This window comes from Lissotriton vulgaris, chromosome 7 (assembly GCF_964263255.1).
Source record: "Lissotriton vulgaris chromosome 7, aLisVul1.2, whole genome shotgun sequence".
NCBI lineage: Eukaryota > Metazoa > Chordata > Amphibia > Caudata > Salamandridae > Lissotriton > Lissotriton vulgaris.
In genome coordinates, this window is record NC_141695.1 from 1392667397 (window position 1) to 1392739485 (window position 72089).

Here is a 72089-nt window from a genome sequence, read left to right on the forward strand (position 1 = left end):
ACCACTTACGACTGATAAAGTTTTAAAAGATTTAATATAAAATCAGAATTAAGTGCATATACAATCCTCTCAGGATAAGATTCAACAAATACACAGGAACTAAAAGGAACATAAATTCCCTAAAGAACCTAAGTCTACAAAAGAATACGATTAAAGTCAATTCAAGAATCAGCAAATTAAAAAGCATAGATACAATGTGGTTCCGTTGCGTCATCTACAAAAGAAAAAGAATACACAAGTTAAATCTGTCCCTACTCTATGCTAGGTGACATCCCTACTTCATAAGTTCCTATTACCCTAAAAAGGTGTCAGCAGTTTGACTTCCTAAGAAGTTCAAACTCTCTTAGCCTCTAAAGGTAACTTATGTCGAGAAGCAGTACCCTTTCTGCCTACCCATCCGCTCTCTAAGGGTCCTCGGCCTACTGCTCTCTTGCGCTCTGCTCTTTCTCTCTGCGCTCTGAGCCCTTCGCTCCCTATGATGGCATCTGCTCGGAGCTGTTCGCTGTCTTCTCCCCTGGGTGCTGTCCCTAAATACACAATCACAGCATAGGTGGAACGGCCCTTCGACGCCCATCACATACACATTCACATGATGTCATTTTCTAGGTCTTTCCATAGCTTCGTCTCTTCGCGTCGTCCATTAAGTTGACCTTTCTCCTTAGACGCCATCTTCGTCTTCTTGCTGGTGACTTCATTGACATTCCATTTGACACTTTCGGAGCAAAGTCTATCACCTCATCAGAACTTCATTCTTTATGGCTATATTCGTAACCTCGCTTGGTCCTGTGAATGGTCATTTCAAAACAAGACTCAAATTCCAAACGTCTCCTCTCACGTTTAGGCCATAAACTTCGTCCGACATTGTCACCTTAAATCTAACAAGACCTTAGACTCCTTGGCTCGCACATTCAAATCAAGGCTATTCACGACTCCTGTGAGCCCACTAAATTACATACAGCGGACTACACTCCTGCGAACCCTTGGTCAGTCAGGTTAAAATCACACATGACCCAACTCTTCTAACATTCCTACAACTCTTCTACACAGTATAACCTTTAACAGACATTTATATATAACCGCATTTAGCAAAACCTTTGCTTATAAGTGAATACATTTTACATAGAATACAAACCCTATACATAGAACATAACTTTATATTCTTCTTTGTTACATCGTTATATATGCTCTTTGCATTTCTTCATTCTACATTTCTCGCCGCTTCTTCATTTAGAATTATACACGTACATGAATTCTATTTTGCACGTTCTTCTATTCGTAAGCATTTCTACACATTTCTACATTAGCCTAATACGTATATGGCTTCTAAGCTATAGCATTTCAAAAGTGAATACAAATACATTTCCTATTACATTGGTTACATCGGCTACTACATTCATGCTACAAGTGCTATTACACATTACAACTTCTACGTTTATGCGATATGCTTCTGAATATGGTTCGGATATACGTTTTATTCAAATTGCGCTCTCTCAGTTCCCCCCTTTGATGACCTCTATTGGTCATCACTAAAATGCAATTTGAATAAACCCCTTACACAGAACTAGTTACAAGATTCCCTCTTTTTATCGTTTCGAGAGCTCTTAAACTTTTATACTGTTGGTCTTGTAAAGCAGCTAATCTCCTTTCTTGCTCCCTCATGGATCTTTGTAACCGGTTCGACCTATACCATTTGTACCGTTTCACTAACCCTAACAATGTGATTATGCAAATTAATACTATTAATACAGGTTTCAATATATACCATATAATGCTTTTACCAAGATTGGTAAACCAACTTCCAACTTTTCCCACTCCATGACCTACTTTTTCCCAAACATTTACTTTTGTTAAATCTTCGATTTCTTGATGTATCTCTGTAATGTTTTGTATGACTTTCTCAAGTGGTTTTGAATTATCAGGAATATAAGTACAACATTCCTGAACCTTCAAAGCCTTGCAGACTCCGCCCTCTTTTGCTAGCAGAACATCTAAAGCAAGTCGGTTCTGAAGAACCATTGCTCTAATCGACTGCATCTCTCCTTCCACTAGCATCAGTGACCTTGCAGTACTTGCAGATAATCTATCTACAACTGTAGCTAGTCTCCTGATCTTAACATCGTTAAGTATTAAACCTAACATAGGAAACATTGCTCCAAATATGTCTCCAACTACTTCTGCATCTCTTACTTCTCTTTTCGTTCTTATCGAAGCCTTTCCTTCTATGATCGCTAAATCCCTTGCATGATATATTTTGGGGAAGACAATTGCCAAGTAACACGAACCATACCAATTGTCAGGCAGTTTTACATAGGCATTTCTTCCACATACAAAATATACATTAGGAATAGCTTGCATCTCTTTCATAAAATCCTTCGTATAGTATTCCAACCTAAAAGCATGTTCGCAATTTACTTCACCTACAAATACATTCTCATAATATGTCTTGCTTCGAGTTAAACATAACTTTCCCTTCTGCGTTCTATCCAAAGCTATTGGACCATTGCTCCCTTTCTTTTTGTGTGCTTTTTCTTCTTCAGTCCAATCAGTTTTCCACTGTCCTGACATTTTTAGAATCTTCTGCCTTCTGTATCTATCATCTACTTGTCCTATGAATTTCTTCTCTATCTCTGACACTTTGCAAGTCAGATTATTTCTGCGTGCATATGAAGTATCTAGTGTATCCCAAGGAAGAAAGAACTTTGCCAGTCTATCCTCCTTTTTATAATAGTCCCACGTATTCATCTGTTTATAATTCGGGACTTCAGGCAGTACCGAATCATAATTTGAAAAGTAGTACTCAAACCCTTCTCTACCATAGAATATACTAAGCAATAAACTACATGTTATCCCATAAGTCAGTGGGAGATGATGATATCTAATGCCTTCATCTACAGAAGCCGGCAATTGCATACATACATAGCAATCTTTGGCCTCCATGGCATCGATATACTCGTACAATAGTTTGGCATATGCGTTTGATCTAAAATTTCCCTGCGACTCGTCTACATGTAACCTACGAGCTTCATTTGCCAGTAACGCCTTTTCACGAATAACATTGCTCTCCACCTTCTTCCCAACAAGAGCAGGTTTCAAAGTCGTTACAGGCTTTATATCTGTTATTTCTTTATCAGTTTCATGTCCTACTATGTATGATATGGTCACTACTGTAATTATGAGAAAAATTACTACTGCTATTAGTGTACCTATTATACATTTAGCCTTTCGGTTTGGGTTGCCGTTCTCCATGTTATCAAACAGCATAGCTCTTTCTTTTCCGAAGAAAAGTTTTCTTTTTCAAGTCTTTATTTGCTTTATTTGATTCCTCAGTCTGTGAAGCGCTCTTAATCAACAAAGTCTCTTTTTCACAACAATGTCTCTTTATCTTTAGCAACAGACAACCCTAACCCTTCTCCGTCTTCTAAATGTAATCCCTAATTTTATTCTTCTTTCCACTCGGCGCTAGGTTATCTTCTTCTTTATAGCTTAAACACAAAAGTCTTTATGCATCTACAATTATTCTCGTACTTGCAGCTTTAATAACAAGTTCCAATAATTCAAAACGAATGACTTTTTCTTCTTCTTCTGGTATTTGATGACCAAAAGTTGGAAACTGTAATCGATTTAGCACTAGATCTTTGATCCGACTCAGGTAAGGGGGTATGGGAAGTGTGAAAGTCAGTAACCCCTCAGTCTCGAGTCCAGGCGTCAACATCCATATCTCCACTGCCACAAATGGATCGAGATCGATTACTTTCACTTCTCTCACTCTCCCAGATTTCTGTCCCCAAGACATCTGCTAGATAAGTCCACTCTGGGGTAGCGTACCTTCGGCAGGGCACACGTACCCTTCTTGATCTTCTCGGACTTTCTGTGCCTGAGTCTGTAGTTTCTTCTTCTTGATCTGAATCCTCAGCGATTGGGACAAGGGTACTTTCTTGTTGTGCTTTTAAGCTTGGCCTTCTCCTTCGTTCTGGCCAACTGGCTTCGTCACTCCTTGTCCTCCTGTTCCTTGTTCTTGGACTTGTCTCTTGGTCACTTACAGCTTGTTCGATCTCAGATTCGAACTCCCAGCTACTTTCCCCTTCTGAGACAGCTTCGGTCTCACTGGTGTCTTGACCATCATCAGCCTGCTCCGACACAAGTTCAGCCTCTTCGATCACCTCTACAGCTTGTCTTTCCCCCTCTGTGGCTTCTCCACTTTCTGCTGGATTCTCATCCGAGAGAGGAGCTGTTTCTTCCAGAGGTGTTGGCACTCTTCTGGTGTGTGAGGCATGTATCCAGTTGGGCAGGCCTCCACACTTTACTGCAGTGTTCGTAACTAGTATGACTTGAAATGGTCCTCGCCAGCGCACGTCTAAACAGTTCTTCCTTACATGCTTCTTCACCAGGACCCAGTCTCCTGGACACAGGTCATGGCACAAGTCTTGTGCTGACGGAACCTCTGCAGCCCGGACCTGAAGGGACACAGAATTAATGGCATCAGATAGTCCCTTACAGTAGTCCAAGATCAAATCGTCTGTGATGTTCAACAACGCTGCAGTCGGAACCGATGGCAATCTCATAGCTCTCCCCATTAGCACTTCGTGTGGAGAGAGACCTGTTTTCCTATCTGGTGTGCTACGTATGCTCATAAGAACCAAAGGAAGTGCGTCTGGCCAACTCAGGGATGTCGATGAACAAACTTTGGCAAGTCTGGACTTGATTGTGCTGTTGATTTGTTCTACAATCCCTGAAGCTTCTGGTCGATAACTGCAATGGAGCTTCTGATCGATACTCAAAGCTGAACATAGCATCTTCACTATTTCGCTGTTGAAATGAGTTCCTCTGTCCGATTCCAAAGAGGATGGCACCCCAAACCTCGGTATTAACTCCCTAAGCAACAATTTTGCTACTGTGAGTGTATCGCACCTACGTGTAGGATAAGCTTCAACCCATCTAGAAAATATACAGACAATCACTAAAACGTATCTGAGTCGATTGCATTTGGGCATTTCGATAAAATCCAGCTGCATTCTATTGAAAGGCCCCCCAGACCTTCCTATGTGACTCAACGTAACTGGTGTTCTCTTTCCTACGTTTAGTTGCTGACAGATCACACATCGCTGACATACTGCTTCTGCCGCTACTCTAAATTTAGGATTAAACCACGTTTGTCTGAATACTCTCACCATAGCATCTCTACCTATGTGTGCTGATCCATGCAATTTCCTTGCCATTGGACTAACAAGTTCGTTTGGTAAAACTGCTCTCCCATCTGCAGAAATCCAAAAGTTCATTTCGCCTTTAGTACACCCAGCTGTTTCCCAGCCCTTTTTCTCATCATCTGGTGCATTTTCCTGAACACATTTCAGTTCTTCCCACGTATCCACAGTGTCTAACAACATAGTCAAATCAGTTCTTTCCTGTATTCCCCCCACTTTTACATTGGTGTGAGAATATCCCTGTTCTGCGCAGTAACGCGCTACTTCATCTGCATAACGATTGCCTTGCGACACAAAATCTACGTTTTTCGTGTGCGCGGCACATTTAACAACTGCGATAGCTGTTGGTCCTTGTAACGCTTCTAACAATAGTCTCACAAATTCTCCATTCCTAATGGGAGAACCCGAGGAGGTCATGTAACCTCTTTGAGACCATAACTGCCCGTAATCGTGAACTACCCCGAAACCATACTGGCTATCGGTGTATATAGTGACTCAAATTTTGTTACCTGCTAAACAGGCACGCGTCAAAGCAATAATTTCAGCTACCTGAGCGGAATGTACTCCTTCCAGGCAAGCAGCTTCCACAACTCTGGTAATCGTACAAACTGCATATGCTGCTCTCAGCTGACCAATATCGTCTCTTACGCATGAACCATCAACAAAGAAAATTTCATCGGGGTCAGTCAATGGCTCATCTACGATATCTGGTCTCGGTTTGGTGCATAGTTCAGTCACATCAAGGCAGTCATGATCTGTACAAATTTCATCATCAATTTCACTTGGAAGTGGCATCAACGTAGCAGGATTTAAGACAGAGCATCTCTTTAGAGTCACATTCTCGGCAGCCAATATGACCTGCTCGTAGCGTGTGAGCCTGCTATTCGTCAGATGCTGAGTCTTAGTCCTGGTCATTAACAATTCCACAGAATGCGGTACGTACACCACTAACTGATGTCCCATCACCACACTCTCACATCGTTCAATGCTGACACCCGTTGCAGCTACGGATTTGAGACATCCGGGCAACGCTGCGGCTACTGGATCTAATGTAGCCGAAAAATAAGCAACTGGCCTACGCGCATCTCCGTGTATCTGGGCCAAAACTGCTAAAGCGCAACCCTCTCTTTCGCAGCAATAAAGCAAGAATGATTTTGTGTAATCAGGCATTCCTAAAGCCGGGGCACGACACAAGTCCTCCCTCAGCTGCAAAAACGCCATCAAACAATCTTTGTCCCATGGTACCGGATCACTCACTCCTTTGTGCGTCAGTTGTAATAACGGTTTTGCCTTCAGTGAAAAGTTGGCTATCCACTGCCGACAATAACCGACCATGCCTAAAAACATCCTGACTTCTCTTTGTGTCTTAGGTGCATTCATTTTCATGATCGCCTCTATCCTGTCTGGAGACACCTTCCGTTTTCCTTTTTCAATCCTATGGCCCAAGTATTGCACTTCGGTCAGACAATACTGCAATTTACTTGGAGACACCTTGTGTCCGTTCTCGGCCAAGTGATTTAACAAGGTGATGGTGTCTACCTTACAAGCTTCCTCAGTTTCTGACGCAACTAGGAGGTCGTCTATGTACTGGACCAGAACTGAGTTCTTGGGCAGCACTAGACTTTCAAGATTTTTCTTCAACAGCTGGTTAAAAATCGATGGGCTTTCGGTATACCCCTGAGGGATACGACACCATGTTAAAACGCGATTTTCCAGCTTAAAAGCGAAAAGATACTGGCTATCTTCGTCTAAAGGAATCGAAAAGAAAGCCTGACATAAGTCTATCACTGTGAACCATTCAGCTTGGAACGGTATCTGAAACAATATCACTGATGGATTCGGTACCACTGGACAACATGAAACAACAATATTATTAATCTTTCGAAGGTCCTGCACTATTCTGTATTTTCCACTAGGCTTCTGCAAACCCATAATCGGGGAGTTACATGGACTTCCCACGATCTCCTTCAGTATTCCCTGTTTAATCATGGATTCGATCACAGGCTTTATTCCTGCAATCGTCTCTGGTGTCAACTTATATTGTGGTGTTCTTGGATACTCGGCATTGGGTCTTACCATGATCTTTACTGGTTCTACCCTTTTGATCAATCCTATTTCTTCTCCAGTAAAATCCCACACCTCAGCTGACACTGTCTCCTTCAAGTCCTGTGGAAGCTCCCCCACTGTTAAGGTAGGGTACAGTTCCACGCATTCCTGCGAGTTTACAACCTTGAAATCGGCATCCTCATCGTTGGTCTGCACTTCTACTCCTTCAGGTGTGCAATGTATTGTGCAATTCAATTTACACAACAGATCTCTTCCTAACAAACACACCGGGCTAGAATCACAGATCACAAACTGATGTTCGTCACTGTAATTCCCTATCTTCACTGACACTGGTTCTGTCAGAGGATTCGTCATCCTTCGGTTTGCGACTCCTACCACCTGAATCGTCTCTCCCGACATTGGCAGACCTGGGACTACCGCTGATCTCAAAGTGGATCGAGTGGCCCCTGTATCCACCAAAAAGGTCGTAGGACATCCAGCTACTTCAGCTTCTACGTATGGTCCTCTCTGATCTACCTCCAGGGCTGCTCCTAGAGTACAGTCTTCTTCTCTACTCACTCGTTGTCCTGTAAGAGGATCAACGTAGTAGCATTCTTCTCCTCCTACGAACAATGGCATTTGTCTATAGGTTTTCCCTCCATTTGCAATGCGAGGCGGTTGAGGAAACGGGGCTCGAGGAGTCTGAGTCCCCCCTTTGACAAACTTTCCCTTCGGGACTGCTGCTCCCTTTACCACGTTGTTCTGAACCTCATCCTCCTCCTGTTCTAATTCCCCTGTCTCAATATTATAAGGACACTCGCGTCTCCAATGTCCCACCTCGTTACACTGATGACACCTCGTCGTCTTTTTCAGTGTCGCGATGTCTATTCTCGGTCTCGGTCTTTCTTCCTCATCTCTGCTTTGATTATTCTGTTTCTTTCCTAGGGTTCCTGTTCCCTGTTGTCGCTGTCCACCCTTTCCAGCTGATTGCATCTGCACTAACATCAGCTTTTCCTTAAGTTTCTTTGCCTTCGAATCTATTTCATCGCTACAGTACCTTGCATACCTCAGAATCTCATCTAAAGGTTTGTTCTGCCAACAGATCAAATGCTGTTGAATCATCAGGCTTATGTCTGGTCTCAATCCTAAGACAAACTTCGACACAAACTGTCCTATGTCTTTTGGATCCATTACGTCTAACCCACTGTACTGTTTGAATGCTTTCAGCAATCTCTCATAGAACTCGTGAACGGTCTCTTTAGGCTCCTGAGTTGTTCGATCTATCTTAACCCAGTCTATGTCCTGCACCGGCACTTTCTCTTTTAGCCATGCAATTACTCTCTCGTATTTTTCCATGACTCTATCTGATGGACCGTTTGTCCGGGCATCCCTCGGAGGCTCACAAGCGGGCCATTCGATACTAAGTTTGCATGCCGTCCACAAATCTCCGGGTACTACGATATCGAACAAAGTGTTCAAATCGATCCACAATACCTTAGAGATCTTCACAAATCTCTCTACCTGCTTATACCACTCAACGGGGTTCTCTCTTAACTTTGGAAAGGAATTGGTAAATGCCGCCAAATCCCCCCTACTCCAGGGCACATGGACGTAGTTTCCGTTCGCGATCTCTCGCAAAGGGAAAGCTTCCATTCGCATTAGCTCTCCATCCTGGGACTTCGCAAGTGTACTCCTTCTGACGGATCCCCTCTTGGACCATCTTTCCTCCCATTTATCCAGATCCCTCCATATTCTGATACACATGATTAGTTCCCTTATGTGCACTCTTAGGCCAATCGTCCTACGCTCATCTAAATCCTGATCCGTGCAATTTAGTCTATGGTTGGCCTGTAAAGCTTTAGTTCGTGACATGTCTATCATGTACCTATCTGCTAATTCAGATAGCTTTTCATGAGCTGACCTTGCTTTCCGAGTAACATCCTTAGATAAAAACAGTATTTCATCTGGTTCATACAGCTCTAACCTTTCTATTGCCACTGTGCCATCTATAATTTCATCCAAGTCTGATTTCAAGCTCATTACATCAAGCCGTCTTGCTTTTATTTCAGCCTTCAGTACATCAGTCCTAGGTTGTTCGCTTACATCTCTCTCTCCCCCACTACACGCCCTACGTCTAGGTACAGGTGAGTTGTGAGGAGTTCTTCTTGTATCTCTTTGTTCCCACCTCTCTAGGTCCCAAGCTTTTCCATCTTCCCTTGGGGTATGGTGGAACAATGATCTGTTCCCCATCACTACATTCTGTCTTTTCGGCTCGGTCTCTCTAGATACAATGTAGGATCCTCCGTTCTGTTCTGTATCACTGCCTCTCCCTTGCTGTCTGGTGTCGCTCAATAAACGATAAGGTCCTTCACGGTCCTCCATGTTCCCGCGATCTCGTTCGTGATCACCGGATGCATGGCGAGACGTTCCGTGACTCCCTATGTTCCCGTGATTCCAATATCGCACATTTTCGTCCGGGACATGGTGAGTGCACCTGAAACTATCTCGATACTCCTGCGTCCTTCGTTCTCCCTCACTAAGGGTGACGCGAGGCACTCCCCCACACCCTGCACTCCTGTCATCACACATTTGTCTATTGCCACTGGTAGTATGGCAAGTATTTCCTTGACTTCCTGGACTCCCTCTCTCCCATTCCGGGCTGCTTTCGCCAGCTCCACAATGAGAGAGGATCCTGTTATCCTGGTCACTCCATTCTGCTCCTGTTTCAAACCTTTTATTCTGAGTCTCTTCGGCAGCATCCCATTCTCTCAAATATTCCCTTAATTCCTTATAGGACTTTGGTTTCGGTCCCCTTAAATCCATCTGTTCTCTTTGGCCCCCCTGTTCTATCCAGGGACCCGTTGCGGAATCTAATGGGGTACTCCGACTTTTTGGTGCTAGCAACTGTCTTTGGGAATTGATCGTATTATTCCTATTCTCCATCTCTGCCCTTTCCCTGTCCCATCGTGCCTGTTCCTCCTGCTGGACCCCCTCCGGGTTGTAGATGGACACTATAGGGCCTATGGTAACAGGTACTTGCAAAGCATCTGGCATTTGATACGACCTTGCATGCTGTGTTTCTGGCACCTTCTGGACCACGAATCTTCCCACTACTCTCTGTTCGGGACTAGATTGAGGTACTTCCTCACCTTTCCTGGTATCCCATTCTGATACTGGGAGCGGTTTATATTCCCCCCATCTAGCTCCGTCCCCTTGCTGTAATACGGGACTTTCGGTTTCACTGTTGTACGGAGGTGGTCTATCTGTTAATAGTCTCTCTATCAGATCGTCATCTGGTTCGCTATCCTCATCTTCTTCTAGAGGTTTCTTTTCTCCCGTAGCTTCTAGCATTGTGAACAGTTTGTCTGCTTCTATCTTTTGCACTCTCCACTTTTTAGCTTCACCGTCCCATTTTGCATCCTGCACTGCCTTTACCGATCGTCTCACTCTTTCTTGACGCCTCTTTAAGCTCTTTTCGTGTGCTGCTCTAAACCATGCACTAAGTGCTTCGAACTGTGTTGGCCTCGGTAGAGGTCTCGTTGCGAGCATTACTGCTTTCAGTTGGTTCAATACTTCTAGCTTAAACGTTCCGTATCTCGGAAACGTTAGTTCCTTATTCCCTTCTGTTAGCTTATTCCACTCAGAGATCCATAGTATCGAGTGTAAGCCTACGTTCACTGCCATATGATAAGCTGGCGTGCCTTCTGGTGGAGCTTCTTCTCCTGCATATAAGTTTCTTCTATCTCTCTTAAAGATCGCCCTTAAACGCTTAAAACACTTCATTTTTGATAATCTACGGTTTTCCTTATTAATTCTCTTCCTTGTTTACGTCCCGATGACAAACTACCAATCCCTGTGCGGCTCTCGCTAATCAGCCTATCCCAGCGCGGTTTTATGCTAACCGGCCAATCTCAGCGCGGTTCTACGCTGACGTCACTCGTCCCCTCTGCAGCAGTTCCCCTCCTTTCTCAGCTTGCCTCGCGGTCTTGCATACGTCTCATTCATACGCCGAAAAATGACTACTTCCGTCCAAGCGATCACTTTTCTCTGACTGTACGGCCACAGTCTAACTGTAATTGTCACCTCAACTGGCGAGACGTCTTCCTCTCACTTCAGACGCTCGCCTTAACTGATAGGTTACTTACACACAGTAAACGTACGACCAGCGTCCGTTACTCATACACTCACTCAAACACTCCCCCTATCATCGGTCTGCGGGCGATCAATGGTACCTCATGACCCCCTTTAAAATGGTAGACAAATTACTCTGGGTGTTCGATACACCCGAACCACTTAAGCCCTCTCTGGATCTTAAGATTTTTATCCGGTTGCGCGCGCTCACAACCTTCCCTCAATCACACTACAGGCATTCAACTCCGCTTGACATTACAACACAGGTACAACATAAAACACCGCAATCTGGCAACGCATGACCCTTATACTCACTCTCGACCGACTCTGCTGCTTTTCTCTCGACGCACCGTCAGCACCTTCTTCGGCAGGGATTCTTCTTCTGGTCGTCGATGACTAGGGACCTTGGGGTAATCTAGACCTGACCTAGGTTGCCTTCCTCAAGAAGAAAACCATCCTCTGCTACCAACTGTGGGGAATGAGATTTTAATACCCTTTCTGATTACTTAGATACCTATCTCATTCAGCTGTTTGGATCGGTTGTTTTCTGTCATTGAGTAAAAGACAAACCCCACATAGGTTAAATCAACCCCATAAACTGACGCAACTCTGAAGAACCACTTACGACTGATAAAGTTTTAAAAGATTTAATATAAAATCAGAATTAAGTGCATATACAATCCTCTCAGGATAAGATTCAACAAATACACAGGAACTAAAAGGAACATAAATTCCCTAAAGAACCTAAGTCTACAAAAGAATACGATTAAAGTCAATTCAAGAATCAGCAAATTAAAAAGCATAGATACAATGTGGTTCCGTTGCGTCATCTACAAAAGAAAAAGAATACACAAGTTAAATCTGTCCCTACTCTATGCTAGGTGACATCCCTACTTCATAAGTTCCTATTACCCTAAAAAGGTGTCAGCAGTTTGACTTCCTAAGAAGTTCAAACTCTCTTAGCCTCTAAAGGTAACTTATGTCGAGAAGCAGTACCCTTTCTGCCTACCCATCCGCTCTCTAAGGGTCCTCGGCCTACTGCTCTCTTGCGCTCTGCTCTTTCTCTCTGCGCTCTGAGCCCTTCGCTCCCTATGATGGCATCTGCTCGGAGCTGTTCGCTGTCTTCTCCCCTGGGTGCTGTCCCTAAATACACAATCACAGCATAGGTGGAATGCCCCTTCGACGCCCACCACATACACATTCACATGATGTCATTTTCTAGGTCTTTCCATAGCTTCGTCTCTTCGCGTCCTCCATTAAGTTGACCTTTCTCCTTAGACGCCATCTTCGTCTTCTTGCTGGTGACTTCATTGACATTCCATTTGACACTTTCGGAGCAAAGTCTATCACCTCATCAGAACTTCATTCTTTATGGCTATATTCGTAACCTCGCTTGGTCCTGTGAATGGTCATTTCAAAACAAGACTCAAATTCCAAACGTCTCCTCTCACGTTTAGGCCATAAACTTCGTCCGACATTGTCACCTTAAATCTAACAAGACCTTAGACTCCTTGGCTCGCACATTCAAATCAAGGCTATTCACGACTCCTGTGAGCCCACTAAATTACATACAGCGGACTACACTCCTGCGAACCCTTGGTCAGTCAGGTTAAAATCACACATGACCCAACTCTTCTAACATTCCTACAACTCTTCTACACAGTATAACCTTTAACACACATTTATATATAACCGCATTTAGCAAAACCTTTGCTTATAAGTGAATACATTTTACATAGAATACAAACCCTATACATAGAACACAACTTTATATTCTTCTTTGTTACATCGTTATATATGCTCTTTGCATTTCTTCATTCTACATTTCTCGCCGCTTCTTCATTTAGAATTATACACGTACATGAATTCTATTTTGCACGTTCTTCTATTCGTAAGCATTTCTACACATTTCTACATTAGCCTAATACGTATATGGCTTCTAAGCTATAGCATTTCAAAAGTGAATACAAATACATTTCCTATTACATTGGTTACATCGGCTACTACATTCATGCTACAAGTGCTATTACACATTACAACTTCTACGTTTATGCGATATGCTTCTGAATATGGTTCGGATATACGTTTTATTCAAATTGCGCTCTCTCACGCTTTTTTAAATATGGGATCATTTTGGAAAATGAAGGGCTCATTCTTCACAATGAGTCCCTGAGGGGCTATTTTGTTCCTCATGTATTCCGTCAGCAAGAGTCCATGCAATGCTGCCCTTATCTGAGTTTTTCTCAGGTTGGTAAGTGCATCCAATCTGCCACCGTAGGGCCTGGTCGTTGCCGGGTATTGCGTGTGTTACAGCCTCTGAATTTCTGAAGAAATCTTTGGATGTCTGCAGATTATAAACTTCAACAACTGAAGTCAAATAGACTTCTTTTTGCAACAGGACAGACAATAGCTTGTTTAATTCATCAAAACGCATTGATTTCATGCTTACACTCTGCCAAGGGATATTCCGAAATATATTTCAAAGCGGAGGCTACACAGTTCTTTCACAACACTATTGTCTCTGAAACTGTTATCAGATATGGCTGGCCCAGTTTCAATCCACTGCAAGTAATATTTGTTAAAAATAAATAAGAACCGTTATCCAGAAGTTCATGATGTGTGGGAATGAATGCAATGGGAGAAGCAGATAAGACCCAACTTAACCTTGGCATCAAAGCACTACACATTCTGTGCAATGATATTGTGTTGTCACACGGATATGGGCATAAGCCCAGAGATGGAAGGGGACGAGGGAGTGGACGATCGGCAATGGCTGAATTTCAGTTCCCCTCATGATGTTGATGGGCTTCTATGTTTACAGCCCGTTTCCACATGACCAGGAGAAAACAATGAAAGAAGGGGCTTGTCTCCGGACTGCGATTGGAAAAAGTTAAAGGAACACTGGCCCTTTAAAGGAGAGAGTGGCTCTGCCTGTGTCGATACTCTGCATCACGTGACATCCACAGAGAAACTAATCAGCGGGCAGATAAAGGCAGGAGAAGGAAACGTGCGAGGAAACATGCTGACAATTCTGCAAGCTTAATTGACCGCTAACCGCGGCCCATCACTGAGCTGATCTTGTCAACCAACTTCAACTGTGACAAAGAACCACAGATCAATAAGAAAACCGAAAACAGCAACTATAAAACTCAGAAAAGAATGTGGAGTAATGAGGCAACTGCCCCGGTATCCAAAACACACTACTGTCAGAAGCCATCTGACAGACGAAGTGAAGACCCAGACGTGCGAGTGGAGGAAGACAAAGACTTGAAGTGAGAGACTCCGAAGGGGACGAAGACGTGAATGTGGAAGGCGAAGTGAGGAAAACAAACATTGAGGAGGAGAAGCTGCCGGAAGTCGTACCGAATCGTATCATCACCAAACATCGACCGGCTTATGATAAATCATCCGAAGACTCAGAAGACCAATAATCCTGCAAACAGCCCCTCCACACTCCCAAAGGAGCATGGCTACCCAAGGTAAGTGCTTGCATACGGGGAGTTGGCGGGCGGAGGAAACATAACGATGGACCTTTTCGTTTAGGGGAAATTTGGTGAAAAAACCTTCCCTAAAGGAATCTTTTCTCCATCTGTTTTCTTTTTCCCTTTAGTCAATAGGAGTTGGTGATTAGTTGAAATTAAACCTTTCTGTCGTATGAGCCATTTTTCCTTTTCAAATAATTTCAAAATGCAAAGAAGCCACTATTTCACCTTATTGGTGATGGGTATCTTTTTTGGGTGTTTGAATCCCCACACTCCTTCCCCTTCAGCAAATGGTAATTGTGAACCGCACACTTACCTGAGGCATTATCTTTTCTTTACGGAGGAGCATTCTACCGTCCTGGTGGTCCTGGATTTCAACACTTATAAAGGAAATAGAACAAGAAGAAACGTTACTTATCATTGAAATCTTAGTAATAAAGATATAAGTAAAAATATAACCTCTTTGTTGGACTAATTTTTCCCACCTGACAACAGGTGCCACACAGAAGGGAGTGTCCAAGAGGGTTTCTACAATTTGCTGTACTGATATACACAAGGTTATCTTAATTTTAATTTACACAGATGTGGGAAAAAGAATCTTCCATGAATGGAATAATTGTGAATTGTGCATAGTTTCATACCAGCCAACAGATTTATAGTTTTGACAGCCATGAAAAGGAAAGGTTGTAATGGGCAGTGAAATAATACAGTGTATTTATCTGGTAATAGGCGGAGTGCCACTGACTGTAAATGGTGCATCTTCAACTTGTTCTATACTTAATAGGGTATATGCAGATTCTTTTTAGACCATTCTTTTTTTGCGTGAACATCGGATTGTATGGTTCAAACACAGCCGTTTCATTCAGAAGTTGCCATGGTGTAAAACATGATCCATGTTTTTGTAATGCCCAATTTAAGTGTATAATTGCTCTTAACTGAGCCTGCAGTGCTGTAATAAATTCAGGTCCCCTTTCAGGAGGCCTATGGCTGAGGGTAAAATGCGATTTACTGAGTACACTCTTTTAAAAAGCATGTGCATTCCATTGTCGATAACTGAAAAAACTGTTTGCATGTTTTCTTGATCTATTTAACTAATTGTTTCTGCAGCTTCTTTCTCTAAATATTTGTTTAATGCATATGTTCCTGTGGTAAGGAATATTTTATTTCTCTTAAGGTGCGGTCCCAGAAGAAAGTCAGAACAAATCTCTCTCACAAGGAAAGACCCACCAACGCTGACTGACTTGGACTTCTTGTTCTCCCCATATGTTGGATACACCGCCCACTCCAGGCTTCCTCTAGACTGATAACAAGAGAACATGGAGCATAGTGGGCAGGCAGGGAGCAAAAATTCAATCTGGCCATAAACAGGTTTGAAGCTCTGCGCAATATGCATTTCGGTGGAACAAAGGTGCAACCTGGATCTTTTCAAGCTAAAACACTGCCAGATATAGGACAGATGCTCCTAAAACCAAAATATCACGGGGCATATTATCCCTATCGCTATTGCTTGGTTAGAGACAAAAATTTACCGCTGAGCTGCGGCGATTTTTATCGCAGATAAACCTTGGTATTACCAAGGTTTATCGCAAATGCGATAAAAATCGGCCGCAATGCATGAATATCGCTGAAAAGTCAGCGATATTCATGCATTACCGAGCTAATGCTCTTAGCCATGTTATCCACCTCCCATTGGATAACATGGCTAAGAACTGCTCAGGGCAGGTGTTAGCTTTTGGAGATATTCACGCTTAGCGCGAATATCTCCAAAAGGTGGTAATAGGAGATAGCGATTTAGCGACTGTTTCCAGTCGCTAACATCTTGGCACGCCCACTTTGCATGTCATTAGTGATAAATATCACAGACATGCAAAGTGGGGCCCAAGATGGTCGCTATCTCCTACTAGCTGTCGCTAACTGGTGTTAGCGACAGCTAGGTAATAGGGAGATAATTTTATCTCCGCTTTCTTGGCTTTTAAAGCCAAAAAAGCAGAGATAAACCCCCTTGATAATATGCCCCCACATGTTCTACTTAACGGTGTTCAAAGAGATATGAAACTGTCTCCTACCATCTAAGAAAAAGATGGGGGCCTCTTTTTCTTTCAGTCCCCTACAATGGTGTGGTACCAGAAAATCATTGCCACGATATCACTAACATAAATATTGTCCTAAATATCTTCTTCAAAAGTGCCTCCCCATTCCATTTTTAAAAGGGTAATTGAGATTACGTGCCTGATTATGTTCTTGGCGGATGGGATTCTCCGTCACAAATGTGATGGATAGCCAGTCCACCATAATAGAATTCCATTATATCCTATAGAACTTGTAATACGGTGGATGGGATATCTGCCACCTTTGTGACGGAGTATTTAATGGGGAACATCCTTTACGACGCGGATTTTACTCTGCAGTGCTTTTACGACGCATCCGTTACAACGCAAGTCGTAACCACGACTTGCGCTGGAGGGCGCTAGAGGATTAAGAATAGTATATTTATTATTCCAACACCTTCCCTAGTGTCCACGGGGACTGGTGTTAGAATAGTAAATTATACTGTTCTCAATCCGCGCCCCCAACGCAAGTCGTGGTAACGACTTGCGTTGTAAGGGACGCGTTGTAAAAGCACGCGTTGTAACGGTACGCGTCGTACCGTCATACATCCGTATTTAATCTGCCAAGATTGTAATCTGAAAAAAATCAAAAGAGGGAAGCGTAGAGGTTGAGATAGAATCACCCTCCTGAACAGTTCATCTAAACATAAGGATTCTATCAATGTGTGGAGGTGCAAGATATTTTTAAGGATTTTTACAAAAATTTAATTGGAGTGAAGTGATAGACTCTCTCTTAGAGATGGAAAGATGAGAGCACATGTGCTTGTTTAAAATACCCCTCACACACTAAAAAAATCCGTTAGTGTCATGCTTCATCATAGGGGTCTTCCCGTCCCTATAACGGGGCGGGGCGTGCTGCGACCAGACGGACTACGCGGGAGCACTATAAATCGTGACAGAGCTATGTGTAGGTGTAGTGATGAAAAGTGGAGTGTAGGGATCTAACTAGTGAGTGCAAAAAATATAAAAAATTAAAAATTCCCTGGCTAGTAGAACAAATACACTTTATTGGAGTCTCTGGCTGGGAATGTTAAAAAGGGGATGTAGGTAGAGCAATTACTGACTACCAAGTCGACATGTTTCATAGGCAGTCCCCTGCTGCCTACTCATCAGGACCAAATCGTGATCCCTACTGTGAATAGCTCAGTTCTAAAGAAGTAGGCCTACTGTCCTACAAATATACCGGCAAAAATAAGCTGGATATTTGTGCCTCAGGGCATGAGCTGGCCCGGGTGAAGCAAGGCATCAAAAAATAAGTGCCAAAAAACGGTGACCCTTGGTCTCTGTAAAGGAAAAGGAAGAAAACGAGGGAGAAAGCACAGACATATTCATGTCATTACTGCTGGTCATGAAATGTGCATCGTTGATACGCTTTGATATTCACAACCATAGCCAGTTTGGTAGAATTCGTAATGCTAGGTACAATTACCTTCACCGCAGGTTTGAATATATTAATCAAAATACACCTCTTGTTGTTGGACAGAGTGTACGTCATATTAACCAGAACCATCCAAATGGACGTGGTTCATTCATAACCCATCATACATACATTAGTGGCTCAACACATTCATACAAACGATCCCAAAAGCATCAAAAAGGACATCAATATTTCGTATTTTTTCTAGATCGATATTCTAGACACAGTATATCGTATTTTCTCAGCATAATTATTCTAGAAATAATACCAGTGTAGATGGTCACAAAATACACTCGTTATATACATACTTTTTGGTAGTTCTCTCAGTGCCCCATGAGCTGGCAGGAGGAGGGAGATTAGCGCGGTCTACTGAAAAATAGAAGTGGCCGCCCCCACTGTTAGATGTGGTTCGTTCGTTTCCTGACAGTGAAATGGCCCAGTAACCCGTTTATTAAAGACTCGGGGTCTGAGTCTATCACTTACGTTACCGGCTCGAGCGATTCGCCTGGCATTCCTCCCGTCCGAGCTCCGAGGATAGGTAGTCGCTCGTCTGCCGGTGGAGTTATATTGTGTCTTCCGTCATGCTCATTGTTACACGGAGAAACGCCCAAAATGAACACTGGAATGGGCAAATCCAAGATGGCCGCCGCAAAACGGCTCAATGTGAGGATTATGACCGATAGTCTTTTCTCGCTTTCTGTCGCCAGCGTGAGGGACCCGGATTAACTTAATGCAACTAAATACAAATTGTATACTCGGGCTATGCCTCATTATTAAATACTATGCCTCATTGTTAAATGTTTTACTCTTTGATGTTCACAGGTCAGACAGAAAAATAAAAAACTAAATGTAATGTATTATCACATTCACAGGACACCTCATTGTTGATGCTTGTTAATTGGTGTTCCTAGGTCAAAAAAATAATAAAATAAAAAATAAAATGTAGTGAATAATCACAGTTTCAGGAAACAAAAATGTTGTCACTCTGATTATCATGGGTCAAATTTGTCATTCAGCTGGTGGGTTTTTTTTGTGCAGGGTCCAGTGTTATTGCATTCCTGCTAGATTGGTGTAGCCCAAGGGTCACAGGATTCAGCTCGCAGATTACCCAAAAAGACAGATAGATTCATTATGTATCTATTGCATGAGGATAAATGGATGAGGTTCACACCTATCCCCAAGGAAAGGCATTGTTCCAGAGTTCATGTATATTGATTACATCAGGTTGGGATACTGGCTTCAGAAAAACCAGGGGTCACAGCTGTCCCCAGGGTATGTCATCGTTCAGTCCCTTTTTATGGGACTGAATGCGAAACACCCATCTCTGTTCTTTTTCCAGGAGGTACCTCTCGTTGTTCACTAGCTCAACTACAGTCCAAGATATTTCGCCAGGTTTGTGGTTCATCTCTAGGTAGTGATTCGTGAGTTTCGTGCTGGTCTTCTTGCATTTGATGGTGCTCTTGTGTTCACCTATCCTGACTTTCACTGCCCTGCTCGTCATACCTATATACTCCAATCCGCAGGGGCATATGATTAGATAGACCACATTGGTACTATTGCAGTTGCTGAAGCCCCTTTGCTCCCAGGTTGTTCCATCACTAAAGGTCAGATTATTGCTTTTCTTCGTGAGACAACATACTTTACAGTTTCCGCATGGATGATGGCCATGTACAAAGTCGGGATTCTTCTGTACAGAATTGCTGTTTGCTTTTGGTCTGGTGTGGACTAAGGCATCCCTTATGCTCTGTGCTTTTCTGTGAGAGAACAACGGTTTTGGTATTTGCAACCCACCGCTATTCAGAATTTTCCAATTCCTGTTGATAATCTTGGTCACCTGATTCGAACAGGTATTATAGGTGGTGACACAGATCGGTCTCTTCTCCTCCTCTTTCTGTATTTTTTCTTCCAGAAGGCTCTCCCGGCAATTGTTTTTTGCCCGTTTGTATGCCTGGTCAATGATCTTATCAGGATACCTTCTGGCTTCCAGCTTCTTCTTCAGATCCTTAGACTGCAGTTTGAAGTCTCCAATTTCTGTGCAGTTCCTGCGAAGGCGCAGGAACTGACCATACGGGAGATTATCCCGCAGATGTCTCGGGTGAAAGCTGTTGTACAAAAGTAAACAGTTCTTCGAGGTGTCCTTGAAATGAGTTGTCGTCCTCAGTCTGCCTTCTTTGGGGAAGATATTCAAATCTAAAAATACCAAGTTACTGTTGGAGGTGGTACTGGTGAACTTTAAGTAGTTGTCTTGCAAGTTCAACCAGCTCAAGAATTGTTTAGAGGTCCTCTCATCTCCATCCCAGATGATCAGGATGTCGTCGATGTATCGTTTCCATACTTTGATATTGTCTCTGAAAGGGTTGTTTGGATGAAGTATTTTAGTCACTTCTAAGTGGTGCACATATAAACCAGCTATGCTGGGAGCAAATGTGCTTCCCATACTACAACCGTGTTTTTGTAGATAGAGGGTACCTTTGTGCTCAAAGAAGTTCTCTCTAAGGGCTAGGGAACAGCATTCCATCACCACGTTACGTGGTGTTTGGTATTCCCAGAAGTCCTCAAAAAGGACGTCTTCCACAATCTCTAGGGTAGCATGATGTGGCAGGCTGGTGTAGAGACTCTCTACGTCACAGCTGATCAGTAATTGGTTGTCGGGATCAAAGGTGATGTTTTCTAATAAGTTCAGGACATCCTTCGTGTCCCTGAGATATGTTGACGTTTTTTGAACAATCGGTCTGAGGAAAGCATCTGCAAACCTCGACAGAGGTTCCAACACTGACCCAATACCAGATACGATAGGTCGTCCTGGGGGGTTCTGTAAGTTCTTGTGTATTTTAGGGAGTGTGTACAGATACGGGGTCCTGGGGTTCTTTTGACACAAGAATTCTCCCTCCTTCTTGGTGATCCAGCCGTGTGTCACAGCTTCCTCTACCATTGTGCTAATTTTTGTTGCTATCCTCTGTGTTGGATCCGTGTGGAGAATTTCGTAGTTTCTTTCATCTTCCAACAGTCTCATGCATTCTGCATCGTACTGGCTTGCATTTTGTATGACAGTTGCGCCGCCCTTATCAGCCGGTTTGATCACTATACGTTTGTTGTTGCTCAACTCCCGTAGTGCCTGTCTTTCTGCATTGGTCGTGTTTTGGAAGGTACTCCTTTCTCGTGGGTTGATGTCTTCAAGTTCTCTCATCACCGACTTTTCGAAAGTTAATAATTCGATTGGTAGAGTGTTATTCATCGGTGTGAACGTAGATTTTGGTCTAAGTTTAGTATCACCAGGTTCAATCTCATCTTTTTTGTCTTTGAAAAAGACTTGCAACTTAAGACGTCGCATGAACTCCTGGACTTCCTTGCATAGATGAAACTTATCCATGTTAGCAGTGGGTACATACCCCAAGCCTTTCTCCAGTACTGCTTTCTGTGCTTCCGTGAGTTCACAGTCAGAGAGGTTTACCACCAGACTTACTTCTGGCTCTTTTTGGCGCCTGTCATGCTTCTCGTGGCTACCCGTGGGGTTTCTTCCTCTCCTGTGTTCCAGTGTACGGAGGTACCCCTCCGGTTTCTTCCTCTCGTCTGTCCCTGGCGCCCCCCTAAAAAAGGCGCCGATTGGTCGAAGTAGCCATAATCCTGTTGTTGATACCCCCATACGGGAAAAGGGCCTTGTGGGTGTTGAAAAGGGGCTTGTGGACCAAATTGTGGTTGTTGCGGATATACCATATGGGGTTGAAAATTATTCCACCCTCTGGGACCCCGGTAATTGGATCTGCGAAAGTTCCTCCTTCCTCCTTGAGGTCTTGGGCTCTTATTGCGACTTGAGTTCGATCCGCTTGAACCCGAGTCTGATGATTCATCATCTGTGATTTCATTTGTTGATTTGTAATCATCCTTTATGTAGGGGTAGACCCTCTCTTTGGACCACCGGCTGTTGTCTTTTTTCAGTTTCTCATATTTGCTGTTCTTCAGGGTGGTTTCGAAATCATTGAGGGATTTATTCATCTCTTCAAGAAATTTTTTCAAATCTGCTGGGGATTCGTAACTTTTTAGGCGAACTTCAATGGCTTGTATTTCTACTTTCAGTTCGGTTGCCAACCTACTAGCAGTTTTTATGATTAGCACAATCCAATCACGGGTACATCTCCATGAGATCTTGGACCAGTCAATTTTGAACGTCTTATCGTGCAAGAAAATAAAAGGTTCGTTACGGACTACAAGGCCTGCTGGGGCTGTGTTAGCCTGGAGATACTCGGTCATCAGCAGGCCATGAATGGCGGTCTTTATTTGTGTCCTTCTGAGTTCTTCTAGTTCATCCCAGTCATTATTCTTTGTGGAGGGGCCAGCTGTACTCAGACCTTCAAAAGTTCCCAAGGTAGCCATGAGGTTAGAGATCTCATCCTCAGTGAAAGCCAGACCTAGATCAGCCATGGTTGTTTGTCAATATTCAAAGTGAAGAAAAAGTCCCAAAATCAGCTCAGGGATCGGACGCTGGATGCGGAATCACTGTCGTTATGTAGTGAGAGCGACAATGTCAGTTTCTATTCTTAAGGGCTCCCGCAGCTGTGCGCTGCCGATAATCACAAAAAATCAAAAGAGGGAAGCGTAGAGGTTGAGATAGAATCACCCTCCTGAACAGTTCATCTAAACATAAGGATTCTATCAATGTGTGGAGGTGCAAGATATTTTTAAGGATTTTTACAAAAATTTAATTGGAGTGAAGTGATAGACTCTCTCTTAGAGATGGAAAGATGAGAGCACATGTGCTTGTTTAAAATACCCCTCACACACTAAAAAAATCCGTTAGTGTCATGCTTCATCATAGGGGTCTTCCCGTCCCTATAACGGGGCAGACTGAGGACGACAACTCATTTCAAGGACACCTCGAAGAACTGTTTACTTTTGTACAACAGCTTTCACCCGAGACATCTGCGGGATAATCTCCCGTATGGTCAGTTCCTGCGCCTTCGCAGGAACTGCACAGAAATTGGAGACTTCAAACTGCAGTCTAAGGATCTGAAGAAGAAGCTGGAAGCCAGAAGGTATCCTGATAAGATCATTGACCAGGCATACAAACGGGCAAAAAACAATTGCCGGGAGAGCCTTCTGGAAGAAAAAATACAGAAAGAGGAGGAGAAGAGACCGATCTGTGTCACCACCTATAATACCTGTTCGAATCAGGTGACCAAGATTATCAACAGGAATTGGAAAATTCTGAATAGCGGTGGGTTGCAAATACCAAAACCGTTGTTCTCTCACAGAAAAGCACAGAGCATAAGGGATGCCTTAGTCCACACCAGACCAAAAGCAAACAGCAATTCTGTACAGAAGAATCCCGACTTTGTACATGGCCATCATCCATGCGGAAACTGTAAAGTATGTTGTCTCACGAAGAAAAGCAATAATCTGACCTTTAGTGATGGAACAACCTGGGAGCAAAGGGGCTTCAGCAACTGCAATAGTACCAATGTGGTCTATCTAATCATATGCCCCTGCGGATTGGAGTATATAGGTATGACGAGCAGGGCAGTGAAAGTCAGGATAGGTGAACACAAGAGCACCATCAAATGCAAGAAGACCAGCACGAAACTCACGAATCACTACCTAGAGATGAACCACAAACCTGGCGAAATATCTTGGACTGTAGTTGAGCTAGTGAACAACGAGAGGTACCTCCTGGAAAAAGAACAGAGATGGGTGTTTCGCATTCAGTCCCATAAAAAGGGACTGAACGATGACATACCCTGGGGACAGCTGTGACCCCTGGTTTTTCTGAAGCCAGTATCCCAACCTGATGTAATCAATATACATGAACTCTGGAACAATGCCTTTCCTTGGGGATAGGTGTGAACCTCATCCATTTATCCTCATGCAATAGATACATAATGAATCTATCTGTCTTTTTGGGTAATCTGCGAGCTGAATCCTGTGACCCTTGGGCTACACCAATCTAGCAGGAATGCAATAACACTGGACCCTGCACAAAAAAAACCCACCAGCTGAATGACAAATTTGACCCATGATAATCAGAGTGACAACATTTTTGTTTCCTGAAACTGTGATTATTCACTACATTTTATTTTTTATTTTATTATTTTTTTGACCTAGGAACACCAATTAACAAGCATCAACAATGAGGTGTCCTGTGAATGTGATAATACATTACATTTAGTTTTTTATTTTTCTGTCTGACCTGTGAACATCAAAGAGTAAAACATTTAACAATGAGGCATAGTATTTAATAATGAGGCATAGCCCGAGTATACAATTTGTATTTAGTTGCATTAAGTTAATCCGGGTCCCTCACGCTGGCGACAGAAAGCGAGAAAAGACTATCGGTCATAATCCTCACATTGAGCCGTTTTGCGGCGGCCATCTTGGATTTGCCCATTCCAGTGTTCATTTTGGGCGTTTCTCCGTGTAACAATGAGCATGACGGAAGACACAATATAACTCCACCGGCAGACGAGCGACTACCTATCCTCGGAGCTCGGACGGGAGGAATGCCAGGCGAATCGCTCGAGCCGGTAACGTAAGTGATAGACTCAGACCCCGAGTCTTTAATAAACGGGTTACTGGGCCATTTCACTGTCAGGAAACGAACGAACCACATCTAACAGTGGGGGCGGCCACTTCTATTTTTCAGTAGACCGCGCTAATCTCCCTCCTCCTGCCAGCTCATGGGGCACTGAGAGAACTACCAAAAAGTATGTATATAACGAGTGTATTTTGTGACCATCTACACTGGTATTATTTCTAGAATAATTATGCTGAGAAAATACGATATACTGTGTCTAGAATATCGATCTAGAAAAAATACGAAATATTGATGTCCTTTTTGATGCTTTTGGGATCGTTTGTATGAATGTGTTGAGCCACTAATGTATGTATGATGGGTTATGAATGAACCACGTCCATTTGGATGGTTCTGGTTAATATGACGTACACTCTGTCCAACAACAAGAGGTGTATTTTGATTAATATATTCAAACCTGCGGTGAAGGTAATTGTACCTAGCATTACGAATTCTACCAAACTGGCTATGGTTGTGAATATCAAAGCGTATCAACGATGCACATTTCATGACCAGCAGTAATGACATGAATATGTCTGTGCTTTCTCCCTCGTTTTCTTCCTTTTCCTTTACAGAGACCAAGGGTCACCGTTTTTTGGCACTTATTTTTTGATGCCTTGCTTCACCCGGGCCAGCTCATGCCCTGAGGCACAAATATCCAGCTTATTTTTGCCGGTATATTTGTAGGACAGTAGGCCTACTTCTTTAGAACTGAGCTATTCACAGTAGGGATCACGATTTGGTCCTGATGAGTAGGCAGCAGGGGACTGCCTATGAAACATGTCGACTTGGTAGTCAGTAATTGCTCTACCTACATCCCCTTTTTAACATTCCCAGCCAGAGACTCCAATAAAGTGTATTTGTTCTACTAGCCAGGGAATTTTTAATTTTTTATATTTTTTGCACTCACTAGTTAGATCCCTACACTCCACTTTTCATCACTACACCTACACATAGCTCTGTCACGATTTATAGTGCTCCCGCGTAGTCCGTCTGGTCGCAGCACGCCCCGCCCCGTTATAGGGACGGGAAGACCCCTATGATGAAGCATGACACTAACGGATTTTTTTAGTGTGTGAGGGGTATTTTAAACAAGCACATGTGCTCTCATCTTTCCATCTCTAAGAGAGAGTCTATCACTTCACTCCAATTAAATTTTTGTAAAAATCCTTAAAAATATCTTGCACCTCCACACATTGATAGAATCCTTATGTTTAGATGAACTGTTCAGGAGGGTGATTCTATCTCAACCTCTACGCTTCCCTCTTTTGATTTTTTGTGATTATCGGCAGCGCACAGCTGCGGGAGCCCTTAAGAATAGAAACTGACATTGTCGCTCTCACTACATAACGACAGTGATTCCGCATCCAGCGTCCGATCCCTGAGCTGATTTTGGGACTTTTTCTTCACTTTGAATATTGACAAACAACCATGGCTGATCTAGGTCTGGCTTTCACTGAGGATGAGATCTCTAACCTCATGGCTACCTTGGGAACTTTTGAAGGTCTGAGTACAGCTGGCCCCTCCACAAAGAATAATGACTGGGATGAACTAGAAGAACTCAGAAGGACACAAATAAAGACCGCCATTCATGGCCTGCTGATGACCGAGTATCTCCAGGCTAACACAGCCCCAGCAGGCCTTGTAGTCCGTAACGAACCTTTTATTTTCTTGCACGATAAGACGTTCAAAATTGACTGGTCCAAGATCTCATGGAGATGTACCCGTGATTGGATTGTGCTAATCATAAAAACTGCTAGTAGGTTGGCAACCGAACTGAAAGTAGAAATACAAGCCATTGAAGTTCGCCTAAAAAGTTACGAATCCCCAGCAGATTTGAAAAAATTTCTTGAAGAGATGAATAAATCCCTCAATGATTTCGAAACCACCCTGAAGAACAGCAAATATGAGAAACTGAAAAAAGACAACAGCCGGTGGTCCAAAGAGAGGGTCTACCCCTACATAAAGGATGATTACAAATCAACAAATGAAATCACAGATGATGAATCATCAGACTCGGGTTCAAGCGGATCGAACTCAAGTCGCAATAAGAGCCCAAGACCTCAAGGAGGAAGGAGGAACTTTCGCAGATCCAATTACCGGGGTCCCAGAGGGTGGAATAATTTTCAACCCCATATGGTATATCCGCAACAACCACAATTTGGTCCACAAGCCCCTTTTCAACACCCACAAGGCCCTTTTCCCGTATGGGGGTATCAACAACAGGATTATGGCTACTTCGACCAATCGGCGCCTTTTTTAGGGGGGCGCCAGGGACAGACGAGAGGAAGAAACCGGAGGGGTACCTCCGTACACTGGAACACAGGAGAGGAAGAAACCCCACGGGTAGCCACGAGAAGCATGACAGGCGCCAAAAAGAGCCAGAAGTAAGTCTGGTGGTAAACCTCTCTGACTGTGAACTCACGGAAGCACAGAAAGCAGTACTGGAGAAAGGCTTGGGGTATGTACCCACTGCTAACATGGATAAGTTTCATCTATGCAAGGAAGTCCAGGAGTTCATGCGACGTCTTAAGTTGCAAGTCTTTTTCAAAGACAAAAAAGATGAGATTGAACCTGGTGATACTAAACTTAGACCAAAATCTACGTTCACACCGATGAATAACACTCTACCAATCGAATTATTAACTTTCGAAAAGTCGGTGATGAGAGAACTTGAAGACATCAACCCACGAGAAAGGAGTACCTTCCAAAACACGACCAATGCAGAAAGACAGGCACTACGGGAGTTGAGCAACAACAAACGTATAGTGATCAAACCGGCTGATAAGGGCGGCGCAACTGTCATACAAAATGCAAGCCAGTACGATGCAGAATGCATGAGACTGTTGGAAGATGAAAGAAACTACGAAATTCTCCACACGGATCCAACACAGAGGATAGCAACAAAAATTAGCACAATGGTAGAGGAAGCTGTGACACACGGCTGGATCACCAAGAAGGAGGGAGAATTCTTGTGTCAAAAGAACCCCAGGACCCCGTATCTGTACACACTCCCTAAAATACACAAGAACTTACAGAACCCCCCAGGACGACCTATCGTATCTGGTATTGGGTCAGTGTTGGAACCTCTGTCGAGGTTTGCAGATGCTTTCCTCAGACCGATTGTTCAAAAAACGTCAACATATCTCAGGGACACGAAGGATGTCCTGAACTTATTAGAAAACATCACCTTTGATCCCGACAACCAATTACTGATCAGCTGTGACGTAGAGAGTCTCTACACCAGCCTGCCACATCATGCTACCCTAGAGATTGTGGAAGACGTCCTTTTTGAGGACTTCTGGGAATACCAAACACCACGTAACGTGGTGATGGAATGCTGTTCCCTAGCCCTTAGAGAGAACTTCTTTGAGCACAAAGGTACCCTCTATCTACAAAAACACGGTTGTAGTATGGGAAGCACATTTGCTCCCAGCATAGCTGGTTTATATGTGCACCACTTAGAAGTGACTAAAATACTTCATCCAAACAACCCTTTCAGAGACAATATCAAAGTATGGAAACGATACATCGACGACATCCTGATCATCTGGGATGGAGATGAGAGGACCTCTAAACAATTCTTGAGCTGGTTGAACTTGCAAGACAACTACTTAAAGTTCACCAGTACCACCTCCAACAGTAACTTGGTATTTTTAGATTTGAATATCTTCCCCAAAGAAGGCAGACTGAGGACGACAACTCATTTCAAGGACACCTCGAAGAACTGTTTACTTTTGTACAACAGCTTTCACCCGAGACATCTGCGGGATAATCTCCCGTATGGTCAGTTCCTGCGCCTTCGCAGGAACTGCACAGAAATTGGAGACTTCAAACTGCAGTCTAAGGATCTGAAGAAGAAGCTGGAAGCCAGAAGGTATCCTGATAAGATCATTGACCAGGCATACAAACGGGCAAAAAACAATTGCCGGGAGAGCCTTCTGGAAGAAAAAATACAGAAAGAGGAGGAGAAGAGACCGATCTGTGTCACCACCTATAATACCTGTTCGAATCAGGTGACCAAGATTATCAACAGGAATTGGAAAATTCTGAATAGCGGTGGGTTGCAAATACCAAAACCGTTGTTCTCTCACAGAAAAGCACAGAGCATAAGGGATGCCTTAGTCCACACCAGACCAAAAGCAAACAGCAATTCTGTACAGAAGAATCCCGACTTTGTACATGGCCATCATCCATGCGGAAACTGTAAAGTATGTTGTCTCACGAAGAAAAGCAATAATCTGACCTTTAGTGATGGAACAACCTGGGAGCAAAGGGGCTTCAGCAACTGCAATAGTACCAATGTGGTCTATCTAATCATATGCCCCTGCGGATTGGAGTATATAGGTATGACGAGCAGGGCAGTGAAAGTCAGGATAGGTGAACACAAGAGCACCATCAAATGCAAGAAGACCAGCACGAAACTCACGAATCACTACCTAGAGATGAACCACAAACCTGGCGAAATATCTTGGACTGTAGTTGAGCTAGTGAACAACGAGAGGTACCTCCTGGAAAAAGAACAGAGATGGGTGTTTCGCATTCAGTCCCATAAAAAGGGACTGAACGATGACATACCCTGGGGACAGCTGTGACCCCTGGTTTTTCTGAAGCCAGTATCCCAACCTGATGTAATCAATATACATGAACTCTGGAACAATGCCTTTCCTTGGGGATAGGTGTGAACCTCATCCATTTATCCTCATGCAATAGATACATAATGAATCTATCTGTCTTTTTGGGTAATCTGCGAGCTGAATCCTGTGACCCTTGGGCTACACCAATCTAGCAGGAATGCAATAACACTGGACCCTGCACAAAAAAAACCCACCAGCTGAATGACAAATTTGACCCATGATAATCAGAGTGACAACATTTTTGTTTCCTGAAACTGTGATTATTCACTACATTTTATTTTTTATTTTATTATTTTTTTGACCTAGGAACACCAATTAACAAGCATCAACAATGAGGTGTCCTGTGAATGTGATAATACATTACATTTAGTTTTTTATTTTTCTGTCTGACCTGTGAACATCAAAGAGTAAAACATTTAACAATGAGGCATAGTATTTAATAATGAGGCATAGCCCGAGTATACAATTTGTATTTAGTTGCATTAAGTTAATCCGGGTCCCTCACGCTGGCGACAGAAAGCGAGAAAAGACTATCGGTCATAATCCTCACATTGAGCCGTTTTGCGGCGGCCATCTTGGATTTGCCCATTCCAGTGTTCATTTTGGGCGTTTCTCCGTGTAACAATGAGCATGACGGAAGACACAATATAACTCCACCGGCAGACGAGCGACTACCTATCCTCGGAGCTCGGACGGGAGGAATGCCAGGCGAATCGCTCGAGCCGGTAACGTAAGTGATAGACTCAGACCCCGAGTCTTTAATAAACGGGTTACTGGGCCATTTCACTGTCAGGAAACGAACGAACCACATCTAACAGTGGGGGCGGCCACTTCTATTTTTCAGTAGACCGCGCTAATCTCCCTCCTCCTGCCAGCTCATGGGGCACTGAGAGAACTACCAAAAAGTATGTATATAACGAGTGTATTTTGTGACCATCTACACTGGTATTATTTCTAGAATAATTATGCTGAGAAAATACGATATACTGTGTCTAGAATATCGATCTAGAAAAAATACGAAATATTGATGTCCTTTTTGATGCTTTTGGGATCGTTTGTATGAATGTGTTGAGCCACTAATGTATGTATGATGGGTTATGAATGAACCACGTCCATTTGGATGGTTCTGGTTAATATGACGTACACTCTGTCCAACAACAAGAGGTGTATTTTGATTAATATATTCAAACCTGCGGTGAAGGTAATTGTACCTAGCATTACGAATTCTACCAAACTGGCTATGGTTGTGAATATCAAAGCGTATCAACGATGCACATTTCATGACCAGCAGTAATGACATGAATATGTCTGTGCTTTCTCCCTCGTTTTCTTCCTTTTCCTTTACAGAGACCAAGGGTCACCGTTTTTTGGCACTTATTTTTTGATGCCTTGCTTCACCCGGGCCAGCTCATGCCCTGAGGCACAAATATCCAGCTTATTTTTGCCGGTATATTTGTAGGACAGTAGGCCTACTTCTTTAGAACTGAGCTATTCACAGTAGGGATCACGATTTGGTCCTGATGAGTAGGCAGCAGGGGACTGCCTATGAAACATGTCGACTTGGTAGTCAGTAATTGCTCTACCTACATCCCCTTTTTAACATTCCCAGCCAGAGACTCCAATAAAGTGTATTTGTTCTACTAGCCAGGGAATTTTTAATTTTTTATATTTTTTGCACTCACTAGTTAGATCCCTACACTCCACTTTTCATCACTACACCTACACATAGCTCTGTCACGATTTATAGTGCTCCCGCGTAGTCCGTCTGGTCGCAGCACGCCCCGCCCCGTTATAGGGACGGGAAGACCCCTATGATGAAGCATGACACTAACGGATTTTTTTAGTGTGTGAGGGGTATTTTAAACAAGCACATGTGCTCTCAAGATTGTAATCTGGCCTACATTTATGTGAACAATATTTGGGACAAAAAATGTAACTTAGATAATATTTTTCTACAAGATATTCTGTCACATCCCAAACTCTAAAACAACAAAATATACAGCGAAATACAAATAAGTAACCTGTAAAACATGTTTTTTATACATCTAAAGCTGTACACTATCAATGAATAAAAGTAATATAGAACCAACTGTAAACCTTGAATAAGATTTCCTGGGTGCTAAGCCACCTTGTCCTTTGTAACATGTATAAGTAAATTAATCTGCTTACATGTAATCAAACCAGCCAATCATATTGATACAGTTCTCTTTGTAGCTACGCCTTCAATCTTGTTCTAAATATGGAAAGAAGTGTGATGTTTCTATGGATTTTTAATAGGATATTCCACAATTTGGCCCTGCAACTTTAACTGTACTACACACAGTTTTTGGGGAAAAACAAGCCACTAACAGCTTAAATCATTGCAATAGTGTGTAGTGTCTTACGCCAAGCTTGACCTCCTTAACTTGTGCCCTAAGGTGAGGAGAGAAGGGTGTGACATTATGGATCCTAAGAACGCCACTATGTGGAGCTGCACTCACTGTATCTGCGACTCTGGGGGCATGGTGGTGAATGAAAGGCTAACTCATAATCTTGGGGAAAGAGCGAATGCAGGGGGAACTTTTGGGATGGGGTTGAGTTATTGCGCTCTGGTGAAAGCATGATCAGACGAAGTATGGAAATTTCCGAGATTATTCAAATCATGTAATTTGAGTATCTGTTTCTCACAGAAACTTGAGCGAGGGAAGACTCAGGACCTGACTTGATGGCCGCTCCAGGGTATACTATTGTGAGACTGGACCAGTCCTCTCGGAGAGGAGGTGGATTGGCCATTATTGTCAGGGACCCAATCAACTGTTCCCTAGAGTCAATAAGCGCAACATCACCTGACGGGAGTGAGGTGGTGCTGTTTAGAATAAAAATTAACCCCACATCCTTACTGTCTGCGCTGCTTGATTATCGCCCTCCAGGCTGGAGAACCCAGTTTATCAAGAAATGGGACCAAGTTTTGAAACCTTATATTGCATGTCCAAATTTTACTATTTTGGGGGATTTTAACTTTCATTTGGAAGATAAAGGCAGTAACGACACTACTACATTTTTAGAACTCATGAACAACATTGCAGTCTTTCAACTGGTCAAATTCTCAACGCATTTAGTTGGCCACATGCTGGATGGGATGTTTTTACTAATCATTCGGCTCTAGTGGTAGACAATTGTTTTCCTTTAAGTTAGATAGACCACCTAGTGGTGCCATTTAAAATGCTTAGGCAGACGGCTGAGGAGCCTAAACAGGGTAAACCCATCACATATAGATAGTGGAGCTAAATCTTCATTAATGACATGGAAACAGCTCTTAGTACAACCCGCTTAGAAGACTATAGCTGCCAGGCACCGACAGCAGAGGACATTCACAATTGGGTGAAGACAGCCATGGATCAGGTGCCCACCCCCCTAAAAACAAGATGAATATCAGGTTGAAAGCCTTGGCACCTTGGAACTCTGAGTGGGAGCATGCCTTGCTTGGTACATAACCTACAGAAATTACTTCAATAAACGTGTGCTCTGTTAGAAAGTAACAGTTTATTTATTTATTTATTATTACATTTATTAAGCGCGCAGCTACCCGGAGGTTTCCCGGCGCTAGAGCAAACTAATCAGTGAAAGGGGGGAGGAACGTTAGTTGTTGAAAAGCCAGGTCTTTATTCCCTTACGGAATTTCAGAAAGCACGATTCCGTGCGCAAGGACTGAGGAAGAGAATTCCATAAGGATGGGGCCAACAGAGCAAACGAGCGGCCACCCATTTTAGCTCTGTTAATGCGCGGAATTTTAAATTTGTTCTGCGATGAGGACCTAAGTGTGCGGGAGGGAACATATTGCTGAACTAGAGCAGCAAGATAGCGCGGGGCTCTATCAGTCATGATTTTGTGCATGTAGCAGAGTGCTTTAAAGTGCACTCTGCTTTCAATGCGCAACCAGTGCAGGTTCCGCCTGTGGTGGGTGACTGAGGATCTGGCAGGAAGGTGACAAATCAGGCGGACTGCCATATTCTGAACCACCTGGTATTTTCTGGTTACCTCTTTGGCAGCACCTAAGAGCAAGATGTTCCCATAGTCCAGGCGTGAGATGACAAGGGCCTGGACGACGGTCCTCAAGGTGTCTGTAGGCAGCATCCATGCGATCTTTCTCAGCCACCTGATGATGGTCGTACAGGTGGCTGCAACTTTCACAACATGATGTTTGAAGGTAAGTTGGTTGTCGAAGATCACACCGAGATTGCGAGCAGACACTGATGGAGTAGGTAGAGGACCCATCTCCGGAGGCCAATGGTGTGGGCCCCAGAGAGAGGTGTCGGGGCCAAACAGGAGCAGCTCTGTTTTATCCCCATTAAGCTTCAGTTTGTGCTTTAACATCCAGTCTGATATATGCTTCAGTCCAGTTTGAAGAGAGGAGGAAGGGAGGTGTTTATTCGTAGATAGGGAATAGATGACTTGAGTGTCATCGGCGTAGGAATAAATTGTGAGGCCAGCCTGTTCAGCCAGGAACGCAAGAGGCCTTACGTAGAGGTTAAAAAAAAGGGGACTAAGGATGGAGCCCTGGGGAACACCGTGAGAGGAAGGGAAAGTGGATGAGGCAGAAGAAGAGGAAAAAACCTGAAACGTGCGATCAGACAAAAAGTTAGCAATCCAGGCCAGGGCGGTACCACCGACACCTACTGCCTCCAGGGTGGATAATAAGATGGAATGGGAGACGGTGTCAAAAGCGGCACTCAAGTCAAGTAAGATGAGTGCCACCGTCTCGCCATTATCCACTTGGTTTCTGATGGTTTCTGACACGCCAAGGAGGGTAGTTTCCGTGGAGAAACCAGCCCTGAACCCGGATTGAGAACAATGGAGAAAATTGGTGGATTCAACAAAAGAACTAAGTAAAGAATTAACATGTTTCTCCAAAATTTTGGAGAAGCAAGAAAGCAATGAAATAGGGCGAAAGTTGGAAAGATTGTTGGGGTCAGCATTGGCCTTCTTTAATAATGGAACCACCATAGCGTGCTTCCATTCCTTAGGGACAGTCGCTTCTACCAAGGAGGCATTGAGGACATCCAAAATAATGTGGAGTGGAGCTGGGTCGAGGGAGCACAGAACTTGAGGGGGGAGAGGGTCAAGGGGAGAACCAGAATTGATATTCTGGAGGTACTTTTTTAGAAGTACGGGGGAAATGGGATCCCAGGAAAGCAGTTGGGAAGTGATAGACAGGGAGCAGAGAGGGGTATCCAGGGGAGGGTTGTCGGGATATTGAGCGATGTGGGTAGGGGTGTCAGGAGTGGAATTAAAAATGGCATAGATTTTATCTATCTTTTCCCGGAAAAAATTAGCTAGAGCATTACACGGTGCAGTGTCTAGACAGGGATCTTTAGGAACTGAGGAAGCACCTGAGAGCTCCTTAACAATTTTAAACAGGGCCTTAGGCCTGTTTTGAGCCGTAAGTATGGTTTTGTTGGCAAAGTTAGCTCTGGCGGTATCACATGCCATGTGGTAGGATTTAAGAGCGGACCTATAGTGGGCTCTGTGCTCAGGATTGTATTTAGCACGCCAAATACGTTCTAGCTTTTTGCAGTTGGATTTTTCAAGGCGTAAGGAGTCGTTGAACCAGGGAGCCGGGGGGTGATGAATTTGAGTTTTATTTTTTTGGGTAGGGAGGCAGGAATCTAGAGCTGTAATTAGCCATGAACTAATGGCAGGTAGCTCTTTGATCGTTATGTTGGAAGCAGACGGGGTGGAGTTGGCCAGAAGAGAATTTAATCTGTCTAGATCTAGTCGTTTCCAGTTCCTGCTAGCTTTGTGGGGAAGGTCTGGCCTGGGAGTATCAGCTACACAAGTTTTGATAGAAAAATTAACTAAAAAATGGTCTGACCAGAGAACCGGGGTAGAGGATTGGTAAGAAATGCTCGTCAAATTGGAAATGATAGGGTCTAAAAGGTTACCGGCCTTGTGAGTAGGGTCGGAGTTATGGAGATGCAGGTCAAGAGCTTCAAGGTCCTGTAGGAGGCGTTTAGCAATAGCGCACGAGACAGAATTAAAATGAATATTTAAATCCCCAACAATAGTAAAATTAGTAGATTGTGCTAAAAAAGGAGCAATGAGCTCGGGAAATGCAGCAGCCCAACCGCTCGCTGACCCCGGGGGGCGGTAAGTCAAGATACCTGTAAAGGTAAATTGGGGGGAGAGAGTTAATTTAAACAGGCCCGCCTCACAGTTAGGGAAGTCGAGGTCTTCCCATTTACAGGAGAACTCTCTTTTGAAAATGACAGCAATTCCTCCGCCGTCTTTAAGCGCTCGGTTTCTCCCTACATAGGTATATTCATTGGGGAGAGCCATGGCGATATCTGGGCCAGAGCTGTCATTAAGCCATGTTTCGGTCACGAACACGGCAGCAGGGCGATCTGACTCCAGGAGGTCAAAAATATCTCTCTTGTGTTTAGAGAGCGACCTACTGTTTATGCTAATGAAGGTCAGGTCTGATGAGGAATTGAGTGATGTGGGACGCACAGTAAGCACAGGGGAGGGTAATTTCCAAAACGAGGACGACATACTGTCGGTACTTGATTCGAAAGAATTCAGGGCAAGGGAGCAGTGGGCGCAGGAAATGGGGGCATTTTGACAGTTTAAAACGGTAGCGAGGGGCAGAGTGATCCCCGCAGCAGCAGGAGAGCGGATCGAGAGTAAGTAAGAGGAATCTGAGCAGAAGGGCTAGGCCCTGGGCCCGTGCTGGCGCGGACGGGCGCAGACGGGCAGGACTTTGGCACGACTTCGGCGCGAAGTCGGCGCTCCCGCTGCGCTCGTCCGCTGCGCTTCCGCCATAGAGGCATTAAATGCACCAAGGGAGGTAAACACTGTACCGCTAACCTGCTAGTAGGCAGCAGGGCGGAAGTGAGTATGGAGGGCGGGGGTCAAAGTGCGCTCGTGTGGCTACCGCCGCTACAAACGGCACAAGCCGTGGCGGATCGGTGCCAGGAGCAAAGAACAGCAATTAGAGCACGTTGCGCCAAGGTGGCGATCAGGGAAAGGACGTAGCACCGGAGGCGGCGGTCAAATCAGGTGAGAAAGTGCAATTGAGAGCGGAGCGCTGAAAAGCACTCGCTCTGGCAGAAGTCCAATATAAAATAGTTGTCTTTTAAAATAACAGAGCAAACGTAGCCTCAGCAGCCTCTCACGCTGACAGTTAGCTATGAACTGACCTGGATGCCGGGTTTAAGTACAGCCGCCTACTTCAATCACTGTACCGCTAACCTGCTAGTAGGCAGCAGGGCGGAAGTGAGTATGGAGGGCGGGGGTCAAAGTGCGCTCGTGTGGCTACCGCCGCTACAAACGGCACAAGCCGTGGCGGATCGGTGCCAGGAGCAAAGAACAGCAATTAGAGCACGTTGCGCCAAGGTGGCGATCAGGGAAAGGACGTAGCACCGGAGGCGGCGGTCAAATCAGGTGAGAAAGTGCAATTGAGAGCGGAGCGCTGAAAAGCACTCGCTCTGGCAGAAGTCCAATATAAAATAGTTGTCTTTTAAAATAACAGAGCAAACGTAGCCTCAGCAGCCTCTCACGCTGACAGTTAGCTATGAACTGACCTGGATGCCGGGTTTAAGTACAGCCGCCTACTTCAATCACTGTACCGCTAACCTGCTAGTAGGCAGCAGGGCGGAAGTGAGTATGGAGGGCGGGGGTCAAAGTGCGCTCGTGTGGCTACCGCCGCTACAAACGGCACAAGCCGTGGCGGATCGGTGCCAGGAGCAAAGAACAGCAATTAGAGCACGTTGCGCCAAGGTGGCGATCAGGGAAAGGACGTAGCACCGGAGGCGGCGGTCAAATCAGGTGAGAAAGTGCAATTGAGAGCGGAGCGCTGAAAAGCACTCGCTCTGGCAGAAGTCCAATATAAAATAGTTGTCTTTTAAAATAACAGAGCAAACGTAGCCTCAGCAGCCTCTCACGCTGACAGTTGAATCCATTTCACAACAAAGCCCTGAATTCACTCACCTGACCTAGACAAAGGGGAATATTGTGGGCCATAGAGCCAAATACTGCTGATGGAGTTTATATAATCCGTGCTCGCCCCCTTGCCCCTCAAATCAAGCAACAAGCCTGTCTCTCTCTCTCTCTCTGTCCCGCTCTCTCTGTCCCATCCATCACCACACTCATTCTATTATGGGAAGGGCATGAGCGTGTTGTCTAAATCCTAAACATTTCAAATATGTTAAAATGGCTACCATGTGTCGGAATTCTGGCCTTTTAGGGCATACCACACCATCCAGAGGCTATTCAATCTCTGATTTGTAGACACTTTGAGAAGCTGCTGTGCACCTGAAGGGTGAACTCCCTGCAACCTCAATGAGATGCTCCAGCAACAACACTACATCAATGGTACCACTTTGTCTGAGACATCCATAAGGAAAGCAGCTGCCTAAGTGGGAGGTAAGTAAAATAGCGTTTATTTTTTAATGTGATTTCATTTAAATAAGGAGTTAGAGTTAATTTAATGTAGTTTTGTTGCGTGAGTCTCTGGCTCAACTCTACAAGTTGTACTTCCCCACCCACTGGTAACATGAGTGAACTTAGTGCCATGCAGTAACGTTTGATGGAAAATATTGATTTTTGTAGCCCTGTCAAACTCCATCCAATACATAGTTTAAGTGGTGTCAATGCTTTTGGGTTATTAACAGTTGCTAAACAGGGACCCAGGGACACAGTGGTGATCAGAAACCAACCTTTTTCATTCTCTTCAACACACACTGATAAGCAAAGAAAAAGGCACTAACTAAAGTGAATTAATTTCAAAAGGTGCTCCCTGTTCCTCAACCCATGTAAAATAACCACACAGAATAAGATTGAAACACCACAAATGCACATTGCGAAAAGAGAAAATAAAATGAACATTTCTAACATGGGTAAAATGTCATATAAAACCTAACAACCTAAAACCTACATCTATGAGCTACTCTAGGGAAGCAAGGAAAGCAGAATAACTTAAATCTAGATTTTCTTAGGAAGGATGAACACACTGCATACCGTATAGCAGAATGCTGTAATTATCAGGTGTCAAGAAGGCCATGTTCCCTGCGAAAGGCAAACAGGCGTTCAATATCAGCATTAACTACTCCAGAGCTCAGGCTCCATAACAGCTTTCAGTAGAAAGTGAGAATCGACGGCAGCATCTCTGGCAGGCAGGATCATCTCTGGTCTGGCTGGATCATGTTTGTGGTAATCTGGGGGCGAAGGAGCTCTCTTGACAGATAGTCAAGTGGCAGACCATTTATACTGTATCTTATATGAGATGAAATTTTCATTGTCACCTTAGGAATGTTTGGTTAAACCAATAAGCATGAAGATACTAGTCCAAGGCGCATTCCTTTAAACATACAAAGTAAAAGTATGATATTTCAGACAACACTATTTTGGCTGTTGTTCTGTGTTTGACCTTGAAATTGTGATAACAAGGTGCTTGATGCTTCCAGATGCATCAGATGTTTTTTTTCTAATGTACATATCTAAATGACTTGATACTTTCACAGTTCTTGGAAAGATAAGGACAAACAGCATCTGTGTCAAAAGGCAGACCCTGCATCCTGACCTGCACAACCATTCATCGAATGACAAAAACAGCAACGTCCTATGGCCCGCTAACTCAGCCACAAATCATATACCTCAAAGAATCCGTGCAAACCCAGACACAATAAGTCTGCAAAGAGATCTTTCATTAAACCATCACATGAAAGTGCGTAACCCTGGTTAGACGGCCTGACAAAAAAGACCTCTGGCTGGTCAGTTAGAGGCATTTTGATTATGTGGAGATCACGTTTAGCAGGCAAGAAAGCTGCAAAGCCATACAAATGGCGAAAGGCGTGACACCAGAGCACACAACATCATGCAATATAGCACAGCTGTCTGGGGCATGAGCCTCTGAGCTCTCTGTGACCTAGATAGCTATTCTCACCTGAGGCCTTAGCCGGGAAGGCCTTTGTTACTTAGGAGGTAGGTTTGCTGCGCATAATCTGAGAGGTCTTTGGGATGGACAGTCTGGGTCTACACAATCTAACCCGAGGTGGCCCTCTATCCCCGCGTGAGCTGTGTAGTTAAATTAATTGATTCCTCAGCGTGATGTTTCTATGGTTCAAATGCATGAACAAACTCGGAGGAGTAGCTGTCACTAGTGCAGCAGATGCAGTGGCACCGGGGTCCACTGCACCCCGCTTTTTTCTGCCTTTTGCTTCAGAACTGGGGGGTAAACATGCCACATCCTTGCGTGCACCAGGATATGCGTGACCCTTGCTAAACCAACTGTAAAACAAAGGTATTCAACAACAGTCAGAAATAAACCATTAATGGCATCTGATTTTTGAGCGTGTTCCATATGTTTATTTCACACATGTTTACATTAAACAATGCTGTAACAGAGATTATATGCCATCATGTCAGAATCATTTAAGTGAAAGCCTCCCACCACATGTTACGTAATTCCAGCAGTCCTTTTGTGTATTTATGCAGACACTCAAGTCTGTGGTCTGGGTAATTCTTCTGCCTGTGGCTTCCAAAGAAATGTGCACGTGCCACCAATAGTCTTTAAGAAGTCCATGGCGTTTCTTTTTTAGATCTCACAAGGAGAGGTGGGCTGAAAGCGTGTATTAATAAATGCACAATCGATGGTGAGGCAGTGTTTTGCGCTGTGTTGGGGTTCCGTGTTTTATTACGTGTTCTGAAAAGAGTCGTCGCATTAAAGATACCTATGTTGCCTCGCCTCTTTGGGCTGAATTATTTCATGTTAGTTATATAAAAGCCCATTTGGAGCCCCCCCCCCCCCCACACACACACACACGAGGAAACTGCGACACAGCTGTCCCTCAAGCCTTTGGGGACTCCGGGGGAGGTGTGAGGTTTGGCACCCCCGCCTATGAAGATGGGGAGCTTTGGATGGCTACAGGAGAGATCTTTCAATGACATTCTGAGACTGAGATGAACATACTGAGTCAGAACATCAAACAACCCTCGGGGTGCGCGTGGGGCTTAAAAAATAATAATAAAAGACGAATCAAAAGTAGAAAAACAGGGAGAGGAAGCTGAGGGTGTGACAGGGACATTCCCAAATGGACCTTCAGAGTCAGAAGGGGAGCCTCCCGCATGACGCTGTGATCCGTGTTTATTTCACACTAAGGGGCAGATTTATGTTAACTGGCGCATCCCGAGGGATGCGCCAGTTAACATGCGCCACAGTGCGCCACAGCTACGCCACCCATGGTGCGCCGCATTTATGATGCGGCGCACCATGGGGCAAAAACGGCACAGATGCGTCACGCATCTTTGCCGTAAAAGTGACGCATTGCTGGAGTTGTGTCGCAAGTGCGACGCAGCTCCAGCAAGGCTCGGGGGTGCCCTATCTGACCAATGCTGTGTCAAGCCTTACGCCTGCTTCAAGCAGGCGCAGGGTTTTGACGCAGCATTGGCCAAAAAGTGACTGAGTGAAATCTTATAGATTTCACTCAGCCACTTTTGCGAGGCGCACCTGCCCCGGAACGCCCACCCTGCGCCGGAACGCCCACAAGCGGCGCAGGGCTTTACAACGTGACGCATCTGCCTAGATGCGTCACGTTGTAAATCGGTCGTAGGGATGCGCCACGTTTACGCCACAGTTGCGTGACGCAAACGTGGCGCATACACAACATAAATCTGCCCCTAAAGCTTTACACCAGGCGCTATTCCATGCTGCCTTGTTCAGCTTTTTTGTTGCATCTTTTGTGTACCTGGATCCCATTAAAGCTGATTCAAAGCGTCTGCTGCTCACAATTACATTATGAACACTATTGGCAATAACAACATTATCAGTGCTACATATCATAATAATAAATATAGCATTGAACAATTGTAGAGCTGACACCGCCAGTCTTGGGTGCCATTATTCAACTAAATGATCCCCCTTGCAGTGACCTTGGGAAGAAGGCTGGCTGCGTTGGCCTGGCTATGAGTGTAAGTTGTGACTTGCCGGGTGGACACAAATCTCGTGGATAAAAGAAGCGGATGATCCATTTCATTTTCTCTGGGACCAGTGACCATTTTGTTTTCACAAACCAGCTCTGTGTAGAGGCCTATTAGTAACTTGCACCGCTGCGTCCAGTGCAGCGCAGGGAGTATGCTGCACCTGGGTCGCAATAAGATCTTGCTAGTTTCACTGATTTGCTCTTCAAGAAAATTATTAAATTTGCACCCAAAGATGGCCACGAATGTATGAGGTTCCGAACAGGCCAACATTCAAATGCCTCATATGTGATACTTACTGGTTTACATCTTTCACAGTAGTTCACATAGCAAATAGATCAGGTTATGTAGGCAAAATACTGGATGGGCCTTTGTGCGCGCTGTGTTGGTGCACAAAAGTTGTATTAGCTTGCATGCAGTAAACTAGTAAGTATACAGGAACACTGGTAAGTAAACAGTATGCTGGTTAACACGTAGGTGAGCTACTGGTACACTAATCAAGCAGATTGGTTTGCGTGGCAAAGCACAGGGTTAATTAAAGTGTGTGCTTTTTAAACACAGCATACTGGTTTATATTCTCATTATTCGGTTTATATCAACAGCGCACTTCTTTGTCTGTTTAGTGCGTTGGTGTATGCACAGTGCATGCCCATCTATGTGTAACACAATTGGTTGCATGCACAATAGGTTGGTTTGTTGGCATACTGCATTTGTTTACTTTCATGGTGAAATGGCTCATTGGCATAATACTGTGGTTCTTATTGATCATCTAGTGCTGTGCATAGGTAACCCACTGGTGCACGGCGAACATATTAGCAAAGATATATTATATATTGGCTGCCTAGCATATTCTACTGGCTGTTTTCATAGCACACTGATTGACAAGCACATCATATCGATTTGCAAGAATAAAATATGGGTATCAGTGGGGGGCGTGGCTAGCCAGCCAACATGGCGGACGTGCCAGTGTAGAGCTCCACTCTGAAAAACCCTTAATTATCCTACATTTACCCTACCGGAGGTGCCCCGAGAGCCTGTACCACGCGGTGCTGGTGCGGGATCATGGCGGGAACTTACTGGACTGACTTTTGACCGGCTGAGACGGAGCGCGGCAGCGGTGCGGCCCGAGGCGGAGGGCTGTGCGGAGAGGCCGTCGGCCATTACAGGAGAGGGGTGAGGCTCCGGGCTCCCGGGCGCCGATCCGGGTCCCCGGGGGGCTGTGAAGGTTGTGGAGGAGCCGGCGCTGCCTGGAGGAGTGGCGGGCGGAGTGGCTGCCGTGGCGGCGAGGGCCGCGCACCGAGAAACGAAGGTGCGTGGTGGCTTCCGTGGCTGGCGCGGATCGCAGCCTGGTGTCGCCTGGAGGCCTGCTGCTGGGACTGGGCGCGAGGCGGCTTCCGGAGGCCCATCCCGCTGGAGGTGTCAGAGATACGGCTGGCAGGGCCCTGCTATCAGCGGAGTGCGGGACCCGGGGCGCACAGTGAGAGGTCCTGAGGCGCTGTGTTATTTGGGCCGCCGGCGCTACACTCCGGAAGGCGGGCGCGGGGCTTGGTGGACCTGGTGTGGAGGTCGCCGATGCTTGAGGCCGGAGAAGAGCAATCACTCCACGGGGCGACATCTCTAGGACAGCGCTGTCCCGTACTGGAGGTTAGGTGTGGAGCCGGTGCTGGCGGCCCGGGCAGCTCCTGCGGAGCGAGACTGTTGTGTGGAGTTGGGCTGCCCTTGCACGCAAAGCCGCCATAGTTTGATAGGCACGGCCGCTGGGGGACAGAGGAGGGCCGGTGGAGGACAGCAGCGGTTCCCCTGGGTCCCGGGGGTATCCGGGCTTACCACATGCCTGCCTTGTGCGGACTTTTGGGCCGGATGGTGTTTCCGTGAGGATGGCTGCCTGTGGCCTGTGACGCCCGGGCGGCCGCACCAGGCTGAGATTTGCGCCTTTGGATTGCCGTTCCGGGTGCTGGGTGCCATTTTAGTGGAGGTGCGAGCTCCATCTTCCCTCTCCTGCGCCTGGTATGCTTTAGCGCCCTGTGGGGAGATCATCAGGAGACCGCAGCCTGGAACGTGTGCTGCCTGCCCTGGTATTGTGGCGGGGGCTTCGGCTGCTGGGGCCGCCGACGATCTACTGTTGCCATTGCCTGCCTGTGGAGGTGTCTGAACTGTTGCCGTATGGGTTTGCGCAGGAGCGCCATCATTGTGGGCAGCGGCGCGTGGTGGGCTGCTACTGGGGCGTGCCGGGGACTGGCGCCGGCTGGCAGAGACGGAGGCCGAACATATGTTGCTGCACCCACTGGCCGGTGATCGCCCCTAGTCTGGACAGCGGCACCGAGACAGATAGCTGCACTGGGTGCTGCTGGGGGCTGAATACGCGGCTGCATCTGTCATCCCTGGGCCGTGGCTGCTGGGACTAGGCCCTGGGCGCCATCTGGTGTCATCACGCCTGCCGCTGCACACGGAATGGCTGGCCCAGGCCCGCACTAGGCGTGGTGCCTGAGGACGGCCTTGTACAAACAGATCTGTGAACTGGCCGCCAGATCCTGATATTGTGACGCTGGGCCCTGTGCTCCAGGGGGCTGTGGAGGGGCCATAGTAACGACTCATCGGTGCGGGCCTGCTGGAGCGGGGGACCCCTATAGAACTGGAGAGGTGTGCCCTACCGGACTGTGCGGTGTCGGTTGGTCTCCCCCCGAGGCGTCTGTGGGGTGAGTGTGGTCTGCTGGGATTGGAGCCTCGCCCGCGGGGACACTCGGACTGGTTTGGATATCCCTCAGGAGACGTCGGTGGGCACTCGCCTGGGGAGGCGCTTTCTCCGCGGGGGCCTGGAGCAGGGGATCGGACAGCTGCCAGTGAGAGTGGATGCCGTCTGCGCAGCAACTTGCGATGGGCAGGCTCAGGGATAAAACCCTGCAGAAACAGCAAGCTGTGGATGGACCGGGTCAACCGCATGGCTCACAGGGTGATGGTTTGGGTCCGGCAGCGGCCCTTGCGGCCAAAATGGACTCCGTACTGGCGGCGGTGGAACGCATTGGCACCACGCTGGAGCAGACAAAGACGTCGCTTGAGACCCGAATCGATAAGGTCTTCAACTTACTTCGTGCTGACCACCGCAAACTGGCGGATACAGTCACGGAGCAACGACAGTCGTTCCAGGAGTTGCAGCCGGCGGTGCAGCAGCACACCTCGGTGCTTCAGGACATCCTTGACAGGGTACACATGCTGGAGGACCGTATGGAGGATGCGGAGGGCTGCTCCCGCCACAACAATGTCTGCGTGGTTGGGCTCCCGGAAGGTGAAGAAGGGAAAGATCCGGAGAAATTCATTGAGTTCTGGTTGAGAGATCTCCTGCCCTTGGCGGTGTTGTCCTCGCACTTTGTTGTGGAGCGAGCGCATAGGGTGCCGGCGCAGAGGCCTCGCTCCTGCGCCCGGCCTCGCCCGTTCCCTTTTAAACTGCTCAATTACCGCGACCGGGATGTGGTGCCGTGAGAGACAAGGAAACTGGATGATCTGATGGTGGGGAACAGTCGTGTGATGTTCTTCCCCGACTACACGGCGACGGTGCAGAGACGGAGAAGCACCTACCTGGCGGTGAAGAAGCAGTTGCGGGAGCTGGGTCTTCCATACTCCTTGTTGTTCAGAGTGATCACTAAAGATGGGGCCCACTTCTTCGATGCGCCATCGGATGTATGGGACTGGCTGGAGGAGACAGGGCAATGGAATGGAACGCGGCCTGAGACCGTGGAAGGGGAAGGTGATAGGCAGGTGCAAAAGTCGAGGAGGCGTAGGAAACGAGGTGCCCGTTACGGCCAGAACACCGGCCCAGCAGCTCCTAGCCTGGAGGAAAAGCGGCTCAAGAGACAGGAGGCCCTTGAAGCGGTCGTGAATCTGGGAGTAATACATGGTGTGAGCAGGCAGACTTCGCAGACGTGGAGCGACCCAGGCATCAGCAACCCGTCATCCCCTTCAACTGTACTCTCTGATGACGTAGCCATGCCAGTGGTGACACCGCAGACAGCGGACCTCCTCATGGAATGTGCTCCTGGGACAAATGAGAAGTGGGAATTTTGCTGTTAGCCTGCTCACTGTTAGCGATGTTTCTTTGCCCCAAATGTTGCTGAGAGCACGTAAGGGAAGCTGTTGACTGCGTTTGCCTTCCTCACTGTATAGTTGCATGGGCGTGGGTGCTTGCTGGGCTGTGGGGAGTAGCAGGGGGGCTCTCCTACAGAGGGCACGCACCGCTGCAACGAGAATATGGGTATTAGATGCTCAGGGGCACCTTCTGGGATCCCATCCGGTAATGGTTGGGGCTGTGGCGCACTGGAATTGTCAGCAGCACATGAACCCAAACAGCGCACACGCTGAGTTAAGCTCGCTATGGTGGGGTGGATCTTGTTACTGTTTGGGCGTAAGCCTCACTGGGGGTTCGCCCTTCTTGTTCTATTGTTTGTGACCGTTCACATGTTTAATATACTGCAGCGCAATGGTCTTCCTACCCCCGCTGGTGCCCCCAGATCCCCTGGGGGGCGCTCCCTCGCTCTGGTACACGTGCACATAGACCTGACACATGACACACACTAACATAGTGTCCAGGAACATCCGCGGTATGCACAACCCCTCTCGCAGATATTCAGTGTTTTCCTACCTGCAGTGACATGGGGTGGGGATAGCACTTCTCCAGGAGACACATATGACGCTGGTTGAGATAGAAAAGTTGCACAGGCGTTGGAGGGGTCAGATCTTTGGCACAACCTTCTCTGCACATGCACGTGGCACCCTGATCTGGGTGCGGGCGGGGGTCCCCTTCACATGTACAGACGTGTGGGTGGACCCAGCAGGCAGGTACACGTTGGCGCGGGGGCGACTGAACGGCCAGGAACTGCTGCTAGGCTCTCTCTATACCCCGAACACAGAGCAACCTGCCTATCTGGAGAGTCTGAATCATATCCTCCACCCGTACGCTGGACTCCCCTGGCTGCTTGGGGGGGGACTTCAACATGATACTGGACACACACTTAGATAGGCCCTTTCCTCCCCTTCGAGCCACGACAGTGGCGTCTACCCCGCAGGTGTTTAGCGATTGGCTTGAGCACTGGGGGTGTGTGACCTCTGGTGCGTGCAGCTCCCCACAGACAGAATCTACTCCTTCTACTCCCCTGTCCATGACCTCCACGTCCGCCTGGATAGAATGATTGGCACTCAGTCCCTGCTCCCACTCCTTGCCGAGACGGAATACTTAGAGAGAACACACTCGGACCACAACCCCCTTTGGTTTAAGATCAGCTGGGAGGCAGGCCGCCCCCCGTGCCCACGTGGCGGCTGCAGCCTCCTGCGCTTGAAGATACCGAGTTCCGGTCTTCCCTGGGTACGGCTATCCTGGCTTATTTCGAGGACAATGGGGGGACAGCAAGCAGCGCCCTGGTGGAGTGGGAGGCGCACAAAGCAGCCATTCGCGGGCATTCCTTGGGGGCCTCGTGGAACATTCGGAAAAAGTTGTCGGAATCTCTGGCGAAACTAGAGCTGGAGCTCCTCCGCTACGAAAGAGAGGGCGAAGGGGCGGGAGAGCATTCAGGTGCGCTCGGCGAACTGCACACTCAGCATGCGTCACTCCTGGAACAGTTGCACTGCCATAACTACACAACACACACAGCTAGGACGCATGCCAAGGCAGACAGAGCCAGTCGGTTGTTGGCCTGGTTGGTGCAGAGCGTAGGTCGTCATGCCCCTATAGGCATGCTGTGCACCGTAGAGGGAGTGCTGGTGTACACACAGAGAGAAATCTACTGCGCCTTGACTGATCACTATAAACAGCTCTATCAGTCTCAAGGCGTAGGCCCACGACAGGCGCTGAACGCGTTCCTGGACGCCCTCAACTTACCTGTTGTGACGGAGGATCACAGGGGTGAGCTCAATGCTCTGCTCACTCTGGAAGACGTGGGAGACGCAATCGGGGACATGGCGACTAGAAAGACCCCTGGGCCGGATGGCCTGCCCGTGGAGTACTACAAGGCAAATAAGGACACTCTGGCACCCCTGCTCCTTCAGCTGTTTAACAAGGCCATAGATGAAGGCTCGTTCCCTCCATCCATGCGGGAAGCGTTTCTAGTTTTCTTACCCAAACCGGATAGAGACCCCGCCACATTGGGCTCGTGTAGGCCGCTGGCAATGCTGAACGCAGACTATAAAATCTTCGCGAAAATCCTGGCAGAGCGGCTTCCGGTAGTGGTCCCACACCTAGTGCACCCTGACCAGAACGGGTTTGTGCCGACAAGATCCACTTCCCTGAACCTCAGGAGGTTCTTTCGAGTGGAGGAGGGGGCAGCAAGGGACTGGGCCAGGGCAGGATGCCTGCTAATCGACTTAAAGAAGGCCTTTGACTGCCTGAAGTGGAGGTACCTAGCAGCGGTGCTCTCGCGCTATGAACTGGGCTAGGGCTTCTTACTGGCGGTTCAGCTCCTCTACACGAACCCTCAAGTTCGAGTGCGGCTGGGTCCCTATATTTCTGAGTCAGTGGCGATTGACCGAGGCACCCATTGGGGTTGCCCCCTGTCCCTGCTGTTATTCGCGTTATCGGTGGAACCACTGGCGGAAATGTTGTGGCAGACTCTAGGAGCGTGGATCCCACTGGGGGATGCGATGTACCAGGTCTCGCTCTATGCAGACTACCTGCTGGTGTTCGTTAGAGATGTGGCGCACATACCGGAGAGGCTGGCCCAGGTCTTGGAGCAGTTCGTAGTTGTTTCAGGGCTGAAGGTAAATGCGGGTAAGTCGTGTCTATATGCCTTCAACGCGGCAACAGAGGACCCAGAGTACAGCCTTGGCAGCACGAGGGTACAATGGAAAGCCGACACCTTCCGGTACCTCGGGATACAGGTCTATAGGCAGGCGGCTAACCTGTTTGACAGCAACCTGGGTAGGGCGGTGGCAGCGCTCAGGTCACAGATACGTTTTTGGACTACTCTTCGCTGACCACGACGGGCAGGGTGGCTCTGGCCAAAATGGTTATGCTCCCTAGACTCCTGTACTATTCTGTCAATCTACCTCTCTATGTGCCGCCTTCCTTTTTTTTCCAGCGCTCAACACGATGCTGCGAGACTTCCTGTGGGGAACGTCTCGACACCGGTTGGCGCTCGCGAAATTGTTCCTACCGACTGATAGTGGCGGGCAAGCTGCTCCCTGTTTCGAGCATTATTACCTGGCGGCGCAGCTCCAGTGGATCGCTAGATGGCTGGCGGACAGAGGTAGGATATACACCGCCACGGTGGAGTCGCAGTATTCATTTGAGCGGATCACCCAGTTGTTCCATCCGTTGGCGGCGCCAGCAAGGCCTGCTCCGCTACTGCTGGTGGTAGCCTACAAGTGCTTTCGCAGAGCCCTCTACATCACCCAGAGGGTGCTTACATAAGCGCCTGCAGTGCCGCTGGAGGCTTTCCTTGGGGGTGCTGGAATCCTCGCGCGCCCCATGTTGGATCATTGGAAAGAGGCAGACATACAGACACTGGGAGACCTCTTCCGAGATGGCGCGCTGGTACCGTATGAGACGCTGGTAGCGGACGACGGGCTTCCCCCTGGGGGGTTCCTGCTGCACCGGTCCCTAGTGGCAAAAATGACGGCCAAGTGGGGAGACATAACCTCGGAGCCTGCGACACATTTGACCATACAATATCTGCAAGTCATTGGGAGGGGCAGGCACCTGGTGCGTTGGTTTGCGGGGTCATTGAGGGTACACACAGGGGTCAGTTTGCCTTCCCTGAGGGGTAAATGGGAGCAAGACCTGGGCAGGGCATTGTCCGACAGATACTGGGGCAGAATCCTCCAAAGCCAAGTGTGCATTCCCAGGAATCTGCGCTTCCGCCAAATACAACTCTATGTAGTGCACAGGGCCTACCTTACACCTGCGCTCATAAATAAGTATTTCCACCGCGTGGACGCATCCTGCCCCAGGTGCGGGGAGCTAGATGCGGGGCTCCTTCACCTCTTAGGGAGCTGCCCCAGGTTGGCCTCTTACTGGGGCACAGTGGACGAGTTGCTCCGTAAGTGCACTGGAAGCAACATACCCCTGGAGTGGCCGGAGTACATACTGCATCAATTCAAAGACCGCCCAAAGATAAGGCATCCTCCCGCTTCTTGGACCTGGGGTTGGTGGTGGCCACGCGCCTCATTACGAGGCGCTGGAAGGCGCAAGATCTGCCAAGCGCGCAAACGTGGGTCTCTTCCCTTCAGGCGTGGCCCAGGCTGAGTGGAAGGCCATACACAGGGAGGAAACGGTGGGCCTCCGGAGGGAACCCATGGTGGAGCACTGGGAGCGTATGCTTGATGCCTTGCAGAGGGATGAGGGGGCAGGAGGCGTGGGAGTGGTGGAGGATTGAGCGGTGCTGCCGGGAGAATGGGGTGTGCCGCGGGATGGATCCCAGTTTGTTCAACTGCTTGATGGGCATCCTTGTGTAGTAGGGCGTGTGGGCTCCGGGAGTGTATTATAATTGTGATCAGGGGAGAGGAGCGTGTGCAGAGGGGGGGGGAGGGGGGGATGTCCTGTGGGGGGGAGGGAGGGGGACAAGTATTCATCGATGTTTTCCTGCAGATGCAGTTGTTTTCCTATATTTTCCTTTACTGATCGGTTTCAACTGTTATATTAAAGTCAATCTTATATGCACTCATAGTGTCAGGAGGGTCCATCCTCACTCATGCTGATACACAGAGACTTAGTGTGTGGACAACTATGGACTTACTTTGGGGCGAGGGCCCTGGCAACTTGCGCCTGATCGGCGATGGGCGGGCAATCTCTCACCTTACTACACATTTAGCATTGTGACCCTTGATTATCAGTTTTCAAAGCCTGTAGAAATGTGCCCAATATCCCATATTGTTGCGCCGCCAGCGAGAAAGTCCAATGCACTGTGATCATCTTTCCTGCATTGTTTCTTTTGCAAAACTAAGAAATGTTGCTAATAAACAGATGTGACAAAAAAAATAAAAAAATATGGGTATCAGTGTCTGTTGTATGGATTCATATATATATTATACCGGTTCATTCCTATGTGAGACATTTTCATAATTTCAGTGTGATCATGAGTGACATTTCAACCCCTATGAGTGACACTTTCTCGCAAGCAAAATCAGCAATGAAGGAGAGGGAAACATATAAATAGCAGAAATTACACCCATTTGTACTCTAAGATGTAAAAACTACTGCAGAACACCAGAAATCAGGAGAGTGAGGAGCTTAGTCAACTCTAATAAAAAAATAGATTACCGAGCACATTTGTTTATTTATGGCACAGCACTTGCAAAGCTTGCATGTTATTTGCCTTAAACACCTACTACACCACTGGGTTGTGTAATGTGACAAGGGCCCAAACTCAAGTTTGACGTAAGACCTTTTGTGCCTCTCAGGCTACGTGCTTGGGCATCGGCTAATAAAAGGGACGAGCTGCACAAAGAGACCAGCCAGGGATCGAAACCCCATGTATGGTGTCCCTACTCTGTGCAGTGCAAGATCGCCCAGGTACAGTACTGACAGGTATCTGACTCGCCCCAGAGACTATAGAGAAAGTGTGAATCTAGAGGGATGGACACTGTGCACTTAAGTTATTGTCCTTGTTCAGGTGCAGAACCTGAGAACACAAATGTTTTTGTTGACTTGCATGCAAACACTGCACTCCAAAATGTGTGTTCATAATCCTTAAATTGAGCACAAAATGAAAAAGAAAGACTGCTTTCTTGGTTTTCATGTGCTTTTTCACTGGGCCCATAAAGTTGGAGATTTATAAAAAGAACCAAGGAATAAAATGTCCCCGCTTATATTGCTTCGGAGAGCGTGTTAGGAGGTAGAAAGCTATTTTATCCAGTTTTTAGCAACTGCTCCGAGCTTAAGGCGGGGCACCCTATCAGTCTTCCCTGGACCGACCACTCACTTGTTCCCCTTACATGGTCTATATGCAAGGCCCCCAACTCAACCTCCACTGTGAGGAACTCCAGAGACTGGTCTAGACTTTCAGTTGAATCTTGGTCTAACAGTAGTTTGACCTCCAGACCCCCCTGTAATGGGGACCCTTGCGCAGCCAATCGAGAATATGAAGAGTGGATCTTGAATTCTCTTGAGGCCACACTCCCCTACCGTAAAACCACTATGAAGCGGTCACAAAAAACCGCCCCCTGGTACTCCGGGGAACTCAGGGAAAAAAAACGGCTCTGTAGGAAGATAGAAAGAAGGTGGCAACTGGATTATTCCACGGACGAGAAAATCCTATACAGAGAGGCGATTAGAGCCTACAAATATGAGGTAAAAACTGCTCAATCAACTTACTTCTCAAAACAGATTATGAGGGCAAAATCCAAACCAAAAGAAATCTTTCAGATAGTAAAGAGCCTCACTAAACCTCCCCCTCCATCCATGTCTATGTATAAAACTTCGGCCCACTGCAATGACCTGGCAGAATTCTTCCATCAAAAAGTGTACAAAACGTACGCTTCCTTTCCTGTCATGGACCTAGATCCTACTGCTCAGGCCCGGTCTATATCCGGCGGAAAGTTTTCCTCAGTCCCCTGCTACCCTGGATCACTTTCCATTGTTAGAACAGGAATCCCTGGAATCCCTAGCACGTCAAGTAAAGTCAGGGTCACCATGTGACCCAGCCCCACCTGAGGCAATGGTCTCGGTACTCCATGTTGTTCTCCCCACCATTATGAACCTTCTTAATGCCTCCATTATCTCTGGCACAGTCCCGCCCCCTTGGAAGCGGGCCATGGTTTGTGCGCTCTTGAAGAAACCGAATCTGGACTCTGGTGACTTCGGCAGCTACCGCCCCATCTCCCTGCTCCCCTGGGTGAGCAAAATTCTTGAGAAGCACATCAATATACATCTGATGGATTTTCCCCGAGAACAACCAGTTGCTGGATGCCATCCAAATGGGCTTTCGACCCAGACACGGGACCGAGACCGCCCTACTGGCAGTCACCGAGGAAACCAGAAGGATTCTGGATTAAGGGGGATCAGTGGCAGTGGTCCTCCTCGATCTGAGCGCAGCATTTGACACAGTTAATCACGATATGCTGCTGTGCCGCCTCTCTGCCATTGGAGTATCAGGCAGGGCACTGCTCTGGCTTAAATTCTTCCTGAACAAAAGGTCCTTTCAGATCTTCGAGGGAGACACGGTATCCTCCAGCAAACCTCTGAGCTGTGGGGTACCCCAGGGTTCCTCCTTGAGCCCTGCGCTATTTAACGTCTATATGAGACCCCTAGCTGAGATTGTTCGTCCATTTGGCATTAAGATCATTTCATATGCGGACGACACTCAGCTGGTGGTCTCCCTAGCGCAGGAGGACGGCCAATCAGCACTAATGGGGTTAATGAAATGCCTGGAGGAAGTGAAAAGCTGGATGACGACATCCTCCCTTAAGCTTAACGGGGACAAAACGGAACTGATGTTCCTGGGTCCCGCCGGCTTAATGAACATTGACTCCCTATGGCCCCCAAGCCTAGGGACTCCACCTGTACCTAACAAGTCACATCTCCCCGACTATCCAACATTTATTTCTTTCAATTTGAATTGGAGCCTCCCCTTCAAAAGATTAGGACCCAGCCAGGAAACAAAGTTGGCCGGACCTAATTTGCCGATTATGTAGTCAATCTGTGAAAAGCTTATTACACTTTCTGTGCATTCGCACCGCAGTCAACCAAGTCAGACAGAAACTATTATCCACCGCTGTCCGGGCCCTTCACATAAGATCTTGCTTTTCTGAAGCGACATCATTAATGAACAGCAATTCGATCCACATTTCCCGCAGGGCCACCAAGTTCTTACTACAAGGTAACAAATCCTTCTCAGCACAATAGGGACTGTTTGAGTCAGATACCACCTCTAGGCATGCGCTACCATATGTAACTGTCACCCCAGACAAGATCCTGCAGCTTTGTGATGATGACATCCCTGAATTAGAAACTTAAACCAACCATTCTGTAAGGCAGCCTAGTCTTATCACAAGCTAACAATCACTCATCAGTGCACCAGGGGCCCTTTGACTAATGAATCACTGCCTGGCATGCAAACTCATGGGTCAAATCAACCCGCTGCTTGCTCAGAAAGACTTGCACACACTTGGCATCTGTGCTTATCATGCAATTTTATGGTCCTAGTGTTTTTAATTTGTTATTATTTCTTATATGGCATGATGTATTGAACAAAGTCACGTTTTATCCAGTATGCTCCATGCAATTTTAAACTTTTGTATTGTTTCGGTATTGCAATGATTTTTGTTAATCTGCAAATAAAGATTTACTTGCTTACTCTTCTCCTTAGCTCCTAGACAGACACACTGGTGTACCCATGATGTGGACACTGGAGCTTGCCTGTCAAAACAAAAACCTATTGGCAGTATGACCAAGTAAAGGAGAGCATCAAAGCTGAAATAAGCAAGATGCTGAAGTTAGAACCCTCTTAGAGTCCCCGGGCCAGCCCAGTGGTCTTAGTCCCCAAGCCTCACCCACAGGGTGAAAAGGGTGAATAGAGGTTTGGTGTGAACTATATAGATCTCAATACTATCACCAAGACAGATGCTCACCCTATACCCAACGCTGATAAGCTGAGCTGATGAGCTGCTAGGCAAATTGAGTGTAGACAAATTTTCATTACCTTTGACTTAACTGCACTGGCAGATTGGCGTGGTCCCAGGAGCAAAATAAAAGACAAAATTTTCCACACTTAACGGGCATTATCAGTTCACTGTTATATCCTTTAGCTTAAAGAATCCCCCTGCCAAAGGGCTAGCAATCAAGTCCTTGCTGGGCTGGAGACATTTAGTGCAGCACATCTAGCTGATATTGCTGTCTTTTGCTCCAACTGGTCCACATGGAAAGGGTGTGCATGCCCTGCAAGCATCAGGCTTCACTACCAAGGCATCCAAATGCCAGATAGGGCAGGGAACTGTTGTATACTTGGGCCATCTTGTAGGTGAAGGCCAAGTTCAATCCTTACAACCCAAGATCCAGACAATTCTGGACTGGGAAGCTCCAATACCCCAGTCCCAAATCAGGGCTTCCTTGGCTTGACTGGGTACTACAGGAAGTTGTAAAGGGGTATGGATCCAGTGTGACACCCCTCACAGAACTCACCTCCAAAAAGATGCCCAAGAAGATAAACTGGGCAGTTAGTTGTCAAAAGGCTTTTGATGCCATGGAAGAGGCAATGTGCTCAGAACCAAGTCTCAAAGCTCCAGACTACTCTAAGCAGTTCATTGTGCAGACTGATGGCTCTCACCTAGAGATAGGAGCAGATAGCCAAGACCAGACTGTTGCTTTTATTGGTAGGAGGTTATCAGGGAACAGCATTGGAGTGCCATAGAGAGGAAGGCCTTTGCTATGGTCGTAAAGGGACAGCCCTGGTACTGCTGGGCAGGTATGGGCCGCTCGGGGACTCAGCGCGTCTAATGTTATGCGGCGGGCGAGAGATCCTGTACTCCTCCTGCATGCTTCCCCAGGCCACATACGCTTGCGGCTTCCAACCGGAGTCCAAGCCTTACCTGGGGGGTGCACTGCCTCGCTCTATCGCTCTCCCCGCTCGTCGGACGTCCTGCTCAGTGGTCCAGGTGACGTTGCAGCTCTGTTGCGAGGTGACGCTGTAGCTGGATGGGTTACGGCGCTGCCTTCTCCTTCGTTGATGATCTTGGGCAGATTCCTCTTGGTGAACAACGATCACGATCCCTTTCACCTTGCAGCTACCTTAGCTTCAAGAAATCCTTTAGCACGTTGCGGCTTAGCCCGGCGGCGGTGATCCTTACTCACAGCCTCAGTTACGATGACTGCTCAGGCCACACACAGCAATGCAGCAACGGGGGTGATGTTTCACGCTGCGGGGGCAATGCGGTCATGGGGCTACTCATAAACAGCACCACAGACCACACAGCAGTCTCAGGCGTGCAAAAGTACAAGCACCAAGCGCCGCTGAGACACAGTTGGAAACTTTGATGTTCCTGAGTTTCCACAACAGGAGCCCACTAGTAGCATTTGCATTACCAGCCCTGGCACACATAGCGCACCTTACTAGTAAGCCAAACATACCAATTACGGACAACCAATTACCATAACACTTTACACAGAGAGAATCACTTTCGCACTGATCAGCTGTAGTAACGTAACCAGAGTCCTAAAACCAACAAAACAGGTCAGAAACAATACAGGAGGAAGGCACAAAGTTCAGGGATGACCCTGCAAAAAGGGCCAAGTCCAACACTGTGAATAATTCTGTTCTGTGAGAAGCAGCTTATGGGAATAGAAAGCAGCACGATGTAAGCAGTCTGTCGTTTTATCGCTTTGCGACAGTAATCCCACTATAGTTATTCGAGAGGCATCCATCCTCCTCTATGTCAAAAGGCTGGGAGGGGTAAGGGTGTTTAAATATGGGTGCACTGGTAAAAGCCTCCAGTCTTGAAAATCCCATTCGGCGTCAGTAGTTCACAGGAACTTCACTCCCTTACACAGCAACTTAGTGATAGGCGAAGCAAAGGTGAGATGAAGCGCCTATAAAAACTAGCAAACCCTAAAAAGCTTTGCACTTCCTTTACTGGGATGACTGCCATTGAGTAATGGCAGATAACTTTTGAGAGTCCATGCCTTGCCCTTCTGGGGATAACCCAAAAAGGAAACCTGCATCTTGTTGAATTCGCATTTGTCCAATTTCAGGTTTAACGTCTTATCTCTTAGGTTCTCTAGGATAGCTCTGACATGTGTTGTATGATCTTTTACAGATAACAAGAAGATTAAAGTATTGTCTATGTAAACAATAGCACAGACATCCAACAATTCTCTAAGGGCTGCATTAATGAAGACGTGGAAGACAGCAGGGGCATGGCAGAGGCTGAAGGGAATGACTAGGTATTCACACAGCCCAATTTTGGTGTGAAAAACAGTTTTCCATTTGTCACCTTCCTGTACTTGTACCAAATGGTACATTCTTCTTACATCCAGTTTGGTAAATATTTTACCATTTTTTACTTGATCAAGCAGTGTTTGAATCAAAGGCAAAGGGTATCTATTGTTCTACCAATGTCATTGAGGGCTCTATAGTCAATACAACACCGAAGACCACTCTCCCTTTTGGGGATAAAAAAGAGAAGAGGAAGATGGGGAACGTGAGGGTCTTATAAACTCAATTTGGAGTAATTCATCCAAATATTCTAGTAGATATATATTGTACTGCTGGGTATATATAGTCCACTAACTAAGTCAATGCGAAAATCATATGGTTGATGAGGAGGAAGAGAAAAAGCCTTTTTTTGTCAAAATTCTTCTGCCAAATCCTGAAAACACAAAGGCCATTCAGGGACAACTGTTTCAGTAATCACAGCTAACTCCTTGATACTTTCTATCTCCTGAGTACAGTGTTTGTCAGAACAAAATCAGAATGAAAAGAGAGAGCATGACTCCTCTAATCAATATCCAGATTATGCCTTACAAGCCACAGTATACCAAGTGTGGCCTGAAACTGTGGTGATTGAATCAAATCAAAACAGACGTATTCCCTATGACACCCTAGCATAAGGAGACAGAGAACACCAGTAGCATGAGTTAGAAGACCTGACATTATGGTACTACCATCTATGGTTTTAACTTTATCTACATATTCCTTGACCATAAAAAAATGTAATCGGTTTGGCCCACTGTATGTTCATAAAATTCCCTGTTGCTCCTAAATCTATCATGATCTGTGCTTCTGTTAAATGCTCACCCCATGTGACATGGGTGCTTACAAAGAAATGGTTATGAGGAGACAAGGCAATGTCTTGAGCTTTAGTTTGTAAGACTATTAAATGAGTAAAACCCAAAGCACTTGTCCCAACAGGCTTTGGGCACTCTAATTTGCCAAGCCTCCTCTTCTCTTAGGTTTCACAGGACAGTCATGTAGAAAACATCCCTGTTTACCAAAATATAGACATATTTTCTAGTCCCTGAGTCTCTGACACTCTTCTTCACTTAAAGGCCCTCCAATACTACCAGTCTGCATTGGGTCAGGTTCTTCTGTTGTTTTCTCAGGCTCTGTTGTTCTCTCTTTTAATAGCAGCACTCTGTTGTCAGGTTGCCCTTTCTCTCTACGTCTCTTTCTTAATCTATGAGCCAGTTCTACTATTAAGTCAATGACAGCACTACAAGATTTAGGAGGATCTACAACTTAGGCTAATAAATCCTTTATGTTATCTTTTAGTCCTTTATAGAATAAGGCACTGCGTTTGGCTTCTGGCCAACCAGCCTTTGCCACGAGTCTGTTGAAATTGGATATATATGTCTTGAGGTCATTAGTGCCGTGCTTCAAGTTCAACATCTTTGTGTCCACAGATTGCATGAAAGAATCTCATTCAAAAAGTATTTACTACTCATCTTTAAAGGCAGAGTAATTATATAGCAATGGGGCATTACGTTCAATAAGAGGAATAGTCCATATAGCTGCAGTTCCGCCTAATATGATAAGACATACGCTACCTTAGCCTCTTCAGTGGGAAAACACTGGCTTTGCACATAAAGTGCAACAGACACCGATTAATAAACATAGAAAATCTTGTGGGATCTCCTGTAAACCACTCAATGGAATGGCAGGAGGGGTAGTAATATGAATGACTGTTGTTCCAGTCCCAGAGGAAGAGGCCTTGGAAAACAAGTTTCCAGTAGCCCCCAGACTTGTCCCTTTAGTTGTATTAGGGATACTACTTTGCTGCATGGTATCTACTCTAAGAGTGAGGGTTTGAGTTTCCTTCTGTAAGTTCCCCATCATGTGAGCTAAATCTGCAAGGGTAATCTGCAGTTTTTCCCTAATGCTAAGGTGGAAATTAATTGTGGGTTTCGCATTCTGTCAGTTCTCGCCTGTATTGCTGCGGGGGCGATAGGAAGATGGTGAGACAAGGTCCCAACGTCCTCTTACCACCCAGAATGCCCAGCAATGTCAAATTCTACTCAAGGTGAAAAGGGGAAGAGGGGAAAGGAAGAGAACAAAACACAGGTCCCACGAAGTCAGCGCAAGAATGTGTGTAGTGCCCCAAGGGCCATATTATGAAAGTGTCCCGGGGGAGCAATTGGCATTTGCCCCTGCTTTGCGCATCCCCCGGGCACTTTGGTATTACAGAAGGGGCAGCTCTTGTTATACCGATTGCGCTGGCGCACATAAAGTGCCAGCACTATCTTCAGGGGGTGTTCCCTCATTGTGCCTCATGCAAATGAGGGAATCCCTTTGCCTCTGTGCTCACACCATATTATAGACGGGCCCAGAGGCAAAGAAGCTATCAGGGGGCACATTGAAAGGTGCACCTAAAAGGTGGCACACTGTCAGTGCGTCCCCTAAGAGCTGCACTCTGGAGGAGGGGGAAAGGGTTGGAGAAAGCATAGGGCTCCAGTGTCATACAGAGCACCGAAGGAGGCCGCTCCTACAATCCTGATGCTTCTCTCATGCTGCATGAGAGCAGCAACACAAAGAGAGTACAAAGTTCCCCAGTGGGGATAATAGGACAGAGTGAATGTGCAACGTAGAATAAAGGAAAAAAGGGGGGGGGGGTCCCTTTTTGGAACTAAAACCCTCACACACCCAGCGAGCTAGGTGTCATGCTTCATCATATGGGTTCTGCTGCTCGTCAGACTGGCGCTGCAATGTCTGACGGGCACCCATAAAGGGGCTCTTTATCGGAGATCTTTTGTTCCAGCCATATGGTGCATGCGTGTGAGAGGGCAAAGGAAGTGTAGTCGTGAAGTGAAAGTGAGTTTAAAAAAGGTAAGTCAATCCACAATATACTTTATTAAGGTGGTAGACTCCCTTGGTTAAAAGGGGTGGGAGGGGAGATATAAACTGGAAAAGGCTCACAGTAAATTATCTACAACCCTCTGGTCAGGTCGACCTACCACCTACCACCTTAATAAAGTATATTGTGGATTGACTTACCTTTTTTAAACTCACTTTCACTTCACGACTACACTTCCTTTGCCCTCTCACACGCATGCACCATATGGCTGGAACAAAAGATCTCCGATAAAGAGCCCCTTTATGGGTGCCCGTCAGACATTGCAGCGCCAGTCTGACGAGGAGGAGAACCCATATGATGAAGCATGACACCTAGCTCGCTGGGTGTCTGAGGGTTTTAGTTCCAAAAAGGGATTCCCCCCCTCCCCTTTTTTCCTTTATTCTACGTTGCACATTCACGCTGTCCTATTATTCCCACTGGGGAACTTTGTACTCTCTTTGTGTTACTAGTTGGTTGGACTTGTACACTGGACCCCGTTAAATATAGTCCAATATGGTTCCCCCTTTTTGTTGATTGCATGAGAGCAGCGCCAGGATTGTTTAGTGCAGTTTCCTGGGTCCTATGTTGGAGCCTGCCTGCCTGGAGAAGACCGGAGCGAAGAGGATGTTGTGCCACGGAGATAAGTGTAGTTCTTTTTTTACTTATTTGATTTACTTTTATTTTTCTCCAGCCCACCCCTCCACCCACCATAATTATCAGCCGCCACTGTTAATAAATGCACTCCGGGGGCACCTCAGAAAACCTACCAACCCACTAGTATGTGCCTGACTGGTCTGCACCTTCCCACCACTTCTAGTCATGTTCCTGACCCCCTGAGATGGGAGCCTTTTGCTCTTGTGAACCAGAAACAAATCCTGCCCTGTGTGGAGGTGCTTAACACCTACACCCAAGCAAGAACAGCATAGAATGGGGGTGAACCTCAAAGACTTCCCATCATTTGTTATGCTGACTAGGGCCTCTCCAGCTAGTGGAGATGCCCGTCCCCCTGACCAAGTCCTACTTTTGGTGCAAGGTCGGCTGGAAAATTAGTAAATAAGAGAGTTGTGCCCCCTCTCAGTCAAGACCACACCTAAGGTGTCCTGAGCTGAAGTGACTCCTTCCTTTGAAAAAACTCCATATTGGTTTGGAGGATTTTAGCCAATAGGGTTAGGGGTATGGCCCCTACCAAGAGGGAGTAGGCATACAAAGGGTGTAGTCACCCTAAAGGTAAGTAGCCCCTTGGCTACTATCTTCTAACCCCTTCAATGCCCCTAAATTAAGTATGTAGGGGCACCCCTGAACCTTAATTCTCAGATTTCTGATGACCTATGAAGAAGAGGAAAAAGAAGAGCCTCGCAGTAGTGAAGACAGAAGATACAAACTGACTTAGCCCCAGCCTTTCCGGCTTGTCTGCAGCCCTCAAAGAACCTGCTACAGAAGAGCAATTCGTCCTGCAGCCCAGCGATGTCCAGATCCCTGGGTCAACTGCCTGCCTTCTAAACAGACTCCTGATCTCCTGTGCAGGGGCGGCTCCTCCACGTGGGCGTCGGAGAACCGCCCTTGCGAGAAAGCAGAAGAAGAATATGCCTGGTTAGGGGCCGGCGGGTCAGGGTGGAGTGGCTAACCCAATGTTATGGGCGCTGACTGTTTGGTTGGCCCCGGGGCTGACCAAACGAGTCATAGCACTCTCATTTTTCTTCATGTGCAGCCTGCTTGAAGACAATGGCCTCCTCATAGACGCCTTAAAGGACGGCATCCTATCCAGTCACAATGCTGCCATTGCAGTATTGTGATTTGCTTAGGGGAAGAGAGAGAGGCTGCCTGCTTTTGCTTCATGTGAGCAGAGAGCAGGAGACGCGACGTGGGAGTGGGAATCCAAGACCGGAGGCAAAGGTAAGTTTTTTTTGTTTTTAAAATTGTATTGAATTAACCACCCACCCCCTCCCCGGGAACCCCCCCCCACCCCCCAGCGATTCATCCCACCCGCGACTGCTCTCGTGGACAGCGGACCTGTTCAGGAGAAAAATATGTTTAAAGACCAATGCTCTGCCTGTGGAACCGCAAAGTCAACCACCTCTGCATCTGATGCCCATGGCCCAAGTCCAAGAGGCCCACTGTCCAGAAAAGGTTCACCAGTGATCCTGAGCAAGAGTCCCTTGTGGGTTTACCTCTGTGGAACTCCACATCGACTTCTGCAGCCTCTCACAGAGACCCCCAACCCCAAATTGCGACCGCACTGGTCAGCTGACTTCCGATGTCAAAGGACACCCCTGCATCCGGACCAACTGGGCCTTGGGGAGATCTACCGACGGTGTCCCGAATCTCAAGCACATGAAATGAAATGAATGAAACTTATATAGCACACGACTTACCCTGGGGCATCTCCGCGCTTGCTTAGGGAACCCGTCCTGGTATTCCCCTGTGAGATAACCCTGACAGGGTATCCACAAGGTGAAAGCCAGGCATCCCACCGCGAGGGGCCGTTGTGGAGATTAAGCAAGCTATTGCCCAGAGTCACAGAGTGTGAACCCGTGAGTCAAGAAGGCACCGGAGCGAGAATTATCAAGTCCGTGGAATTTTGAGCCCAAGACCCGCCGAGGCGGGGAATTGAACCCTGGTCCCGGGCCGAACTCAAGCTCCAGGTCTGCCACCTCTAACCCCTGAGCCACACTTCTCCACGTCCCAACTTACCTGTGCTGCTGTAGGTTTCCAATAAACTGGCTTGAGCCTGCAGCCTTCTTCCAAGTTCAAGATACCGTATTGGTTTGAATTGGGTGCCCAACCCTGTGTTGCCACTCCCCTGTGCCCCTGGAGGTGTAAGTTTGGTGCTGCCTTGTGAACCCTGTGCTTACTCTAATGCCCGAAGACCGGGTTCCAAAACCATGCTACTCACCTGCAAGAAGTAGCACTTTGATTGCCCCCTTTCTAAATTGGATAACATTGGCCCCAGATACCGAGTTTGACCTCTGCACCAGGTTGCCCCTGTGTCGCTGGTGGTACACTGAGGTCACTTACCTGAACCTGCCTGGTAAATCGTTTACTTTCCTGCAAATTGCTGATTGAGGAAAAACATTAGGGCATATTCTCAAGGACTTATCACAGAGTTATTGGCACTTGGCACAGCAAAAGTGGCGAAAGAATTATCTCCCCATTCTCAAGCTGGTGCAAACTGCCGATATCGCCAGTTTTCATGCGATAGCTTCCGCAAAAAACTTCGCCAAAGATGAGTGTGACAACTAACGCTTATGATATGCAGAGTAGGCATTCCCGTACAAAAACACCACTTTGCGATATTCTCAACGACCAGCCAGATCTGCGATGCGATCCAAAAACAGCTGATAAGGCATATTAGCAGCAGGGATTTAACACCTGCCTTTTGCTGTTGCAAAGCAGGACGACTACCTGCAGTATGAAAGGGAGCCCAGCCCAGAGCCACATCTGAAGACCAACACATGTCATAGAGAAACTGATCATGCAGCTCGGAGACCCAAGAGGTCCACAACACCCACCTCCACCACTCCCAACTACCACAGAGGCAGCGCAGAACAGGACAGCGGACGTTCCGAAAAACGGCATGACCCCTCAGCCACACAATAGCAGAATGTGGGGAAAGTTTGGAATCAAATATGTGTGAAGGAGGCAAGTCACCCATGAATATGAATGCACACAATGCCAAGTGTGGCGGTGATGTGCTGGACAGACCTCAGTATGCAGAGCACAGACCTGTCCATGTGGACATATACTGCTGGTTTTTGTAGTGTTGTGGACTTTGGACGCAACCATGTTACCTCAGGCAGTGGGGAAGACCTCGGCCATGTAGCTGTGTTGTACCCCCCCTGTAAGCGTAAGTGGAGTGGACTGGGCTGGCGTACGCAAGTCCAGCATAGAAGTGTGAATAAATAGGGCGGGGCTCTGGGCGTGGTTCACTTCCGGGATGGCCAACGTGTCTGCCAGGACGGCACCCCTCACCCTGCCACAAGGCCGCCGCCGTGACCGCTGGCCTCCTCAGCAGATCGCTGGCATCTGCAACACAGGCCCCCAGCGAACCCAGCGTCACTGCACTGTGGAGTTATGTCTGTGCTGACTACTGCCTTTGACCTACACTGCGGTCAGCAGGGCTCACAATTCAGATATAGTCACGATTGCAGAAGACGCAGTCCAGTAGGCAATAGACATTGCTACCAGTGCGGCCCACCTGGACCACGCATCATCGCAGGCTGCGCAGACCTTGAGCGCTTCAGGTGCCACTAACTCTGTGTACCACAAGTCAACGCCACGTGGCCTTATTGAGGCAGAATTCAGTAGTCAAAAGACATTGCTCCCAGTGCGGCCGCCTGGATGACGCATCATTGCTGGCTGCGCACCCCATGAGCGTTTTGGGTGCCACTAACTGTGCAGCACGTCAACGCCACGTAGCTGTGGGCCCCTGCTGACCTCTGCCTCCTGCCTACACTGTGGTCAGCAGGGCTCACACACATCAAATCCATTCCTAACCTTCACGGATGACGCTTCATCGCAAGCTGCGCACCTGCTGAGCGCCACAGGTGCCACTAACTCTGTGCACCACAACTCATTGACCCTTTATGATTGAGTTACGTGCTGTGGACTGTGGATGTAACAATGTCACCTCAGGCAGTGTGGATGACCTGGTACGATGATGATGAAGATGAGGCAGGTGTAACACACCCCACTGCAGCTGCAGCAGGAATATCCAGAAGGGACGCAATCGTTGACAATTTCTTCACATGAGCACGCTCATCTCTGGTGCCCCTACCTCAGTGCACCACAAGTCATGGCCCCTACGGATTGAATATTGGGTGACATCTGTACTTGCTCCGGGTACCTCCATGATGCTTCTCCGTTGTTTGTGTTATGTTGGGGTTTTCTGTTTCCGCTTTAACCCTTTCCATGCTCATGACGGAATGGTTCCGTCATGAGCACAAGTTGGGGGCTGATTTTTTAAAAATAAAACATCTTTTAGGAACACGCTTTGTCCCGGGCGGCCATCTTTGAATTGCCGCGCGCTGACAGAGGTCAGTGCTCCATTCCTTGCACGCCGACCGCCCATTACTGCTATTTAAGGGGCTTGGTCTGGTCGTGCGCTGCTCTAAGAGGCTCAGTTTTTCACTTAGAATTGTAGAAATATAGCAGAATTGAGAATTCGCTTTTCCTGGGGGGAATGTGGAAACTCTCTTAATAATTTACTGTGCATTGATTGGCTCTGTACTTTTTACATAATTCTGAAGAATCGCTTTTAAAATAATTAACATTTTAAACTTTGGAGGCTAACTTCTACCACCTTTGTGCGGCACTACATTTGGGGGCTGAATTTTTTTAAATAAAACATCTTTTCGGAACATGCTTTGTCCTGGGCGGCCATCTTTGAATTGCTGCGCACTGACGGAGGTCAGCGCTCCCTTCCTTGTACGCCGGCCGACCATTGCTGCTATTTAAGAGCCATGGTCTTGACGCGCAGCGGTTACGCGCAGCGGTCACGCCAATGTTGCGACAAAGGTGCGACAAAGACAAGACCATCTGCGACCGTCCGAGACCGACCGGAACCTGGGGCCAGGGCCTATGCCCAAAATCCTCCCTTCCTTAAACCTATTACGCAATACTCATCAAATCAGCTACTTAGTTTGCGAGGTAGGAGGGGCACAAACTGTAGTTTACTATGGGCCAGATGTAGTTCGCCAAATACCGGTCGGCAACAGCCGTTACCGACCGGTATTTGTAGATTGAGATGTAGGGGGCCTAACATTTACCGATTCGGTAAATTTACTGATTTGGTAAAGTTACCGATTCGGTAAATTTACTGAATCAGTAAATTTACCGAATCGGTAAATCTAGATGTAGGTGGCACTGAAAACAGTGCCACAGGCCCTTAAGAATTCGTTATTTACCATGAAATACTATTTCATGGTAAATAACGAATTCCTGTGTACATGCACATCTGTGCATGTACACCTGTGCCATGTGGCACACATACATGCCCTAAGGGTATGTATGTGTGTCACATGGCACACAAGCAAGAATCAGGGGTGCAGCAGGGTGTCAAGAGAACACCCTGTCCCCCTTGACAATTCAGTAATTTTACCGATTCAGTAAATTTGCCGATTCTGTAAAGTTACCGATTCGGTAAAATACTGAATCTGTAAATTTACTGAATCGGTAAATCTAGATATAGGAGGCACTGAAAACAGTGCCACAGGCCCTTAAGAATTCGTTATTTACCATGAAATACTATTTCATGGTAAATAACTAATTCCTGTGTACATGCACATCCGTGCAGGTACACCTGTGCCATGTGGCACACATACATGCACTAAGGGCATGTATGTGTGTCACATGGCACACAAGCCAGAATCAGGGGTGCAACAGGGTGTCAAAGTGACACCCTGTCCTCCTTGACAATTCGGTAATTGTACTGAATCGGTGTTTACCGATTCGGTAATTGACATAGATTCCTATGGGCCTCAAGGCCCATAGGAATCAATGGCAAATACCGAATCGGTAAATACCGATTCGGTAATTACCAAATCATACCGATTCGGTAAAAATGACTGAATTATTACCTACATCTCATTTACCGAATCTAGAATACCGAATCGGTAAAATTCGGTATTCTAGAGTCGGTAAATGAGATTTACCTACATCGGGCCCTATGTCCTTTAGAGGCCGATTCTCTATGTAATGGTTGTAACTACGGCTTTAATAATCCTTGTTCTAACGTGGATGCTGATCCTATTGTTGAAGATTTGAGTGAGCAGGAATTGTTACAAAAAACCCGTAGTAATAATAAAATGTATAATTTTTGGAGTATTAATTGCCGCTCCCTTCCAAAACATAAGGAGGACATTTAAAAAATGTTAAACAGCAAAGCACCTGCCGCTACTTTTTGGCAGAAACTTGGTTGAATGATAGTTCAAGTCCGGATGTGGCGTACGCCCTCCTTGAGAGCTATATTATAATAAGGAGAGATAGAATCCTCAGGAAAGGTGGAGGGATTGCGATTATTTTTAAAAGAAGTTATTCATGTAAACTGGAAGACTTCCCTCTGGCGGATTGCGAAGCTGCCCTTTTTAAATGTATGCTCTCCCCCCAGCTTACTTTATCCGGGGCATTGATCTATCGCCCCCCTGGACCGGCTAGTTCTTGGGTGCCCCTACTTTCAGATATGCTGGCGCCTTGGCTATTTAAATTGGCTAATTTTACAGTCTTAGGAGATATAAACCTTCACTTGGAAAGTACGGAATGTTTAGCAAGTAAGGCTCTGATAGCTGATTTATCGGCACTGAACCTACCTCTTTGCAATGAAGGCCCCGCTCACATTGCTGGTCATTTACTGGACCCAATTTCTCTAATGTGCCTGATATTAACTGTCCTCTTACATCGCCTTTATGCTGGTCCGACCATTTTGCGGTTAAGTTTCAATCCACAAAACCATCCCACTGTTACCTGACATACCGAGGCGGACTAAAAACTGGGGCAAACTGGATATAGTAAAATTTAACTATTTATTGTTAAACAATGCTCCTTGTTTAAATTCTATATCACTGGCTTCCTTGGATAGTATTTATAAATGGATTGCTTCTGCTTCCAATGCCGGCCTTCCACCTGGTTTACAGAGCAGCTTAAAGCTGAAAAAAGCAAGAGTAAAGCTATGGAAAGAAGTTGGAGAAGGGATTACTCCCCTGAGTTCAAAAGTATTTACAAAGCCACACTGAAAAAATACTGTGTTTTATGTAAAATGCCACGAGCCGATTACATCTCCTCCACTATTTTGGGGGCGAAGAATTGTCCTCGTACCCTATTTTCCATGGTTAAGAAGCTTGCAGGTTCAGGGACGCAACCTAGTCAACCAGTTCTTGACGAACTACAATGTAACACGCTTGCTACCTTTTTCATAACTAAAGTTGAACAAATCTACCAGTCTTTAGGAGGAACTATTGCTAAGAGTCCGGCGATGTCTGGTCTTGCTCTGGCTCCCTCTGTAGCAGAGCATTCTCTGCTAAAATTAGAGGAGTGGGCTCCTTTGGACATTGGTTCGTTCACAAAAATCTTAGCGAGCATTAGATCTGGTTCTCCGTGCGACCCTCTTCCAGCTGCAGTGCTCTTACAAATGGACCAGCCTGCTTTAAGAATCGTTATGGAGCTACTGAATGCATCCCTTAGCGAGACAGAGATGCCAGCCGTCTGGAAACCTGCAATGGTCCTGCCTTTGCTGACTAAGCCAAATGCGGACCCTGCTATGTCGACTAATTTTAAGCCGAATTCCCTGCTCCCAATGTTTTCCAAAGTTTTGGAAAAACATGTAAACGCCCAGTTATCTATGTTTGTGGAATCCTCTAACTTTCTGCACACTTCACAATCGGGCTTTAGAGCAGGGTTCTCAACTGAGACTGCACTGCTGAGCGTTACGGAGATGCTTCGCCAGCGTCTGGACGCAGGTGATAAAGTGGCACTTATACTACTAGATCTAAGCGCCGCGTTTGATACGGTTTCTCACACCGTATTAATAAAGTCTTTACAGGCATTGGGCATCTCTGGATCGGCACTTGGCTGGCTGTCTTCCTTTTTATCGGAACAAACATTCCAGGTCTTTTCCACTAGGGCCACCTCAAAGACTTACACATCCCTGTATGGGGTGCCACAGGGCTCAATTTTGAGTCCACTTTTCTTTAACATCTATGTGCAACCCATGGTAGTGATTGCTGAGGAAGCAGGGTTGGTGCTTTTTTCATATGCCGATGATACTCAAATCATCTTTTCTCTATCGGCTGATAAGAGACTAGGTCCTTCTGCTCTGCAATTGGGCTTGCACAACATTGCATCGTGGATGCAATTGAATTTACTCAACCTCAATGGAGAAAAGACGGAAGTCCTTATTTTTGGTAAAAATTCTGAACATTGGGGCCCTCAACATTGGCTAGCTGAAATGGGACCCTTACCCAAGCCTTCCTCTCAGGTCCACAATCTAGGCTTTATTATCGACAATAAATTGTCAATGAAACAACAGGCAGTACATACCGCAGCCACCTGTTTTACCATCCTAAAATGGTTTTAAAAAATCATTTGGATGCTCCCTGTTGATACCCAAAGGACGGTAGTCCAGGCACTAGTAACATCTCGCCTAGACTATGGTAACGTCCCTTTTCTGGGTTCAAACAGGGATGTGCTGCGTAAGCTTCAGGTGGTGCAGAACTCTGCGGCCAGATTGCTGTACGGACTTCCTAGAATGTCAAGAAAGGTGAATGCCCTGAGAGAATTACATTGGCTCAAGGTGGAACAGCGTACTAAATGTAAAGCCCTGTGCTACATGTTTAGAATTAAGATCGGCTCAGCTCCTAAATACCTACAAGATCTGGTACGCCCTTACCACCCTTCTCGCATGCTTTGCTCCTCCTCAGAAGAGAAATTCGAAATTCCCAGGATCAAATTAATGAGAATGGGAGGGCGCTTCTTCTCTCTTTTTGGACCAACTTTATGGAATTCTCTACAATCAATCAATCAATCAGAGTACTTGTAAAGCGCGCTACATACCCGTGAGGGTCCCAAGGCGCTGGGGAGAACGGGGTGCTGCTACTGCTCGAAGAGCCAGGTCTTGAGGAGTCATCTGGAGGCGAGTAGGTCTTGGGTCTGCCGTATGTGGGTAGGGAGGGTGTTCCAGGTCTTGGCGGTGAGGTAGGAGAATGATCTTCCGCCAGAAGTCGTTCGTTGGATGTGGGGGACAGCGGCGAGGCTGGCGGAGCGGAGCTGGCAGGTGAGGGTGTGGAAGCTGAGTCTGCAGTTCAGGTAGGCTGGTCCGGCGTTGTGGAGGGCTTTGTGTGCGCGGATGAGGAGCTTGAAGGTGATCCTCTTGTCAACAGGGAGCCAGTGTAGGTCTCTCAGGTGGGGGCTGATGTGGCTGTGGCGGGGGACGTTGTCGATCAGTCCGGCGGATGCGTTTTGGATGCGTTGTGGTCGTCGTAGGTGTTTGGCTGGGATTCCTGCATAGAGTGCGTTGCCGTAGTCCAGTCTGCTGCTGACGAGGGCCTGTGTCACCATTCTTCTTGTTTCGGTCGGGATCCACTTGTAGATCCTGCGGAGCATGCGGAGGGTGTTGTAGCAGGAGGAGGAGACGGCGTTGACCTGCTTAGACATGGAGAGGGAGGAGTTGAGGATGAATCCTAGATTGCGTGCATGGTTGGCGGGTGTTGGTGCTGTTCCCAGTGTGGTCGGCCACCAGGATGTCGTCTGTGGCGGCGATGAGGGCTGTCTCGTGCTGTGGTTTGGTCTGAATCCCGACTGGGACGGGTCCAAGATGTTGTCTTCGAGGTGGCGATCCAGTTGCATGTTGATGATTTTCTCGATGACCTTTGCCGGGAACGGAAGCAGGGAGATGGGCCGGAAGTTCTTGAGGTCCTTGGGGTCCGCTTTGGGCTTCTTGAGGAGGGTGTTGATTTTGGCATGCTTCCAGCTTTCCGGGAATGTCGCTGTTTCGAAGGAGATGTTGATGACCTTCCGTAGTTGGGGTGCAATGGCTGCGTATGCTTTGTTGAATACGTGGTGTGGGCACGGGTCAGACGGAGATCCTGAGTGAATGGATTTCATGACCTTGCGTGTCTCGTCGGCGTTGACGTTAGACCAGGAGGTCAGGCGGTTGGCGCTGGTGGTGTTCACATGGGATGTGGAGTCTGGCGTAGTCGGGGCAGTCGTGGTGTTGAAGCTGTCATGGATGTCAGCGATCTTGCGGTGGAAGAAGATGGCTAGTGAGTCGCACAGTTCTTGTAAGGGCGGGATGTCGTTGGCGCTGGAGTTGGAGAGTTCCTTCACGATGCTGAAGAGCTCTTTGCTGTTGGGTGCATTGTTATCCATGCGATCTTTGATGGAGGATCACTCGACTAATCTGGTGAGGTGGTGGTGTCTGCGGGTGGCGTCCTTGTGGGCTGCGTGGTTGTCCGTTGTGTGTTCATGAAGCCATGTCTTCTCCAGTTTCCGGCATGCGCATTTAGATCCGACATCTCGCTTCCTTTTTTTTCTTTTAGCTCGCGCGCACACATCTCCCGCTTCACCCCCTCCCCCACCACATATCGCGTCTTGAGCCGCTTGCGCGGCCAATGCTTGTTTAGATTGGTAATTGGTTGCCCTCTCGTGGACAAGATAATTGTTCTAAGATCTGCTGATAATGCCTCACATGTACGTTTACTCCTCCCTGGATATTCCTTTAGCATGAGTTTCGCTTTTTGATTCTTTCTTGATCCAATGACTCTCGCCTACTTTAGGCAACACAACTTTTGCATCCAATACAAATTCAGAGTGGGCTATGAATTCTCACCCCTTTGCTTACGAGCTGATGGCTTTCTTGTTTATCTCAGTTTCAGGTCCCTAAAATTCGATGGCTTTCCTCGCTACTCGTATGTTTATCCTTTCTAGCAAGCATTTCGGTTTGACAAAGTTGTGACTGCCAATGTTAGGGCGTCACATTGCAATGTATGAGGGATGGCAATCTCACTCTTGATTTCTTCCTGCGCCAACCCCCTTTCCGACCCGCTCTCTATTAAAAAAAAATCTTTTAAAACACCTTCACTCTGCTTTCCGTTGTACAATCAAAAGGCCACCGCAAACGCTTGTGCATGTTTTCAGCTCTAAAAGCCTGTTTACTTTTGTCAACAAAAGAGTGCATTAGATTTGCGCCTGTGTTTTTGTTCGATGTGTATGGTACCGTTCGGATAACTTTATATTTTATGACAGGCTGGCCATGATGTAGGGGGTATTTGCTTTTTAGTTTTCAATTCACAATTGAAATCCAAAGCAAAATAAAAGAAACTGGAATAGAGGAGTGGATCAAAAAGTACAATAAATAAGTAAAAGTTTGCTCTGTGGTTGGCCAGCAACATAGCAGGTAACAAAATTTAAGGAAATAAAAATTTTCAATCTGTTTAGGGATGTAATGTGTATACTTGTCTGAATCTATACCAAAGCATTCCAAGAAAAACAAAGAATGCACACATTTTTTCGGAATATGAAGTAGTGTTTTTCAGATCCAAGACTTAAGCAGCAATTACCGTAGCTAAGGCGACACTCGGATATTTAGTCATGTAATTATCACAAGTAGGTTTACATTGAAATGGTCTGCTTTGTGAGATGCTAGTACCGGCTTTCTGACTACGACCTGTTATTTTTAGATACTTCGAGCTAGTGGAGTAATAGAAGATTAAACCAACAATTGTTCTTCAAATGGAAAAAAAATGACCTAATCGTTGGCAAAGTAAACAAAAAACATATTTGTGTTCCTTATACTATCTCACCTCAAAGTGCAGCACAGAAACTCAACTAAAATAGTGCCTTTTATATGATAGGAAAGAGGGCCTTGCTTAATGCAGAAGGGGTATCCATTTACTTGCACTGACAGAATATTATCCCCAATAAAGACAGAGAAAATGTAAAACTTTAGTGTGGTGTAAGGTTGAAAGATAGAATATAGCCCCTTTCATTCCACTAGGGCACTGGTGTAAAAAGCAAACAAGCATTGGCATAGCCAATAGGTCTCGCCTTTGTTATGTTATGTTATGTTATTTATTCTTTTGTATAGCGCAACGGTTACTCAAAAAGAGTGTCCCGGCGCTTTAGGTAAGGAGAACAGATTTCAGAATAACACAACACAGCTAAAAGAGGTTAAAAAGCAAACAGAAAAAAAAGCGGAACTACTGGCAGACCTATTGGGAAAACAGCCAGGTTTTGAGACCTCTTCTAAAATCAAGGAGAGTAGACGCCCCCCGCAAAGGGAGCGGTAATGAATTCCACATCTGTGGGGCCAACAGACTGAAAG